General features: G+C 43.3%; 3 protein-coding genes across 5 annotated transcripts in view; 2 read left to right on the top strand and 1 right to left on the bottom strand.

Annotated features, from left to right (window-relative positions):
• The first annotated feature begins 26657 nt into the window (after positions 1-26657).
• c1ql4a (complement component 1, q subcomponent-like 4) lies at positions 26658-38495 on the top strand. Its single transcript, XM_079520807.1, has 2 exons — positions 26658-27501; positions 36599-38495. Exons 1-2 carry the CDS (start codon positions 26956-26958, stop codon positions 36776-36778), a joined length of 726 nt encoding a protein of 241 aa, XP_079376933.1. The 5' UTR covers positions 26658-26955; the 3' UTR covers positions 36779-38495.
• A 5532-nt stretch (positions 38496-44027) lies between these two features.
• LOC306942675 (myosin light polypeptide 6) lies at positions 44028-57815 on the bottom strand (the record flags this gene model as incomplete). 3 transcript variants are annotated; one of them, XM_079528684.1, is made up of 7 exons in its annotated part: positions 44028-44643; positions 45967-46010; positions 47289-47366; positions 48392-48565; positions 49211-49354; positions 51992-52019; positions 52450-52581. In XM_079528684.1, 6 exons carry the CDS (start codon positions 52450-52452, stop codon positions 45982-45984), a joined length of 456 nt encoding a protein of 151 aa, XP_079384810.1. In that variant the 3' UTR covers positions 44028-44643; positions 45967-45981. The 3 variants fall into 3 exon arrangements, with proteins under 3 accessions (XP_079384810.1, XP_079384808.1, XP_079384809.1); XM_079528682.1 differs by lacking the exons at positions 45967-46010; positions 52450-52581 and adding an exon at positions 57633-57815; XM_079528683.1 differs by lacking the exons at positions 45967-46010; positions 51992-52019; positions 52450-52581 and adding exons at positions 51742-51769; positions 57633-57815.
• A 12789-nt stretch (positions 57816-70604) lies between these two features.
• The window catches only part of neurod4 (neuronal differentiation 4), a 2174-nt gene continuing 689 nt past the window's right edge, over positions 70605-72089 (top strand). The window contains exons 1-2 of the mRNA XM_079520203.1: positions 70605-70708; positions 71662-72089. The exon at positions 71662-72089 is cut by the window's right edge and continues 689 nt beyond it. Coding sequence (XP_079376329.1) covers positions 71668-72089 — 422 coding nt within the window. The 5' untranslated portion in view covers positions 70605-70708; positions 71662-71667. The remainder of the gene's footprint in view (positions 70709-71661) is intronic.

Raw genomic sequence — 72089 nt, 5'->3', positions numbered from 1 at the left:
TACTTTTACTCCACTATAAAGTTTATGATAACTTTAGATAATAATAATAATAATAATAATAATAATAATAATAATAATAATAATAATAATAATAATAATAATAATAAACATTTTTAACTTATCAGTACTTTCACTTTTAGTATATTTTGATGCCAATACTATTGTACGTTACTTTACTCAAAGCTACATTCTGAATACCAGACTTGTACTTGTAAATTGTAACAGACAGATTTCTACAAGAGGGTATTGATACTTTTACTTAAGTAAAACATGTGAGTAGGCCTTCTTCCATCACTGGACAGTAGACGGTACCCAGTAAAATCATCAGCGTTAATTTATCAATTTGTAATTCTGCAGAGAGTGGACAAATCTGGTTACTGAGTTCACTCTCAGTTTTAACATTCAGGTGTTTATGTTGCTGGAACGTGCTGCTAGGTTCCTTAACAAGTCTTAACAAGTGGTTTTTTTCTAACCTCAGTAAAACTATACCTGCCTGCATGGGAGCCAATCAGACACATGGTAGGCCTATCCTATAATGTTGATGTGATTCTCACACACACACACACACGCACACGCGCACACACATACGCACACGCACACACACACACACACACACACACATCACATCACACATCACATCACCACATAATGTGCACATACTATGTGAAAGGACTACATGCATGCGTGTGTGCGGGCGTGTGAGCGTGCTGGTAGGACAACCCTACCAAGAAAATACTTAAAGGAAGACTTTGTCGATTTTAAACCTCATCTTCATATAATTCGCCCTCCTCAGTAATTATCCTAAAAGGCTGATCTACAAGCTCACAAAGTGTAATTGTGACACGTTGTAGATTGGCTATGTTCGCCAAATGTTCGCCCCCAGAATAGGGACGCAAAATGTATAGCAAAATAATTCATGCTTTTCAAGGATTCATCAGAAGGATGTAAAGATGGAATCACACAAACTCTGCTGCACAGATATAACTGTCTGGAACAGCAGACAAATGTTTGCAAAAAGTGTTAATTAGAAGTTATTGATAGAAGGCTTTAGAATTTATGCAATAAAAAAAAAAAAAAGTGTGACATGTTTTGATCAAATGTGAGGTATATTCTCAGTTATTCACAGGTATTCAAGCAAACAAAGTTGTTCAGGCATACCAAAGCCTATAATGCATGTAACACATTGCCGTAAACAACATGATTATCAGCAATTTCATCAGTGTATTTAAAAAATGAACATTAACTAAAAGTTTAACTTTTTTCTAAATGAATGAATACCATTTAAATATTGCTGTAGACCTACAATATATTTTAACCTGCTCAGGGACCCCTTCATGGGGGCCCGCAGAGCCCACTGGCCTTTAGTGTGCAGGGTGACTCCGGGTAAAGTGTTTGATCCAAACAGACAGCTGCCAGCAACCCAGCTGAGCCTGTGCAGGGGAGAAGGTGTCTGCTGAGGACTCTGTGTCAGCAACGTGAAAGCTGAGCACAGCTACACTGAGCTAAGCTGAGATAGATGCGGAGGAGAGAGCATGTGCTCTCGCCTCTAAGGGACATCGATTCTTAGTGAAGGAAACGGAGACTGCTGGAGCAGGAGACTCAGCCAGACAGAACATGAAAGCCAGGATCGGCCATGACACATGATGGACACACACGTGGTCTAAGACAGCCTATTGCTATAACCCCCTCCCTGTTGCCCCTGCTCACTATTTTTCCCTCAGCAGCACCTCAGGTAAAAAAATAAGTCAGAAAACAGTGGAGGTGAGATGATGTTTGAATCACAGCAGCTATACAATTTGAACTCTGCGCCTGCATAATGAGCGGCTCTTGACGTTCCTTAAGGATACAATTCATGAAATGATCTCTGCGTGCTTGGGATGGCGGGGGAAAAAGGCAACCTGACGTAAATTCACATGCATCTCACATGAGGTACATGGGCAGAGAGACAGTCGGAAGCAATAGCAAGAAATGAAAGGAGACGTAAATTGAGAGTTGGATAAATAGCTGTGGGGAAGGACGGAACTTTGTTGTCGGAAATAAAGGAGAGAGAGGAAGGCTTTGGTCTTAGTAAAAAGCTGCCAGAGGGGGTTTAACAGGGCTTGGCAGGCCGGTCGATAAACTGTCAGCCCTTAATGTCCACAGTCCTAATGACAGCACCACCATAAGACTGATTCACAAAGACAACGGACGGAATCTATAAGGACAAGTGCTCCACATCTGGTTAACCCAGGGATATGCAACTTGCTGCATGTGGCTCTTACTGTATATTATGCCCACTCCCCTGCAGGCTCCCAGTTGCTTTGGCAAAGACGTATGTCAAGAAAAAGTCAAGATAATGTTGTACTACTTGTAATACTCTGTTACGAGTGAAAGTGAAACCCTAATATAGAGACGACAGATATCACACGGTTAATCAAGACAATGCATAGATAAGAGTAATCGTCAGACAGAATTTGTCAGAATTGTATTGGGAGGATGGAACCCTTGAGATGCAGGATCTCGTTTTAGACACATAACTACAACATTACATACAGTGCAAGTACACAATACACAAAACATATATACTGTAGACCAGGGGTGCCCACACTTTTTGACTTGAGAGCTACTTTCAAAATTACCAACTCGGCAAGATCTACCCACCAAATCAATTATTATACCATTGCTGAAAATAGTTTAAATATGTACCTGAGGGGGCTTCGGAATAGTAAAGTTCGTGTTACATTCTGTACAGTATAAGACAAATGCACTTGGAATGGGAAATAGAGGGGGAGAAATGGTTTTTTTTTCAATAGTTTTTTTGTCTTCAATATATTTAAATGAAATACTCTTTAGGGGCATGCCATGTGATCTACCTGCACAGCCTTTGTGATCTACTGGTAGATCGCGATCTACCTTTTGGGCACCCCTGCTGTAGACAGTATTGAGCCAGTCGAGGTGATAGGGATTTTGTAATCCAAAGTAATCCTATGTTCGACGAGGGATTAGGCATTTAGTCAAAGTATATTATAGGAAATAGACAAACCAAAACAATATAGGTACACATGCCATTGGACAATACAGAGGTACAATACATGCCTCTGATATACAATGCAATTACAGGCAAACATCTGCCACGCCTTGACCAAATAAGGGATTCATTTTCCTCTCTACTTCTCCTCTCCTCCCTTTTTCATTGTCTGCCTTTCTTTGAAAGCAAAAAAAACAAAACAGCTTGCTGTGTATCAGCTGTAAACAGGATGCATAGATAAGAGTAATCGTCAGACAGAATTTGTCAGAATTGTATTGGGAGGATGGCCCCTTGAGATGCAGGATCTCGTTTTAGACACATAACTACAACATTACATACAGTGCAAGTACACAATACACAAAACATATATAGACAGTATTGAGCCAGTCGAGGTGATAGGGATTTTGTAATCCAAAGTAATCCTATGTTCGACGAGGGATAAGGCATTTAGTCAAAGTAATCCCAATTTCTCGTAATTATCAAATATTATAGTTGTAACATTACTAAACTCTATATTCTAACTTTGACTGAGCCTATTTATACTGGAGATTTGGTATTCACTTCAACTGTATCTGTTACTTCAAGGCATCGGGGCCAACATGGTCATCAATGGTCAGAAAGAGTCAGGGTTTAGTTTGGCAAAAGCCTTGACAGATACGAGAATGTTGTCAGGTTCAATCGTGTTTGTCATCAGTTGGTGGTAGCAGGGGTGGGCCGGTGGCGTGAGTTTGTGCGTGTTGTGAAAGAAAGGGAACATTCCTGACAATGTAGCCATGTTGTGTTCCATTGAAAGTCCCGGTGAGCCCCAGCACCCTAAAACAACCCTTCACCACACTACTCAGTGCTGCAGTTCTGGGTCTGCCTACCCCAGCTGTGGCTCACATCTGCAGGAACAGGCAGTGGCTTTCATCCGCTGGTGCCCTGTGGGCCTTGTGGTTAGAGTGTCCACCCTGAAACTGGGAGGTCGGGGTTCGATCCCCGGGCCGGGTCATACCAAAGACTGTAAAAATGGGACCCAATGCCTCCCTGCTTGGCACTCAGCATCAAAGGGTTGGTTTGGGGGGTCAAATCTACTAATCAAATGATTCCCGAGCGCGGCTCGGCTGCGGCTCACTGCTCCAAGAGATGGGTCAAATGCGGAGAACAAATTTCACTGCGGTAATGTGTGTGACAAATCATATGACTTTGACTTTCTTTGCCCCCTCCCCAGTCCCCAGCTCCTCCGAATGCCACCGTGACTCACCGTCCTCTTCCCTGCCTAGTGCATGCACTGCAATCTGACCTAGCAGCTCTGCGTCAAGCCATACTACATACTGTACACCACCACCGTCTTACCGGGTCCCCCTCACCCTTTGGCACCCCCCAAGGGAGGCCCAGCAGACTCCAGTTTGGGAAACACTGATTGATCCGTTATAGGAAATAGACAAACAAAAACAATATAGGTACACATGCCATTGGACAATACAGAGGTACAATACATGCCTCTGATATACAATGCAATTACAGGCAAACATCTGCCACGCCTTGACCAAATAAGGGATTCATTTTCCTCTCTACTTCTCCTCCTCCCTTTTTCATTGTCTGCCTTTCTTTGAAAGCAAAAAAAAAAAAACTGGAAAAAAAACAGCTTGCTGTGTATCAGCTGTAAACAGGATGATCTGAGACCAAAGTTGTCATCTCACAGCTTCGGTAATCAATAGAGCCCTGCTTTCTCTCCCTCTAATCTCCCCACATGTGTGGAGTCAGCTCAGGCTGACTGGGCACAGCAGAGGGCCATGGAAAGCAGGGAGCGAGGGAGGGAGGGGATGAGAGGGAGGAAGGGACAGAGGCTAAGGCTAATTTATACTTCATCGAACGACCGTGTTGGCCGTCAAAGATGAAGCATTTTCGACACTTCTTCAGTTGAGAATAAGATGTTTGTGTAGGGCCGACCCAGTCGATTCCAGGCACTTGCCTTACAAGTAACAGACATAAGACAATAACAGGAGAGCATGCATATGGATGCAGCATGGGAAAACCTGGCGGGGACAGCAAGATTCACCTCTTTCTGCACACAGAGGTTGTTGTTTAGTGGCAATGGTGGGTATCACATAGCCTGGCTAATAAGCCAGACCGAATCAGCCGTTGGCAAAAAAAGAATTGCCTGCCGGCGGATTACGGTCTGGAGAGGCTCAATTGTACGCCCATTTCCTACACCAGAGAACTGGTGTGGCCAATCGGGACACGGTATGCAATATGGGCGGGCTTTGGTACAGTGACGTTCAATGCTTGAGACCTTTGACTGACAGTAGCTCTGACCAATTGCATCAAAGAGAAAATGTTTGAACCCGCCCCCCAGGAAACAAGATCCATACACAGCATCTCCAGACTCAAATACCACACGACAGTGTGATTTGAGTCTGGCTTATTAGCCAGGCTAGGTATCACAACATTAAGATTCAGCCATAAACAACATTACAAATCTCACACTGGTTGAAATGCTTCTTAAGCTGTGTTCTTTACTCATAAGACTATCTCGTTTTTAGCTTTCCCACTCTCCATTTGGATATAAGTGCTGTGTTTTTGTTAGATCCAATTCCTGGGCCAAATGAATGCCCTCGATCTCTTCCACTCCTTGGCTACCAAGTACTGTATGCCTAGTTTGCCTACACAGCTACCCCACTCTGTTAAATACATATGCTCAATCATGTCTCATGTCTCTGGGTGCCCGCTGGCCTATCGGTCCAGGCGCATGCCACATATACTGTAGGTTCTGGCCTGACAGCGCGTTGCGTGTTCGAGTCCCGTTCATGACTACATTTGCTACAGCTCCCTCCCTGTTTCCTGTCCATCTTCACTGTAATTATCAATAAAAGCAAGAAAAAATCATAAAAGAATGTCATGTCTACACTACAGTAACATCAACATGGCTCTTTTAACCACAAACCCTAAGCGTCCCTAGGACGAACAAAAATAGCAGATCGTCAAGATCACAATGCATCACATTGTGACACACAATATGAAGATATTAAGTGTAGTAAATAAAACAAAACAGGAAAGCCTAGTACAGAGTAGACCCCTGGGCTACTCTAAGTATATATAGGGTTTAAGAGGTTAAAACTGGGAGGTGACTGAGAGTCCGGTTAAGGCGCACTGCAGTCAAAGAGGGGAAAGAAAGAGATAGATAGATAGATAGATAGATAGATAGATAGATAGATAGATAGATAGATAGATAGATAGATAGATAGATAGATAGATAGATAGATACTGTAGATAGATAGATAGATAGATAGATAGATAGATAGATAGATAGATAGATAGATAGATAGATAGATAGATAGATACTGTAGATAGATAGATAGATAGATAGATAGATAGATAGATAGATAGATAGATAGATAGATAGATAGATAGATAGATAGATAGATAGATAGATAGATAGATAGATAGATAGATAGATAGATAGATACTGTAGATAGATAGATAGATAGATAGATAGATAGATAGATAGATACAGTAAATAGGGGAATAAGAGGAAAGTGTGCACTGGCGAAGTGGAGGTTTAGAGAAGGGAGAGGAAGAGACAACACGGCAGAAAGAGAGAGAAAGAGGGTAAAAGAGAGGCATGGAACAGGGAGGAGGAGGTGTGGGTGGGCGGGGGAGACGCTCCACTGCCTGGCTGACAAACAGAGGGTCCCTCCAGAGCCAGGCAGATGAGAAGGAGAGGAGGAGAAAAAAGACGGAGCAGGGCGAGAGAGGAGGGGAGTTTGATGTGGGCAGTCAACCCCACCACCCTCCTCCGCCAGTCTTTCCCTTCACTCCCTCCACCCACTTGCAGCAGAAAATCTATGCGTGCTTTCTTAGTATTCCTCCCATCTCTTGTGAGGGCTCTGTGGAGGGACGAGCAGACAAGTAGACTGCTAGTGAGGCTCTGGCTGGGTGTGATGCTGGCTGGGAGAACGGACGGGGGTTATTATTTTATTTTTTTCATTTTAGGGGGGTTTGTTTGCCTAGGGCTGACAGGACGGACAAAGCGTCCAGCCAGTTGAAAGCCCCCACCAGGGACCTGCAAGGCCGGACACGTCCTCTTTCTACGCTTCTTTCCCCCTTTCTTCTTCTCTGCCTCCTCCTATTTTCTTAACTCACCTGCAGATCAAGCCACTGCTCTGCTGTGCTCTGCTGTTCTGTTCTGTGCTTTGCTGTGTGGCCGTCTCTTCCCAGACGGGCCAGAATGTTCGGATTGAACTACTGGAGAAGAGCCTGTGGTGGTGCGAAACCAATTTAGTGTATTGGTGTATGCCTTAGCTTCATGCTAGGCATACATACAGTAGTGTGATGCAATGTCTCTAGACTGGTTCTCAGAAGACTGAACAACAATTAAGGGTGAGGGTGATGAGGGTGGAACAAGGTGGAAGGAGCCTTTGTCGGTCAGGGATCAATCAGAAGGTTGACAAAGGGTCCATTAGGTGTCCCAGTAGCGACACGCTACTGGGACATGCTATTGTCCTCATTTGTCCCATTAGGCCACAATTTCCACTTTCATACAAGATATCTCAAATATTTTCATGGAATTTGCTGTGCTTATTCAGACTCCCCAGATGATGCCATTCTAATTTGGATGATCCAATGGCTTTTGCTTTAGTGCCTCCCTTAGGCCAACATTTGCAAATGCACACACAAAATATCTCAAAATGTCATGAAACTTAAGGTAGCACTCGGCTACCTTTCCCCTAGAACCACACTTAAGCCAAACTTTCCACACACACACAAATCCTCAAAATTGATTTGAAATTTGCTGATCATGGTGCATTCATGCTCCCTGGAAGATGAACCCTAATAATTTGAGTGGCTTCATAACGTGTCCTCTACAGTGCCCCCCTCAGGCCAAAATAGCAACCTTTCACACATCATATCTCACAATTTAATAGGCAGCTTCCAGGATGGAGCCTACTGATTTTGATGACCCTGTGGATTTTCCTCTGTAGAGCCAGCCGTTGTTCAATTTCCAGTTTAGCGTAAGGTGCAGCATGCAGACTGTTAGTAGTGCTTTTAGATTCTTAATCTTGTAGTGTAGATGTGCTTGCCATACATATTCCCATGGCCTGAAGACTTGCATCACACATACGTTAACAAGAGAGTCTAAAAGCCCTGCTAGAGTCCCCTAGAGACCATGCAGCTCCATAGGTTTCTTCTAGCGTTGGACCATAGGTCTCTTCCTACAATCAGACTCTAATGGTTAGGGTTCCTCCTCTGGGGAGTATGAATGACCATTTATGTCAATCCACCAACTTGATTTAGAGATATCCTTTTCTTTTTGAGTGGAAATTCATCACTCCTAAAACGGAGACGCACACAACTCTGCCATCCTCTCCTATAAAGTAGCACATTCCTCTGTCACCTTGAGCGTCGCTCGTCATGCCTGTGTGATTGCGCTAAAGGTCACAGCTTGTAGCCACTGTCATTAGCTGTCACTCTCCCACACTCCCTTGCTCTCCCTCTTCAACTCGCTCTCTGTCATGCATTTCTTTCCTTGGCTTCGGAAGACAGATCAAAGTGCCATCCTTAGTTGGCTTTGAAGGTTAAGAGCAGAGAGTGAAGTGATACCCTGCTGCAGAATGGACCCACCACGTGTGCGTGCGTGCGTGTGTGTGTGTGCAGCGCGTGTGCGGGTGTGTGTGTGTGTGTGTGTGTGTGTGACACATATGACATCTGGTATACCATCAGAGTTACAAAGCTGTAGATCAAGATATCTCTTCGTGGGAACTGAGTGTCTTTAACCGTTACGATCGTTTACACAGTATAAAGCCTGTTACAATTACAGCTTTTTAATCTGAAGATCAGATTTGATCTATAGTACTGTGTGGCCCCCTGAGGATCCATCCTATTGCCTTTAGATACACGCTGAGGAAGGCTTTACGCCCAAACGTGTCCATGTTGTGATTGTCCGTGATGCACAATATGCAATAAATGTACCATTAATGGACTTTGGAGTGCTGGCTGTCTCTCTCTTTAACAGTGATTCTTCGTGAGCCGTGCACCCGGTAATCTGCATTTTTGTATTGACACTGACAGTGCTCGTTTTTTCTCCTTCTATGCACAACTGTGAATACCCATGCAATAAAATTTTGTTTAGGACGAATGCCACCAGAAACAGTATAAATTCAATTATTGACTAAATGAAAGACAACACAGGTACTGTAGGACCTATGCAACATTGCGTGCCACCGCATAGGCTACAGTGCAATCACACATGACTTAATTGAAAAGTGCTTTATTGAGAGGAGGCGGAGAGCAAGAAAGAGGAGAATAAATAAAGAGACAGCAAACACAGGTGTGGCGTTTTTATCAGTCAGGGAGGTGAGGGGTAATCACGGCAAACTTTAATCAGATCAGATCAATTATTCATGGTCAGGGGCCTAGCGAGACGATTTCTAAAATACCACCCCTCTCTCTCCCTCTCTGACAGCCCTGGATGAATTATTCAGGCTGCATTTACACAAAGAACTCCATCTTTGATACCTGATCAGTCAGTTAGAAACATCATGCAACGGGGAATGTCAATTAGAAATATGGAAATGGGTCTCCCGTTACCTTTATGATAAAAAATCTAATAATAATAAGATAGAGAACATATAAAAGTAGTGTTGTCTGACTCAATAAAAACACACAATAAAGGAGCCCTGACTTCATTCTAAAGTTTCCAGTCGCGGCGGGCATTATCACACCCGTTCAGACTAGGTCAGGTTTCAAAGAGGACCACCTTGGACAAGTTTGGATTATTAGCAGAGCTGAGGTCATAATAAGCTTCTTGGGTCCACTACCCTTCCACCATCTCACCAGCACCCTGACCGAGATGGAGGCTTCCACCATCTCACCAGCACCCTGACCGAGATGGAGGCTTCCACCATCTCACCAGCACCCTGACCGAGATGGAGGCTTCCACCATCTCACCAGCACCCTGACCGAGATGGAGGCTTCCACATCTCACCAGCACCCTGACTGAGATGGAGGCTTCCACCATCTCACCAGCACCCTGATCGAGATGGAAGCTCCCACCATCTCACCACCAGCACCCTGACCGAGATGGAGGCTTCCACATCTCACCAGCACCCTGACTGAGATGGAGGCTTCCACCATCTCACCAGCACCCTGATCGAGATGGAAGCTCCCACCATCTCACCACCAGCACCCTGCCCGAGATGGAGGCTTCCACCATCTCACCAGCACCCTGCCCGAGATGGAAGCTCCCACCATCTCACCAGCACCCTGACCGAGATGGAAGCTCCCACCATCTCACCAGCACCCTGACCGAGATGGAGGCTTCCACCATCTCACCAGCACCCTGCCCGAGATGGAAGCTCCCACCATCTCACCAGCACCCTGACCGAGATGGAAGCTCCCACCATCTCAGCAGCACCCTGACCGAGATGGAGGCTTCCACCATCTCACCAGCACCCTGACCGAGATGGAGGCTTCCACCATCTCACCAGCACCCTGCCCGAGATGGAAGCTCCCACCATCTTGACTGAGGTGAAGGCTTTCATCATTTCGTCAACATGCTGAATGAGATAGAGGATAAACCCCAAAAATTCTCCACCATCACCACATGTTGCTTTCAATTCAATGTAGAGGACATAACCACCACAAAAGTCATCCTTAGATCGTACAGCTCTGATGGCGGAAGGAGGAAAGGGCAGAGAGAGAGAGATGGAGGGAGAGAAGGAGGGAGGGAGAGAGGTACAGGATGAAGTGGTAGAGGGGTGGTCAGGCAGGGAGAGGGAGAGAAGGAGGGAGGGAGGGAGAGAGGTACAGGATGAAGTGGTAGAGGGGTGGTCAGGCAGGGAGAGGTAGATAAATAGACAGTGGGATAAGGAGAAAGTGTAATTCTTGCCCAGCACAATTTATCTTTAAGTCCCCGACAGCCACTAGCCATAAGTCACCAAATGATCACTCTCAATAATTCACAGAAATCCCTCATGTCCTCCCATCCCGTCCCTGCCCTTGTAACACATTCCCATGAAACGAGGTCAAACCGCTGTCCATTGACACCTGCCACGCGCTTTTTCACCGAGTTTGACTGGGCCGCGGCGGCACATTGGAGGTTGGAGTGAAGTGCAGAACACGCTGTCCATTCCTCCCACTGTTTCTTAGTGATCCCGCATCTAACTGACCGCATTAATGAGCCAACACTATTGATATCTCCATGGGAACGCCCCACTGCATCCCTGATGTACTGTACAGTTCACCGCTGTTTTCTTCTTACCATGCTGGAGCTTGTGAGCTGAGCGAGTGCAAGAGATGGGTTTGTCAATAGAAAACGTATTGGGCGTCTATGGGTGTCTATTGGGTGTAATATTGGGTGTCTATATATGGAAGTATTGCTGAATGTGCCAAATGCCAGATACATGTCTCCGGCTATGAAATGTGGGTGTAAGGCAGTTCCCAACCAGTGTGAGGGATCATACTGCCGGAGAGGCAGAAAGAAATGTTAATCACAGCCCTTTTCTATTGCCAAGTATGAGTTTCATATTTTCTTTGGCATCTGGTGCTGTGACAACCATACAAAAGGGGGGGGAAAAAAAGAAAAAGAAGAAACAACGAAACAACAATGACAAAGTGCAGGAAAACGCAGGATGCTGCAGAACATACTGTAACATTACAGTACCACGTATTACTACAGAGAACAGAACAGACAAAGCTCACTGCTTGGAAGAAGAAGTACTACAATAGATGACATTATAATGTTAAACGCTATGTAAATGAAAACACGTACGAGAGATGGCTTTTGTCCAAGTGCCATGGGTTCCAGTATATTTGGAATGATGCACTGGAAATGCAAATAGATCATCCCAGCTGTGTGAACGCTACAATTGGAGGATTTATTAAAAATGGGGGCTGATAAGACTAGGACTTGGAGAAGTTATGGGGTGGATAAATGTATCATTTCTCTTTGGAGAATGTGCCGTGGTTGGAATATAGTTGGACAGTCCATTCATTCCTGTCATGTTGCTGTCAAAGTGCGGCTACACAGAAGTGATGACCGCTCTTGTCAGACCACGCACTCTGTCTCCCCCTGAGTGATAGAAACGTAGTGTGTCGGTACAGAAGGACGGATCAATTTCTTTCACTCTGTCCTTTACGTCTTTCGCACACTCTCCCCTTGTCATACCTGGAACATCAGCGTAATGTCTCCCGTCCCAAAATGGAAGATTTGGACACTTTATCCACTGCTAACGCCGGAATCTTAATTCATGCTTCCTACACGCTGGTATACTGTATGGTTAAAGGCCAATATATATTATTTTATTTTATTTTAACAATAACAATTATTTATTTAAATTGTTTGCTCGGTAACAATGGTCTCCAACTGTGTAGTAAACAGAAAATACATTTTCAGGTCAGGATAAAAATGTTAACCTCTCGGAGCGATAACTCATAAGTGAAATTGGAAGTGATGAAACAAAACAAAAACGAGCTGACAGAATTTGAACCAGAATACATTTTAAGCTGATCTTTGTGGGGTTCTCTCTACTGAGTGCATAACATTGGTATCCCGACCTGTTCACTGAAGAGATGGGGAGACCCCTGTTAATGATCCAACATGGGGTGCACACTGATTGCTCAGTAACAGTGGTCTCAGGGGGAAAAATATATATAAAACATATGACTTACACAACCTTTAACCGTCTTTTTTTACATTAACAAGAGGGCTTTCCTTTGACCATCGAGAAAGTGGCTCGAAACAAATTATGTTATTTACACCATGTCACTGTTGTAATCTGAAACAATACAATGCCTGTGTCTCCTGTCATAACGGGCCATGATCTAAACATTCCTTATGGCATGGGACCGAGCTGTGGTTGGTAGATAAGCTGATGGGATAGTTAGCCCCCAAAATGACTTCATTTTTTCGATTGATTACTCACCCCAAGGATACTTGAATTGAGTCTCCTTTGTGTATAGGTAGCTGGTTATCAAATTATTGGCTTAGGAATGCGATGAATTCAAGTCTCCATGGCGTGAGTAATCAATAGGAAAAAAAAGTAATTTTGGGGGTAGACTATCCCTTTACCTCTTGTCATCTGGGGTTCATGTGTGCTTCAGGGTTCATGCTGTTATTTAATGTTTGCCATCTCTCTTGCGTTTCCATGATCCCTCTTCAACTCGGAAGACAGGAAGAGAAAACACAATCTCACTTTATAGAGTCTTAACCTTCTGAACTCTTACCTATTGTCACCCATGCACTCATGACCCCAAGTACATGTACATTATTGTACATACATTGTTAAGCTGTGACTGACTGCCACTGAGACGTACTCAGGTACTCTGTATCCTCCTCATATACTCTGTTACTCCTTCAATAATAGATGGAACTCATACACTTATCGTGGAATCAGTCTGTTCCACGATGCACGATCCAACAGGGCAACCACACTATTGTTATTGTAAATGAGGATACTTTGCCGCGCTACTCCTCCCACAGTTTGCCGCACACACTCGAGCCATATGTCAAATCGACCGGCTTCATCAGGAATCGTGTGCTTGTATTTTTCGAAGAGATCCGTTGTATAGTTTAATTGATATTAATTACTTAGTTCTCCATAGACTTATAATGGGAAGATCGAAGACTAATTAAGGCTCCAATTTAAATATTTTTTTACCTTGGAGACCGTAATCGCCATGTTTACAAGGTTCATAATAATTATGAAAATGAATTGAAAAGGAATTAGATCAGTCTGCCTCATGGTGGCGCTATAACAGCCCACTTCACGTTTTTCCCTATAACTCTTGAACCGTAAGTCGTAAAATCTAAATTTCATCCATGGATTCCTTGGGTCATGACGCATCTCCCCATATAGGCCACGCCCATTTCCGTCAGGAAAAAAATCTTCAAATTTGAATTTTCTTCAAAACACACTTTTTGCTCCTCCTCCTACAGATTTTGCCCAAATCTCTCGAAAATTGGTACAGATGATCTCTGGACCTATCCGATTAAAACACCACAAGCGTAATGTTGGTAGTCCGTATCGTTTGGCCGTAATTGTTGTCCGAAGTTAGTGGGAGGGGCCTAGTTTACAAAACATGCCACAAATTACGAACAGAATGTCCAATCCATCCCAAATTTTAATCACATGTCGCGGGTGGGTTAATCAACCCAGAGCCAAAAGCAATTCTATTTTCATCCATAGGGGGCGCCGCAAATGCAAAATATGTAACCATTTGTTGCAGAAAAAAGATTTTTGGGGGATAAATCCCTTCCGAATTACTTCCACATGATCGCAGGGGTGACGTGACAGTGTAATTGGCTAGCAAAAAGAGTAGGAGGGGCCTATGTAAGCGATTGCGGCAACCACACTTTGCAATTTTTCCAAAATTGCGACTTTTCTAGTTCTCTTGTGCTGCTCTACTGAGATTATCAACTGTGTTCTCATCTCCTCACATATTATTATCATCATCTTCCATCATCTCACACATCATCTTCATCACACTCAGAGAGACAGATAGAATAATATTACTTCACACTGGCTTGGCTTTCTCCAAGACAGAATGGAACATGCATGCCTCGTTCACACCCATTTTGTCTGTCTAAATGGGGCCATTCATTTTCTGGCCATTAAGAGGCGGCATGAAAAAGTCTGGGCTTTCTAAAGAAGAGAAAAAAGGAGGTTTGTTCACCATGACAAACATGGTCTTCAGTGTCCCAGCATCATAGTGGCCGGAGGTTTACAGTACATGGACAGTGTTTGGCTGCAATATGTGTCAAAGGGCTCGCCTTCAATTCTGGGACATTCTGGAAATGTCGTTGTTTGGTTGTGCCCTGCTGTATGACACAGTTTATACAGTGTGGATGGTTTTTGCTTCCCAGGAGGCCTCACTGGCACTGCTTTGTCTGCCTGGAACGGGGGGAATGGTAAATAAGTGGTAAGGGGAGTGGATGGGAGGGGGAATCAGCTAGCGCTTTTCTGTCATCACTTTAGAAGGTTGCGACCCCAAAGCCCAGTGGCACGGAGCTGCTAAATTATTCAGGCTGTGTCTCAAAACTGCGATCTCTGGAGAAGACGGGCCTGTGATTGCTGGGAGCTGACTGATTGACATTTGCACATGAAAATCGTCTCTGTTTCCCCCCCAAACACTGGCACTGCTTAAGGAAAACAGAGGAAGGACCCGGCCGGGCCGGTCTGCGGGGTGTGGTGGCGCTGTGTCAGAATGTGTGAAGGTAGTGTAATTAGAGGCATGCTGCTGTCACACATGCAGGCTCCCTCACCACCCTGGATTGGCAGCACTGACTGCTTCTTGCATTTAGCAGTCGGCTGCCGTGGGCAGTTTGTTGGCATTTATCTATACGGTAAACAATGCTTAAAATATAAGAAGGTATCCCCCTCCACTCAGCACAGTCTAAAGCCTCAATCAAAATGAAATTCTACGACTCGTGCTGTCATGCATAGAGTTTGACGGATATGAATTCAAGTTATGGGTAAATGAGGAAACTGAGAATGTCAATTTAATAAGCATAAATGCAGCTTGAAAACTGGAGTGTCAGAACAGGACATGGGGGACTGGCTGACTCATAAATCATTCTGCTGAGTAGGGTCAAGGGCCATTTGACTTGGGCATGAGCAGAAATGTGATTTCTGCATTGGGAATATATTTTTTCTCGCCAATAACTCCAAGGATACAATGTGCACATACTGATATAAATATTGATTAAATGCCACTCTTTCATTTGAAGCACATTAAAAAAACTAAAAATTAAAAACATCTCAGATTGGTTGGTCACGTATAGAGCATAGTATAGGACAAAAAAATCAATATGCTCCTGTAGGCCGGAACATGTTTATCACGGTTAAATTTCAATATTGATCAGCTTTACATTACCGACGTACACCATACAGCCTCCACACTGATCTGTAGCTACAAATCAAGGTCTTGCTTTAATTACAATCTGGAACAGATTTGCTCCCAAAACAATCAACACAAATACCAAGTATTCAACTTGACCAATTACAGACAAAGGGCTTTTGTACAAATCACTAGTCTCGCTTAGTCAGACAATCAGACATCTCTGCCTACTGATATGTCTGGGGAAATCTATATTCGTTGAATGGGCTTAGACCGCGGTGAAAACCAGCGGTAACAAACCTACGCCCATTGCTTTGAAAACCTATCCTATCCTGATACCGTCCCAATATGAAGGACTGCCCTAAAGTCTTTGCGTTGATTTTGTGGTGCTGCAATTCTGAATTCCACCCAGATTAAGCCCATTCATTGAATTTACGTACGTAATCAGTGGGCGTAGAAGATCTCTGATCGTCTGGCTATACGCGAGACTATACAATCAGACTCCTTTGGGGTGGGAAAAATTGGGGTGGGCTTTAAGTGAGGATGCAGGAGAGAGAGACGAGCGAGAACATCTCTCAGTATGCCACACCATCTCTCTGAGCCACGGGTGAGGAGGGGGGTCTATAGGACAGAGGATAACTGGGATGGGTGAAGAGGGAGGAGGAGGAGGGGAAAGCGAGTGAGAGGGTGGGTGAGGGAAACCGAGAGAGGGTGGAGCATTGGACAGTTGACAAATTGTGATTAATAAATGTGGTCCGGGACGGCAGTGTGGAGGACTGTTATTAATAGAGAGAATTAGAGTGGCTGTGCAACTCAATCTGCACACTGTCACTCTGCATCAGCACCCATAATCAGAACCTAATGAAACAGCAAGGCACTAGGATGTAGACATGACCATGCAGGCGCGCACGCACACACGCACGCACACATTCACTGTACAATAAGCACACAGATACGCAGGGTAAGTTGTGGAAAAATAATTGTAATTGTATCGGAGAACATGCGGAAACATGACATATACGGATTATTTAACATACAAACAAATTGGATTTGTGAGGAAAGAAAATGTATCTGACATAACCCCTGTGTCTGTGGCACAAATCCCTTTCCATGCCTTCCTCGTCATCATCAAACACTTCTGACTTGTACAAACATCACTGTATATACCGTAACCGTATACGGTCACTCCATTCTTTGTGACTGTGTATAAACGTTCCTCTCCAACATCTGGTCCTATTCATCTGGACTGTTCAGTGCCAACAGCTTCCCTGGTTTTGCACTGGTCCCAAATCACCTCTTTATATCCCTAATGACCTCTAAATTGATTTACACCGGAGCGATCACCATTGCAAAGGATGGAGGTCTGATAGCTTGCAGCCTGTTACTGTTAACTGCTATGAGCAGTGGCTCCCCAGGGACTGACGGCCCTAGGCAGAGACCTGCCTCTTGGGGACAATAATATGTCATCAACCCACACAACTGTCCAGCGGCTTCGATGTGTGCCCGTCGACACACTCTTACCTGCCGTGGATAAGATAATGAGACCATCCTAATCAAGTTAAACAAGCAGTTGCACTGTGAATACAGTACAATCCTTATTGGAACCCTTACGGATCTATTTGTTTCCATTTGTAATCTCTTTGGAGCATTAACACTGGGGTTTATTTTACCGTGTATGAATACAATGCTGATCTTTCCTACCACGCCTCTGAGCAACATTTGGGTTTCTCTAACCCTCTTTTCCCTCATAAATTAACAGAATTAAAACTGGTAGATAGCTAGATGTGGATATATGTCTGTGGATGGCTGAGTTGAAGAATTGGTGTGTCTAGGAGAAAGCGTGCAGACAGAACAGTCACGGCCGAAGAAAGATGCTCCGTGAGTAATGTGGCCATAAATAAGTTCCTTCTTCATCTCCTACTTGTTTACACAGAACAGAACAGAGTATACGATATAGAACCCGAATTATGCAGACGTGCGCACAAAAGGCAGATGGAGAGATTTATGCTTGATGTTTCACAATATACGAGGCTAATTAAGCAAACTAAATGAGTCCAGCGGTCCAATATTGAATCTCCTACTGTACTTTATGCTCGGTGACAATGGAGAAGTTGGAAAACTGAAGTGAACCTAGGAGAAATAAACACCAAATGAACTAAAACAACCAAATGTCCAATTGGTTACATTAGTACTATACTCCCAGCGTTAAATTAACAGAGAATAATAGAGAGAGAGAGAGAGAGAGAGAGAGAGAGAGAGAGAGAGAGAGAGAGAGTGGGGGCAGCTCAAAGACATACGCATATTTCAATATTAATCAGCTCAGTAATATTTTAACAGGCACTAAAAATCCAATCCTGAGCATATTGCCTCTGACTCTTATTATCCGTCCTGGAGACTGCGGCTGTTCGGGCCCTCTGTGCACTGTTCTAGTGGGCCAGACTGACCGCCCTGCAAACTGGGACTGACAAGTCATTTAACTCGTCCCCGTGTTGGGACAGTGTCGCTCAGCTCCACCAACACGTCCCCATGGAGATTATCTATCGTAGCCTGCCCGGAACTCAACCCTTACCTCTGATTTAGGCTATACTTGGTTTGCCCGCTGCTAGCCCGCGCACAGGGCGATGTGTTGTTGTGAGCTTGTACTGTGGATCCGCAATTTCCCGCATGCACTAACTATAAATGACCCTTTAAGTCTGCGTTATAGCTACTCACAAGATCTGACCCCCGTCCCTGGATAACCACTGTTACCTGCTGCTGATGTCTCTAAATGTCTCTTGACCTTTTAGTTCTGCCTGAAGCTCATAAATGCAATATCTCCTCTGGGCAAGCGGGGATTCCCTCGTGACTGAGCAGTAGAGGTTTGGTCTCTAATCCTGACCTCAGACTTTGCAGCTTTTGATTGATTGATTGAAGAATTTATTAACAGTTTGCAGAATTACAGTACATTTCAAGCACAAACTCAATACAAAGGCTGTTAACTGTGAGTGGACGACCCAATTAAGCATTACACTTGTTTCCAACAGGGTCCACCATGTTCAAATCATCAAAACATTTAGAGACGTACAAATAGACACTTCTATAGACAGAACAGGAATTCATCAAAAAGGAGGTAAAAAGGGAAAAGAAATATATACAGTGAGGGGAAAGAAAGGGGGGGCGGGGGGGGGATTCAGATTTTACGGGGGCCAGTTTCGAATTGCAGCCATCCGTAGGTGCCCTTTGAGAGCGGTTTTGAAGGAGTCAAGGGATTCGCATGTCTTAATGACAGTTGGTAGGGCGTTCCACATTTTGGTGGCATAGGAGCGAAAAGAATTTAGTCCCTTGTTTGTGCCGAATCTGGGTTGTACATGGTTCGTTGCACTCCCTCTGGTGTTGTGGGTGTGGACTTCGTTAACATTAAGGAAGTATCTAGACAGGTACATGGGTATCTTGGTGGTGTATCGAATCTTGTGGACCAGACCCATTGCAAGATGCTGTACTCTGTCGTCGACCCTAAGCCATTCCAGCCTGTCGAAGTGGGCAGGGGTGAGGTGGGTTCGGGGGGCTAGATCAAGTAGGAGCCTGACCAGTTTGTTTTGGGAAGTCTGGAGCCTGGTTTTAAGGGCCTTTGAGGTGCTGTGGTACCAGGAGGTGCATGCATAGTCAAAGAAACCCTGTACAAGGGCTCCTGTTAAGGTCTTCAAGGTGTTTTTGTTGACCAGTGAGGAGATCCTGTAGAGGAATCTTGTTCTATGGTTGACTTTTTTGATTACGTTGGTGGCCATTTTATCACCGGAAAGATTAGCCTCCAGGATGGAACCTAGGTAGGTAATTTCATCTTTACGTGTGATAACATTGTCACCCACTTTAACCAAGAAGCCATTTGCCTTGCTGAGATTACTAATAGAGCCAAAGAGAATGGATTCAGTTTTTCCCAGGTGTAAAGATAGTTTGTTATCAGCGAGCCAGGTGCAGATTCTACCGAGTTCAGAGCTGAGGGCATTTTCAACCTGCAGTTTGTCCTTGTCCGAGACCAGCAGTGCTGAGTCATCTGCGAACAGGAACAAGTTGCAGTCACAGGCTGAAGTCATGTCGTTTACATATATTAGGAACAGTAGAGGCCCTAGTATGCTTCCTTGTGGAACGCCACAGCTCACTGGGAGGGGGGGGGACAGTGTTCCGTTCACTTCCACCATCTGTTCTCTCCCCTCCAGGTAGGATTGCATCCAGCTCACTGATGTGCTATCGAAACCAATTGCTTTTAGCTTGTTAACCAGTATGGAGTGGTTCACGGTGTCAAAAGCCTTTTGGAGGTCCAGCATGACCATGCCGCAGTATTTGCCAGCGTCCACCTCTTGTTTGATGTGGTCGCTCAAATAGAGAAGACATGTGTCAGTGGAGTGGGATGTTCTGAAGCCAGATTGGAACTCGTACAATAATTTATTAGTGGCAAGATACTTTTCAACCTGTTCATAGACTATTTTTTCCATCACTTTCGAGATGGAACTAAGAATAGAAATAGGGCGGTAGTTGCCGGGGTCTAATTTACTCCCTTTCTTGTGCAAGGGGGTTACTTTGGCCAGTTTGAAATCTTGGGGGACCTGTCCCTGTTTGATGGAGAGGTTTACTATGTGGGTGATGATTGGAGCTATAGAGATGGCTGAGTCTCTGAGAAATTTGGAGGGAATGTTGTCATGGCCTGTGGCCTTGTGGGGTTGGAGGGCACTCAGTTTCTTAATTACCTCATCAGTTGTTACCATAACTAGTTTAAAATCGTCTTTACAAACACCTAGGTTTTTGTAGAAGGTTGTAATGTGCTCTACACCAAAGAGCCCAGAGTGGGAGGGCAGTTTGTTAACCAGAGTTGTTGCTATGTTTGTAAAGAAGATATTCAAGTAGTTGGCCACATCAAGGTTGTCAGTGATGAGTGTTGTCAGATTTGATGTTTATGTTCGAAAATCTGGTTTTTAGTTTCTGACCATAGCTTAGTTGATTGTTTAGTAGCTTCCAGAGCTCATGAGGATTGTTTTTGTTTTCCTGAGCTTTATCATTAATGAAGTTACTTTTAGCTGATTTGGTCATGGCAGTTACACTGTTTCGTAGTTTGATTCGTTGTGTATTTAGGTTGTTCAAACGAGCTTGGCGAACACTGTCGAAGCGCTTGGCTAGCTTTGACTTGCATTTTAGAACTTCAGAGCATTTTTTGTCTCTGGCTTTCATTGCAGCCAGTATGTCCGAATTCATCCATGGTTCCGAGCGGGTTTTGCCCCTGGTGGTTCTCAAAGGAGCCATGTAGTTCAGTACTGATGTAAATTTGGTTTTGAAGCCAAGCCAAGCTTCTTCGACAAGTGTGCTTTTAAGCTCATCGGACCAATCCAGACTCTCCAATACTTGGTTAAAGACCTCACTAGAGTAGGTTTTGAGGTCCCTTGATATGACTGTTTTGTGGCAGCCGGTCTTAAGTTTTTGTATTTTGCGGGTACAGAATATCATAAAATGATCACTAAGCCCACATACAATAACCCCTTTCTTGGAGATTCTGGATTTGTCCGAGGACAGAATGAGATCAATGACAGTTTGAGTAGAATCACACACTCTAGTGGGTTGGGTAATTAGCTGACTGACACTATGTAGATCACAGAACTTACTGAATGACTTAAACACAGGTGCGTCCTTACGTTGCATGTCTGTATTGTAGTCGCCAATCAGGATTTTCTCTACACATTCCTCCTCAGCTAAGCACCCCTCAAGTATATCATAGAACCCATGTTGGTCAGGCGGTCTGTAGACGGTGCCCACTAATACTGATTTAGCCTTTTTGAAAATTAATTCAACCCACACAGTTTCAATTTCATCATGCTGTAAGTCAGTACGAGTAACATATTCAGTGTCTTTGTGAATATACATACACACGCCACCACCATGCCTGTTTCTGTCGTTTCTGATCAAGGAATAGTTCTCTATTTCAACTTCTGGGTCTTTGGTTGACTCATCAAGTTTGGTTTCAGAGAAGCTAATGATGTTCGCCTTACCGCATTGAAACATATGCCTGATTTCAGCCATTTTGGGTCCAATGCTGTTGACGTTCAGGTGAAAGATATGAAGTCCGTTGGCTCTGACTATGGTGCTTATTTCCTCCGTGGCGAAATAGGGGAGCGGAGGGCCATTGTTGATGTCTGTAGAAGCCGCGGGGTGCCGTGGGGGGAGGGTGGGGGGTGCGTGGGGGTCGTCGTGGGGTGGCGGGAGTGGGGGATGGGGTCCCTCGTCCAGGTTTGTTGAGGGCTCTGTTGAGGGCTCTGGTGGGGCCGATTGAGCCATGGTGTCGACCGGAGAAACAGCAGAAATAGCAGGTAAAGTATCACGGTGTCCGTCTCCAGCCGCTTTGTCCCCCTTGGTTGGATGTGGAGACTCTTCACGCCTGTAGATGGTGGTGTTGTCCGTGTCTTTTGCCTCGACTGCCGCCGATGTAGGATCATTCCGCCTGCTGTTGTCTGGGACGCGCTCGGCTCTTGCGAATGTAGTATTCACAGCCGGGACATCAGCGTGTATATCCAGCATGGGTGTGCAGGTTGGCTGGTGGTGAGGAAGGATGCTAGCGGTGTTGTTGTTGTTGTTGGTCGTCGCCTGGCTGGTCGGCATTGGTGTTGTTGAGTCGATGGGGATTCCTTTGTTCTCTCCGGTTTCTTGTTCACTCCGGAGCAGCGTGGTCATCATATCTACGACGAAAGAGGCAGCACGTGCACATGTGTGTACTGTGTATGTATGTGTGTGTGCGTGCAGGGACGGATTAACCCCCACAAGGGCCCCTGGGCCAGTAATATTTGCAGGGCCCCCATAGTGCGTGTGAGCGCAACAATTTCGTGTTTTTCCGTGTTTTTATCATGTTTTTGAGCTAAATTTAACTAAATCTTTGGCCAATGAAGGGCCCCAGGAGCCCTTTTCAGGGCGTCAAACCTAGTACCTCACGGTCCAATTTCCCCGAAGGGCCCCTGAGAGCCAAGGGCCCCTGGGCCACGGCTCTCATGGCTAATTTGTCCGTGCGTGTGCACGCATGTGTGTGGTGATGATGACTGATGACAGAGAAGTCATCAATAGTGAATGCGGGCCTATTCCCCTTTAACTCCTACCACCCGTTGTCAGACATTAAACATTAAACATGCATGCGTGTTTGATTGTGCCTGTATGACGGATGACACAATATATGCTCTGAGGGAATGAAGATCTGAGATGGAACCTCCCAAAGACCTTCAAGAGCGTCTCGCCAATCAATTTTAGATGAACGTCAAGAAACGTGTGAATGTGTCTTAGGTTGGTATGAATAAAACCACACGTCATGCTGATAAGTCTACGATTCTCATGTGTTCATTTATCCATTTGTAACTCCTACGACCTACGGTACAACTGTATAGTGTGTGAATGTGTGTGTGTTTTCACAAAATTATGAAGAGTGCATGCATAGCCGTGCACGTGTGATGAGTGTGTGTGCGTGCGTGCTATGTACACACAGCAGAGAGGAGCAGAGCGGTACAGTGTCTGGGGCGAAGCAGGGTCTTGCTAATGAGGCCTTATATCAGTGGGATGCGAGTCACACCACACCGTACAGACAATGGTCTTCTAGGGGAACATATACCTGATTTTTGAGGGGCGCTAGCCACTCCTATATACAGCTTTAGTCCAAAATGTTAGGTCAAAATTAGGTCAAATGTCCGCCAAATATGAATTTGTGGCAACAGGCATTCTGATGGTACAAACAAACCCTAAAACATGATCATCAGGTCTTATTGTTATATAAGGAGGTATAATTTTTTCAAAAAAGTGTACAGTATTTGTAAAGATGTTGTTTTTATGTGGGCACGCCCACCAGTTCATTAAGTATGCCTGGTTTGCCTGGTGGGTGGTGATGGGTGGTGATCCACCTGAACTGAAGCCGCACCCACAGCTGTAGTTGTATGATAAAGGGGGATGGGTTAGGGGAGGGGCTGATAGTATGATGTCACTATATTACTGTTTATTTCATTGGCCCGTTTGACTGTCAAGGGTTCAGCCTCCAGGAAGAAACCCTAAATACAAAGTTAATACACCATTGCACATAAAAACGACTCCAGGGTGTCTAATGAAGTACTGTCACCTCATAGACACATGAAAAACTGGAAAAATACAAAAATTGTGGCACTCCATCTTTAAACGCCATTAACAATAAAGAGACAATATGACGTAATGAGGCACATTATGACGTAAATGTTGCCATTGTCAATGGCGTTTACAAAACAAACTAAACAAACTAAAGACAAACATTAAACCTGTGTATAGGAGGGGCTGGCGCCCCTAAAAAATAGCTGATGTACAAGCTCACCATGCCTCGTGGTGAGCTTGTAGATCGGCTATTCTGGGCGCAGGCACAACCATTGTACGGCGGAGTGAGCCTGTCCATTCCTCACGCGTCATGCTGAGGCGTTTTCTTGCTTTAGTCACCCGACGGAAGATGAAAACATCTGCTTTCTTATAATACCACGGCTCTTTGTTAGGCGCTGGTCCCCAGCGACGGGTGGATGATAGGAGGTGATGAACATCACAGTGTGTCTACTTGTATCCACTTGTGTGGGAAAAATGAACGTCTCCTTATTTGTTCTCCTTGGCCAACATCTGGCTTTCAGGCATGACGTCATGTGGCAGGCTGGCAGCCAAGTCTATGGACTTTTAATGTTTGTCTCATTCATGCTCCCCCAAAAATCAGCAAGCCCCCAAAACATCTGCATGCCCCTCGTGACGTCATGTGGCAGCAATTAAACATGAGAATCAATCAAACATATATGTTCATCATGATAAAAGGCGCCCCTCACTTCACACAGGTGTCATTTTTGAGGGGCGCTAGCCCCACAAAAATGTCCAGCTCTTGGTGTGTGTGCAAACACAATCTTTGTCCTACACAAACATTACATGCCATTGACAATGAATGTACAATTTTGAGTGTTCATGTGAAAAACAAACAAAACAACTTGTGATTGTCCGGAATGAGATTATGTTTATGATGATGTATGAATAAGAGTGCCCCTCACTTCACACAGGTGTGATTTTCTTATATATATATATATATATATATATATATATATATATATATAAATACGTACATTTAAAAATATATATATGTATGTATTTATGCTATAAAATTTGATCAAATCCTTTGTCAAAGTTAAGGAATAGATAGCCTATTTTCTCTCTGTGTCATTGGTTAGAACAAAATGATCCGGTTATTTTTGCTACGGGCAAAATACATTATAAATAAGTTACAAAAGCTAAATAAATGTTCTGTGGGAAAGGAGAGAGGGGGGGGGGGGGGGGGAGAGAGAGAGAGGGAGAGAGAGAGAGAGAGAGAGAGAGAGAGGGAGAGAGAGATCTTACAGGTGTCGGACTGGGGTAGCCTGTATGGAACAAACAAAGCGTTGCAGTGAATTACCACTCGCCACTCTGGACAAGAGCGACCAACAACTGCAGGTCCTTCAATGGAACGGTGACAAGAAGTGTATCACAAGTGTTTTCTGATGCTTACCTTTTGAAGTTTGCGTCATTTATGCTACAGTTTGCTACCTGTGCGAGGAGCTGGGTGTTTTTCCCCATGAGGATTGATAAACTCTCTAATCACTTTCTGGACATCTCCACGCGTACAGCTGTGCGTCCTCGTTTGGCACAGTCTTTTGGTGCCTTTTTGGTGGGACACGTCGCGGACTAGATTGTTTAACGTTTAGCGAATTTTAACATCCACAAATAAAGACAAATGGTGAGTGGTGTTTTATTCCGTTTCTATTTTACGATATTCTGTCTTCTTTTGTTTTTACACTTAATTGTTCAGATTTTGTTGCAAGCTACCGCGCGCACCCAGATAATTTCTTCTTATTCTGATTGATTGAATAGCCTACCCGTATTAACAGTTTTACATTAATGATTGTTGTTAAAAGGATAACACAACAAGCCCTATTAGGGTTATTCAATCCATTAAGAATGTTAGTCAATATAGGCTACAGTAGGCTACATGCAGTAATAAAATCACTATGAACAATCTTAAATAAATAACGTTGCGTACATTTCATTATCTATTTTCTGTTTGTCAACGTTTTGCATTAGATTAGTAGGCCTACCTATTTATTATATTCATATGCCCACTGACATTATGCCCCCCCACCCCCTCCCCGGGGGGTCAAATGTAGCCTATGTGTCCTCACTGTCCTGAATGTTTTCTGTCTTTTCCCCAACAGATAGAGCAAGAGGAGGAATCTCCAATATAAAAACATCAAGCTGATAAAGGTATTACTATCTTGAAACCAGCACTTTTTCAAACCAGGACAGTGGACATGCAATAAAAGTAGGTGGACGTACAATGACGTTGACAGGAAAAGCCACCTGAATATGACATTTCACTCACATCACACATTGGCCATCAGTGAGAGATACTCATGAAGTGAAATCCTGTGTTTAGGAGACCCTCAACGCGAGAGAGATTATTTTCCCTTGACGTAAATTATCCTTCATTAAACAAACAACGAACGAACATTGCCCCCTCCCCACTCAGCTTCAATGAGCAGAGTTTGGCACCTGCCATGGTTTCAACACACTTTTAATAAGCTCTGGTTTCAAAACAAACCCTCCTGCTGCCATTAATGGTTTCGCTTTGATGTTGAAACGAGGACACACTGAAGTGAGCAGCTTGATGAGATGAATTATGTTTCATGTGCCACACGTCAAACCAAATCTAAATCAGATTTTTTGCCAAGATCACGTCAAACATTTAGAGCTTTGATCTTTTCATTGGCTTCTTGAAAATATTTGGTCACCTTCTCCCTTTTGACCCTAACTAGTTGCGTCATCCCACCATCGGCTCTGGCTGTCTGCCGCCTGGCGTTTTCCTTCATAACTTTACTCTGACGCTGGGACCCAGAGAACCTCGTCCCCAGTGCTGTCCCGACAGTGGCCCCGCGACACGCCCTCCACAGTCCTCTCCGCGCCTCTCTCCACCTGTTTCATTCCACAGTGTTTCACTGAGGGGCTCCAACCTGGCCGGCACTATTCCAGCCAAAGGGGAAGAGGATTTCCTGACGCTGGCTGCCTCGCGGCTCAGCCGCAGGAAACGCGTCATCGGAGCGGCCGTAGGTGTGGCCATGGTTCTGGTGCTGCTGGTGGCCATCCCCTTACTGGTCCACACCACCAAAGGGGGCAGCGCCGGAAGCGCAGGGACCCGGTACGAGATGCTGGGCAGCTGCAGGATGGTGTGTGACCCTTACACCACCTCTCAGACTGGCCAGGAGCTGACGGCCGTGTCTCCACCTCCCCAGGATTACTCTGGGCGGAAGATGAAGCCCGGGCTCCGGGGACCCCCGGGCATCCCCGGGCCGCAGGGAGCACGTGGAACCTCCGGAGAGCCGGGCAAGCCGGGGCCGCAGGGTCCTTCAGGCCCTGGGCCCGGCGGCTATTCTCCCTCCCTCTACACCCCTAAGATTGCCTTCTATGCAGGGTTACGTAAGCAGCACGAGGGCAGCGAAGTGCTGAAGTTTGACGATGTAGTGACCAATGTGGGTAACTACTATGAGCCGAGCACTGGCAAGTTCACCTGCCCTCTGCCTGGCATCTATTACTTCACCTACCACGTTCTGATGAGGGGCGGTGACGGCACCAGTATGTGGGCTGATCTGAAGAAGAACGGACAGGTCAGTATGTGTGTGTTGTGTGTGTGTGTGTGTGTGTGTGTGTGTGTGTGTGTGTGTGTGTGTGTGTGTGTGTGTGTGTGTGTGTGTGTGTGTGTGTGTGTGTGTGTGTGTGTGTGTGTGTGTGTGTGTGTGTGTGTGTGTGTGTGTGTGTGTGTGTGTGTGTGTACGTAGTGTGGGAGAGAGAGCACATGCATGTGTATGCATTGTATGCCTGAGGAAGACTGGGGCAGATGTGTATGTATGCAGACACACAGAGATGCCCATATATATATATATATATATATATATATATATATATATATATATATTCCCCCAGTGTTGACCACCCCTTCAATGCCATTGACTGACATTCACCTCTGTAACATTGAGCACTTCGGATTCACAGCACACATCGCGTGCAGCCAACATGCCAGCCGGAGAATGAAGTAGCAATCTCCCTCCTCATTAGGGGAAATTCATGCACTAAAGTGTCAATCTAACCCATGAGAGTGTAAGAATGGATCCTCACGGCACGGTCCATTTTTACACCCTCGGGTTTAAATCGACACCCAGGATTGCGCAGTGTACAAATATTTGCATTCCTACATGCGCCGTACAGTAGCAAAATGACAAGTGGCAGGAAGCATCGCTGCCAAAAGGAACAGTCTAATTAGTAAGTATCATACACAGAACTTGATTATCACCTAAACAGAACTGCAAAAAGAGCACGGGAGAAATGTCTGTCAGTGTGCGGAGTCTGCGGACCAGTTCGTTTACACCTCAGCCTAAATAAATAATGAATGTAAAATTGACAGTGCACTCATCCACTCTCTCATTCCCCAGACACTAATTAAAGACAGAGGGGCTGTTCGAGGAGGTGTTGGGGGATAAATCTCAGGGATTTCGACGTTTGGACTCAAAACTCGAGAAACATTTTCCCAGTCACTTTCTACATCCATGGAGGACTGGAGTTGCACACACACTTCATGCAGACCTTAAAGGGGCATTCCACTCATTTTCAACATTTTACTATGTCATTAATATACCTTAGAGCTGTTGTGTGGAAATAATAAAAAAGTCCCCCCATTCTGTGTTTCCTAGAACTGTAAGTATGATTTTTTTCCCCTTCAGATCTCCAGTTCTAGGAAACACAGAATGGGGGGACGTTTTTTATTATTTTCACACAACAGCTCTAAGGTATATTAATGACATAGTAAAATGTTGAAAATGAGTGGAATGCCCCTTTAAGACAGACCTTAAGACAGAGTGACAGACCTTAAGACAGACAGACAGACAGACAGACAGACAGACAGACAGACAGACAGACAGACAGACAGACAGACAGACACCTTTAAGTTTATGGTGTATTGATCACTGTGTGGATCAATCAATCAATCAATCAATCAAACCATGTGACCATGGCCATAAAGAGCCATGTGCTGGTGTAGGTCTATAGTTGTACCACATAAACAGGTGCATTACATTTCGTTGCGGTCGGGAGGAAACCTCATAACTCCATCTTTGAGGTTTTTTATTTTTTTATTGCATACATCAGTGCTATTGAACACCCTTTACGTCTGTGTGTTGTTTCGAAAATATTGAACCAATGGAAAGTAGTAAAAAGTGCTTTGGACAAAACCTCTTAACTCCATTGGACCCTCAAACTGTATGCTAAAGCAACTAACTCCACCACCTTTCTCCCTCTCAAGGAAGTAATTGACAATAAATAAAGTCACAACACCAACTTTGATGAGGCAGTATTGCTTTGTTTTAAAAATATGAAGTTTTCTTAATTTCCCGAAAAATGTATATTTTTCATTTCCTGAAAAAGGAACATTTTGGAGTTAGGTGGTTTCCTCCAGACAGCAGAGATTTGCATTGCATTATTTACATCTACATCTGTCGTGTTCAATTTGCTAAAACATAGTTTGTGGTGTATTGTTAGCCATTATTTGACTACATACTCGCAAGATTACAATGGTGACTGTGTTTGAGGCGGCCTGTCCGATGTCCTATATTGTCATTCAAGTCATTCAAACCTGCTAAATCATTTATAAATCTTAGATTGGATCCGCTGAACACCAGCTATGCCCTCTTCTTCAACCCCTCCCCAGCTTGTTCATTGATTCTCCATTAATTATCTTTTCACTCAACTCAATTATTTAACCTCACCCAGGTCCATATTATGCCCATCAGGAGGGCTTCTTAAACAATTCTGTTAATCAAGTGCTCTCACCTAACAGGACTCTACTCAAGGAGAGCCACTAGTTTGATTTTAGGTGGAAATATGTTGTAAATCAAATGCTGCACAGTATTTGGTGTTATCCTGGAGCCCCACGGCAGGAGAGTGCATTGCCCGAGGCCATAAAGATATGGGTGTTTGTCAGTGTCTGCTTTTTACTAAATGTGTCAGACAGTTTGGATTCCTGACTGTAGAATAAGACTGCATTTTTGTCCATTGCTGTCGATGCCTTAAGCTTCATCAAACATTGACTGCTCCCAAGAATAAAGATAGAAAACCAAGTCCCAAATGTGCTACTGCCATGCGTGCACTTTGAGTGGTGCACCTATACAGATAAGGCCAATTCATTGAGATAGTTTGCATATCTCCTGACCTTTTTTTCATACAATATCCGAGCACCTGTCTGTCTTTGTCCCTTTTTTGCCCAAATATGGAGTCCAGGCCAGTCTATGATGTCAGTACTGACATCATGTTGATGACATCCCGTGGGGATCTTTTTGAGCGGTGCTAACCACTCCAACATGTGACTTTGTGTGTGTGTGTGTGTGTGTGTGTGTGTGTGTGTGTGTGTGTGTGTGTTTGTCTATTAGTCAGTAGCAGCACGGTTACTGTGGTTACTGCATGGGGGTGTATGGTGTCTATTAGTCAGTAGCAGCACGGTTACTGTGGTTACCACATGGGGGTGTATGGTGTCTATTAGTCAGTAGCAGCACTTTTACATCATCATCATGATAAAAGGCACCGCTCACACAAAATCACAAGTGTGTTTTTTTGTGTATCTGACTAGTCTCCATATATGGTCATTTCCATGAGTTTGTGATATTACAGAGCGATGTCAGAGCGGGACATTATCAGTGACACTGGAAAGATTTATATAACTGTCTGTGTGCCAGCCTGGCCACCAGATTAGTCTCCATATATGGTGGGCATGTTACATTTGCGATGCCCACCGTCAACCCAACTTCTACCCCACAGGGCAATCTTAATATGCGATGGGAGCTATTTGGCAGCCATGTCAACAAGACTCACTGGGTATATCAGCATCTAACAGGAGAGACGGGACATGACAGTGATATGCTGAGACATCCACTACATGACAGTGAAAGGAAGAGCAAAGGAAGACAAGTGAGATCAGGGGTGTGGAGGAGAGGAAGATAAATGACTTAATGGCGGTATAGAGACAGTAGGCTGGTAGACGAGGCTTTTGGGAGGCCGCTGGTGAAGGCCGCGTGGTGAGATCAGGCCCGATGACCAATGGACACCCACTCAACATGTCAGGCTTGACAAGTGATCAAGGCTGCATGCCTGGAGTATGAGAAAATAGGTCTAGACTAGTCGTTTCCAAACTGGGCGCTGGGACCTCCAGGGGGGTCCCCAAATTATAATCTTTTGGGTGGGGGTCCACAGATGCTTAATGTGAAATGTTGTTTTCTCACTCAACAGTAAACAAAGTGTATACAGGGTATCTGCACATTTCTAAAATTACAATTTGAAATATCTTTTTAATACCAAATTGTCAAATATTACGTAAGATGCAAATATTGTGAAAATAGACGATCTACAAAGCTCACAATGACTCATAGTGCAAAGCTTGTAGTTCGGCTATTTTCAGTGAAGTGTTCCTCAGGGTGGGTGGGGTGTTCCTCAGGGTGGGTGGGGTGTTCCTCAGGGTGGGTGGGGTGTTCCTAGAGCTTGTCAGGGTGGGTGGGGTGTTCCCACTTCAGATTATTTTGGGGTGTCGTGGCCTGAAAAGTTTGGGAACCACTGGTCTAGACGTTGGGTTTATGCCTCCGTTGAGCCATTCTCTGTTACTGTACACTGACAAACAGCACAACAATCAACCCTATAGGATTCCCCCAGAGAATATTTATATTTCCCATATAGTTCCACCTGTATTTATGCTAATAAATCCATCTTGACTATGTGTTATGCATGGTTGAAGTGTGGCTGAAACACGGCAGATGGTGGCAGGTGACCTGACTGTAGCGTGATGAGACAGCTTCAAGCTCTGAGGGAGGATGTACCGACTGTGGCAGCTAGGCTTCCATGTGATTCCTGTAGATCCATTACCTATTACATCTCACTGAAATCCCCGCTCGCTTGAGCCTATATCCGCTCACACCTCAATCTAGCGTTCACAAATCGCTGTGGAATGACAACGCGTTAGGAGTCAGGAGGGATTTGTGATTGAAGGGTACTCCACACCTCAGGCGCTTTCATGTTGACAGTACAAAGAAGCACAATTCCACTCGTGTGATGAGTCATGACAACTTTTTTTAACACGGACACACTGCATTCTTACTCAACAAACAAGTCTGATTGATTGATTGATTGAAAATTGTATTAACAGTTTGCAGAATTACAGTACATTTCAAGCACAAACTCAATACAAAGGCTGTTAACTGTGAGTGGACGACCCAATTAAGCATTACACTTGTTTACAACAGGGTCCACCATGTTCAATTCATCAAAACATTTAGAGACGTACAAATAGACACTTCTATATAGACAAAGAACAGTACAGGAATTCATCATAATGGAGGTAAAAAGGGAAAAGAAACATATACAGTGAGGGGAAAAGGGGGGGGATTCAGATTTTACGGGGGCCAGTTTCGAATTGCAGCCATCCGTAGGTGCCCTTTGAGAGCGGTTTTGAAGGAGTCAAGGGATTCGCATGTCTTAATGACCGTTGGTAGGGCGTTCCACATTTTGGTGGCATAGGAGCGAAAATAATTTAGTCCCTTGTTAGTGCCGAATCTGGGTTGTACATGGTTCGTTGCACTCCCTCTGGTGTTGTGGGTGTGGACTTAGTTAGTCATGTTAATAAGCCCATGTTGATTACATGGCCTTCCATGGTACATTCACTGTTCCTTCCATGGTACATACACTGTTGTGAATCAGATAGGCCTACTATACAGTATGTGGCTAACTAGGCATGTGATGTCAGTTTATCTGTGACGGCTTAATCAGATTAAAATGATGTCTTCTGCAGATGACTTTAATGTTGGGTTTAATAGATTCTCCGACATCCATTTACATGTGTAAAGGGACTTCCCGTTGCTGGCTCTGCCGATGATAATGTATACTCTATAATTGTTCTAAATACTAGTGATTTATCATTGGAGATATAAAAGGTGTATACTACTTAATATTCCAGTTTGGTTGCAAAGGTTATTAAGTGAGCATGGGACTATGCTAATGTTGGTATGCTTTATAAGATGTCAGAGGGGTAATACGTCATGCGTATTTTTTTCAACAGAGCATTTTCTCTACCCCTCATTAACTTGTGTTGGCCTGTTCATCTCTTAATTTATGGTCCCATAGTGCTTCGCTGTGTATATATTTGGTATTATGAATACAATATACAGAGTAGACAAATAGTTAGACATTATACTGCCGCAGCAGCTCCGATGTAATCTCTCCCTTGGTTTTTCACCTGTCATAAGCTCTTTTAATAGATCAGTTAAAGGTCAAGCTATTCCACACAGTAGTGTTAAAATGTCATCGCTTGTTGTAATGACCAGTACCTGCATTAACTTCCCCAGTTCAGAGTCACAATGACATGCCTGACCTGAAAATTAATTAGCCTTTGAAGCAAGGAGCAGCAGGGAGGCATTCTTTCTATGACTTTGCGAACGGTTGGTTTTACAGACAGAGGATACGACATCTTAAAAAGAGTGCCTTTGAAAGACTTACTTTGTATTTATATCAGTCAACTATACTCACATAAGTGAGATGTTTTCTTTTTTTGCACTATAGGCCAATGGCTATAACATGAAATATCAATAATAATCTGGGGGACATTTCTATACTACAGTAGCTTGTCTCCATGTAATCCCTGTTCCCCCAGAGGAGAGAGAAACCCTATTCAATAAATATTCTATTTCCACTGCCCCAAACCCCCCTCCCAAAGCCTGCCATGTGCCGGGGTCCCTTAGGTAAGTTTAACAGCTACTTTTCTATTGTCTCCGCTCTAAGAGGTCAGTATATCACAGCGAATGAATCCTGTCAGTTTTATTACCAGTGGAGCACAGCACCATGGATAAAAACAAGACTTCATATACCCTCACATCTCCCTGGTCTCACAAAATAGCCTCGCTTGATCAGTCCGTTACTCTAGCCCTCCTCCTTCCTCTTTGGCCCTTGTTTTTTTCCCCTCACTCTTCTCTCTCTCCTTGTCTGTCTTTACCTCCCTGCCTCTGGTCCTATAGACAATGATACTGCAGCTGCCCACATCCCTAGGCTATAACTCTGTCCTGTACAACCAGCCACCGTCGGTTCTCCCAAGTGTGTTTCACACAGCAGGCCGTGTGTAATGAAAGCGCCAGGGGAGAGACAGAATTCTGCTTCAGGCGAGCCCTGGGGGGCCATGCCTAACGGCTCACAACCTTACCACCCAGTCCCAGGATCACCTCAGCCAGCGTACCGCCTGGTTCATATGGAGCATAGTTACAGTACAAGCTCACCATGTGTCACAAAACATCACTATACATTGTGAGCTTGTATGTCTGCTATTTTTGGCTATGGCTCTCTTGCACTTCTTTGTCTAGTGCCCGCCTCAATCTATGACTTGCATCATCCCTGTCACACATATGAGAGCTACAACATAACTAAAGTACATCAGCAAAAGCACCGATCATCATACATTTACCAAAGAATGTGACTGTATTGACATGGTGGATATTCGTTTTAGGCTATTTATTAAGGAATCTGATTGTGGCCTGATGCATTCTGTGCTGAGATGCAAAGTTTGTCTGTTTGGCCACCATAATGAGCCGTTGAGCAGGTTGACATATGCCCAGTGTCAATGGGAAGTCACAACATCCACATCAGTGTCAGACAGCCAGAGATGCAAATGTGATATTGGCTGTTGCCACAGATGTCAAGGAGAACGACAATATAACCTTTCCAGATGACAATGGATTGGTGTTGTCATTTGAGAGAGGGTCTTGTGAGGACCTAAGAGAATCCTCCTGGTTTTATTAGGCAGATTGGATAACACGCCAAGTGCACCACATTAAGCTTGAGGGAGCAAATAATTGATTCAGTTGTTTTGTTTATACAGTATATGAAGCTATTAACCACAGAAAGATGTAGTGCTTATACTCCCCAGAACCTGAGCTCTAATGAAACAGAGTTGTTTCATTAGATTCATTGCAGTGGAGCTATAGCTGTGGTCAGTTTTTACCATGTGGTAGCTGGGCTGCGAAGCCCCGGGAGAGAGACCACCCCGCTCCCTTAATCAATCTGGTTTAGAGTGGACAGGGACACGCTTAACCGCTGGCCGCCGACACGCTTTATGTCGGATGCAGCATCCGTGACCTGCATCTCATTTAAACAGACCTACAGATACTGACCCGGCAAGGGAAAACAACTCCGATGCTGAACAGTACAGGCACCGTCGTGTACTATATACTGTGTGGAACTAGGGAGAAAGTGGGGGGAAAGTCACAGTATTTCAGAGTTGCTCTATAATTGACTGTTTTTCAATTGGCCTGAGCTCACCCGGGAGAGAGAGAGCACCCCAGAGTGATTGGAGTGACATGACAGTAGTTGAGTTGCAGATGATATTCTCCGGGTGTCATGGAGATGTGCGTGGCTTGTCTGGTCACTGACAGAGATGGAGTGCTCCCAGCATGGATGGACACAAAAACCAGACACAAGGCCACTGATGGTTGACATGTGTCTGATAATAGGCGTTTGTATATCAGGATTATTGATGCACCCTTATTTTGGAGGCTGTTAACCATGCAGCCTAATGTATAATGACACCTTATTTTTGCATTTACTGAAAAAACGGCATGGCAATTTTTGCACGGTAATGAAAACAGGCTGTTCTAGTCATTCAGTTAATTTACATTTTTGTTTAAAAGTACACAACTTTTCTGTATTTTATAAGCTCTACATATAGCATGTAATTAATTAATGCTCGTACATTTGGAGAAGGTTACACCTCTCTGAAATCATTAAATGAGGCATCTCTGTAGCCTCCGCTTATTGCTTGCGAGATTTAAAGCCTGTAAAACAGTACGCGGACAATTCCGCCATATGTGCACGTGTGCTTAAATGTCTACATGAGTAAACCCAATTAAATGTGTTAACAAACAAGTAAAGATCCACTGCCACTGGGTCAATAACACCGGCCTTGCAAACAGCATGCAAATGCAAAACCGTCTGACTCCAGCACAGCTACTCAATATCATGCATATTGAGTTGGCCGAGGATCATAAGCAACAGGTCAATAGCCACACAAGATGCTGTTGCTGTTTCTAGCGTTCGCTTGCTTCCCTGCAGACAACCTGTTGTCCCCTGTGAGACTGCTTATCTCTGCAACCCAATCATTCTCACTCGGTCCTGGGCTTCGAGTCCTCGGCCACAGCAGAGCTGCTTCGCCTGATCAATACGAGATGCTATGGTCGTGTTCTCAGTCTTGCCAGGGGGGCAAAGGTCACTGCCCCAACAATGTTAATCTCACATGCAAACCTGTTCAGGTGGTGATGTCACAGGCCGTTAATGGCTGCTGATGACCGAGGCAGAGAAATGATAGATTACATTAAAGATTGAGCGATGTGGTCTCAGTTTTACTCAGTTGTGCGTGGGTATCGTGCACCGGAAATAGCAATTCTACAAGTTTACAACGCGGCGCACATGTAAACTTGTCAATCTGCATTATACATGTCAATCTGCTATAATCCATGTATAAATCGGACTGTAGGAAATGTCGTTGTAGGAAGGGTTGGATTTCAAGAAGAACAGAGGACAGGGCTGTTTGTTATGGGGACTTTGAGTGGCAGCGTGACATTCACAAGTGTTTGCTCATGTCCGTCCACGTTCTAATTGTCTCCCCTGCGTGTCCCCCGTGTGTGTGCGCGACAGGTGAGAGCCAGTGCCATTGCTCAGGACGCTGACCAGAATTACGACTACGCTTCCAACAGTGTCATCCTGCACTTGGACGTGGGTGACGAGGTGTGTGTGCAGCTGGACGGAGGGAAGGTGCACGGAGGAAACACCAACAAGTACAGCACCTTCTCCGGGTTCCTCATCTACCCGGACTGAGAGGCGCCGAGCCGAGAGGAGCAAGGAGTGGTTTGGTTTGGGAAAGCAGCAAGATGAACAAAACACAGACCAATCCTGAGTGTTCATTCGACACAGAGAGTGTAAAATAACACTCAGGATTTCACAGTGTATGCATGATGTACACCTACAGACACAAAGGAAGACAAACATATGCACATGCAAACAGGCATACCCGCGCACACACACACACAAGACACACAAGAAAATGTACACACAGATAGGACAAAAAAGGTGTGGAGTGAGCGTCTTGGAATTGTGTTATTGAGCCAATCATCCAATCAAGTGCATTTATTGACCCCCTGGTGAGTGTAAATATAATTATATCCGTTTCAGATTGTGTACAGTGCAGTACAGGTGCACATTATGATGCACGTCACGGCTCTGAAATAAAATATTCTAAAATGACGGACATTGTGAAAACTACATATGACTCACTCACTCTGTCCATTAATCTGATGCAAAGCTGGCATTGAGGATGTCAGTCTGGCATCTATAAACATTTAAGGGTGTAAGTGATATCTTATTTATTAGCTATATAAAATAAGTGTCCAATAGCTCTATATTCCAATTACGCACTAATTGTCATCATTGCGATGGCTTTACAGTAACACAGGTCTCCCCGTCTCTTTAGTAAACAGGAAATATATTTTCAGGTTGGGATACCAATTTTATCCAAATAGGGGAGAGAACTCGTACAAGATTATAAACAGGTGAAATTGGAAGTGATAAAACCAAAATAGGAGATAAAATTGTAACTGGGACTCTATACAATTGAAGCTTATAAATGATCTTTGTAGGGGTTCTCTCCCGATTGGATGAAATAGGTATCTTGTCCTGAAAATGTAATTTCTGTTTACTAAGGAGCTGGAAGGATGAGGCGACCCCAGTTACTGAACAAACACTATCGCAACGATTAGGCCTTCTATCATAACAGAGCTTTAATTTAAAATAAAATAACGTAACATTTACACACCCCGTTAACTCCTGTTACTCATCACTAAACTGTAAAAACGCTGAGTGTTCTTAATTCAGACTTAAATTAACAAAACCACTACTGTATCAAACATGCTACATGCATCACAGCATCACTGCTACAGATAGCTGCTTATAAAAAAAACATGTTTGTCGATAAACATGAACAGTTGACCAATCCTTTCCTATTCCAGTGGACATCACACGGCAAGTTAAAAAAAACACAAAACGATACGACGACACATTTTATGTTGAGTTTATGAGTTGTCTGCGTGATGAAGCCAGTTGTCATGACCAAGTGCTTTATTGACGTTTCATGTGTGCCAATGAGTGTGTAATTTATACTGTCCCACCACGCCAAAAACAGCCACTCTACAGGCTCACGACGCGTTGCGGTGCGATGCGTTCTGAGCTTGTAGCTCTGCTATTTTCAGTGCGGGACACCGTCGTATGGCTACGTATAAATCAGGCATAAGTGTATGAACGTGAGAGTGTGTGTGCATGAGTGAGTGGACCTGGACAGTAATGTTATGTAGATAATGTATGAGATTATGTGCTGCATAGAAGCGACCGTTGCAGTGTTTTACGGACATTTAAATGTTGTACAGTAAATAAATTACAGACATGATTATTATTATGCCACCATACCAACTTAGTGCATTATTTTCAAGGACCCTTTTCCTTTCAAAGTGACATCTTGTGTATAAAAACTGTAATCTTGGGATGGGATGACTGAAATGCTATATAGATTGAATAGAGAATTGCTATTAAAAAATATAATATATATCAACACTCGTCATTAGCTGTTCTTACGTGTTTTTTTGGGAGGGTCAAGGGAGGTCAGTATTTACTGTAAATGTACAGACTACAGACTCATCTGAGAAGGCCCGTCCTCACCCCACACATTTCAATTTCTTTATTTGAGTCCACATTTATAAAATACATTATCAAGGGCACAAATACTTTCAGTTGCTTCTGATATCCCACGCACTCGAAACATCATGTGCTTGAGTCCAAACAAGCCCCAAATGTACAGAATATAGGCAACACATGGACTTAATCACAGCCAACATTGGTCACTTCAGTCGGTCATATTACCAACACCGAAAGTAAATCATGGGTACAAAAAGCACCTTCTCTCTCTCTCTCTCACACACACACACACACACACACACACACACACACACACACACACACACACACACACACACACACACACACACACACACACACACACACACACACACACACACACACACACACACACACACACACACACACACACACACACACACACACACACACACACACACACACACACACACACACACACACACACACTAAAATGGAAAGGCTGGGTGCATGAATACAACAGGCAGGGAATGGAGGACCAGAGCCACCGTCCGCTCCGATATGGATTTCCAATGTGTCTTAAGGCACTGCCCAGGCAAGAAGAAAACATGAATCTATTGATTTTCTCCAATAATATTCCCCAAGTGCCCCAAAAATAGACTATACAAACAGTATGCTCAATTACAACGTGATCAATCGCACAAAATGAATAGGTTGTTCAGTGTTTAACAGGCTTATAACTAATTAACCCACTAAGACCCACTGATGCCTTGAATGAATCTGTATAGATCTCCCACTTGCAATATCTTTCAAAACACTTTTTTTCAAAAGTGTTCAATTTTTGAACGAGCCAACAACCTAAATGGCACGAATGCTTTCCCGGTTTGAATGGCTTAAAAATAAAAAATAAATACACACTGCAGGCAACAGGAAAATTAACTGTAGGGAATCTCACGTAAAAGCCATCCGACAGTGGAATATTTCAATATGACAGTGGAGTTTTCTTTTTTATTTTAATATGCTGTGCATGCCACGGCCCGGCCACGTATAGCCTACTGTACATACATATGGAACATTGTCTAGTTAGATGTTTTCTGGACACAATGACCTGAGCATTTTATGGTAAATGTTCACTATACATATACATATATATATATATATATATATATTTATTTATTACTTTTTTACATAACAGATCTATTAGAATTTCATTTATACGTCTACTACCTTATGTGATAATAGTATATTAATCAACATCCATTTATGGATGACTATTCTTTAATATACCCTTTCCCAGTAAATTCAAAATGAAATGTAGTGATAATCTTTTAATTACTGATTTAGCCATTTCAGTCATTTTGACTGATTATAGGAAGTGAATTTACTCTGATTATATATAATTGATGTATTGACACCAAATCATGGTACTCTGTTTAATCTGAGGAAAACGGTTCACTATACTCGTCCAAAAAAGAAATCATCTATATAAAATAGTAGAATTGTAAGTTTAATTTATCATTTTCTCAGCTGTTGGTTTGTATAGTTCTATACACTGCTTTTTTGATAAATTGCTGTAATTTATTTTAATCAAACTAGGAAAACGATCATACATTGCTGATAGCATCTCCATGTAAAACAGATTGGAGTTGGACAGCTATTTAACACTACTGTATATTTAGATTATTAGCAGTCTAGACGAGCAGGGAAGTGGCACACTGGCACAATAATGTGCAAGTGGGTAACCTGTTGAAGCTGTTCCAATTCTATAAAAACATATCCATCCAATCATTAATTCCAAGAGCCATCCATATTCATGATTCTACTTGTAATGGTCCCCAAATCCTGGAGAAAACAACATATAATCTCCAATTCTCCATGTAAAACTGAGTGGATGTTGAAATTTGCTACCTGGATCATCGGCGTAAAGGAGGAGGGAAGTGTTTAATTAAAGTTGCAAGTTAATGGCATTCTGGACTTAATCCATTGAGACCTGGAACGCATCCATGTCACGTAAGCGTTTAACCACATTAACCATTAAACCGGGAACCCCTTTTGGTGTTTTAAACATTATGTTATAATTTAGCTATTGAAAAATAGCAGATCTACAAGCTCATAGCGCGCCACCGAGTGGCGCGCTATGAACTTGTAGATCTGCTATTTTTGAAAAATCGTTAAAATGTGCCTCAAATCTTTCCGAAAATTGTCATGATTTAGAAAACTTTTTTTTTTTAATTTCAACGTCAGGCCTGAATGGGTTAAAGGCTTTGGTGTATCTGTTGCTTTTGAGAGGAGGCGGCGGTGGGCTCTGGCTGTGCCGTGCCGCGCCTGCACTCATCTCCCTCGGCCTCTTTCCTGGCAGATTCCAGTTGAAAGTTAATTGGACGGGGAGATGGCTGAAGGCAGGCTGCACTGAGGCCCATTAGTGATTCCCTCGTCGAATGCAGAGCCACGAGGATCACAGACTCACAAATAGGCGGATTAAAATAATCAATAGACTTGACTTCCATCGAACACGAACACACACACACACACACACACACACACACACACATATAAACGTGCGGCGCACGGACAGAGGGGCATTCGCCGAGTAATTAGTGGACAGCCTATTCAGCAGTAGACTGTGATACTGCCTCCGGAACCTTATCTCACACATGCATCAGCCACACACACAGCCCCAGTGGCATCTAATGAGGGCAAATAGTTGTGGTTGCTTGTGAAGACAATGCAGAAAAGGTCAGAAAGCCACTGAACAGCATTCTCATGGTCACAGCCTAGCACCATCACCGAAATTGCAGCATGAAAATGTTATAATTACATTCTCTCTCAGTTCACATTCACTGCTACATTTACCCAACAGCATTTTAGTTTGTATAATTTACTTTTTCAACAACACACATACAATATCTCTTCTCCAGATTGTTTATACTTATTTTCAAATGTATGTACTATAGGACCGAGTGCAGTTACTGGAATTTTGCAATGGCATCGGGCACTTACTGAAGGCACACTGCCCTCTCCTGTCAACATGAGAGCTGTACAAGTACATCCATTTGATTTTGATTGGACTTTACTTTTATTGTCCCCTTGGGGGAATTTGTCCTCTGCATTTAATCCATCCCAAGGAGCAGTGAGCAGCCACCATGCAGCACTCGGGGTCCAACTCCAGTTGCAATGCATTTAATCCATCCCAAGGAGCAGTGAGCAGCCACCATGCAGCACTCGGGGTCCAACTCCAGTTGCAATGCCAGTACCACCTAACATGCATGTCATTTAATCCATCCCAAGGAGCAGTGAGCAGCCACCATGCAGCACTCGGGGTCCAACTCCAGTTGCAATGCCAGTACCACCTAACATGCATGTCTTTTGATATGGTTAGAACCCGGAGGAAGCGTAATGCAAACAAACATCGGTGTGCATGCCAATACCACACAGAAAGGCAACAGCTGCCAGGGTTCGAACCCAGGACCTTTGCTTGGAGTGTGACGTAACAATCCTCATAACCTTTACGTCACCATACTGCCCATCCATGGCTTTTGGCGTGCTTGCATAGTCGATGTTAAAACAAATATTTACATAACACTATCTAGCCATATTCAAATGGAGGTATGAACACATCTTTCTACGTCTGTTAATAGGTCCGCTTGGTCAGGAGAACTAGATCAGTGATTATCAGAAATTTGGTGTGACCCTGGAACGCAAACTTACAAAATATGAATTATGAATTAATCTCGCTTACAAGGCAAGCTTACAATACATGGCACGTTGTGAGCTTGAGCGTGTAGATCTATTTTCTAACGTTTATTTTTTAAAGAAATGCAATGTAAAAAACGATAAAAATGTATTGTATGTATTAGTGGCCCAAAAAGGTCACAACACTCTGTTTGTACTAGAGTTTGTCACATGTGTGGACACAGAACAATTGGGGCTTCTATTCAAACACAGGTAGCAGTAGCACACAAGTTAAACACAAACTGTGCCTCCATTTGGGCCAGCTCTGTCTCAAACTGTTCAGTCCTCTCAGGTGGAAGAGCGCATCACTGCATGCCTGGCTGACATCTCACAGTGGATGTCCTCCAACCACCTCAAGCTGAACCCAGACAAGACTGAGCTTCTCTTCTTCCCAGCTAAGTCCTGCCCTATGCGGGAGCTAACTATTTCCGTAGACAACGCCCTGGTAATGTCTGTCCCAACAGCCAGGAACCTTGGTGTTGTCCTGGACAGTCAGCTCTCGTTCAAAACTCACATCACAGCTGTCACTCGATCCTGTAGGTTCACACTCTATAACATACGACAAATTAGACCGTTCCTCACCCAGGAATCAGCCCAGCTCCTAATCCAGACAACAGTCTTGTCAAAACTCGACTATTGTAACTCCCTCCTTACTGGCCTACCGGCATGTGCAGTACTGTGCACTTAAGCCTCTCCAACTGATCCAAAATGCCGCAGCTCGCTTGGTCTTCAACCAGCCAAAATTCTCTCATGTCTCCCCCCTGCTCCGCTCCCTCCACTGGCTCCCGGTCGCTGCCCGCACAGAATACAAAACTCTGATGCTGGCATTCAAAGCAACCAAAGGTATGGCTCCCCCATATCTTGCAAGTATGATTGAACCCTACAAACCCTCCCGCGCACTCAGATCAGCCAACGCAGGGAAGATGGAAGTACCCTCACTAAAAACGCCAGGACAACGCTCCACACGTCCCAAACTCTTCTCCCTTCTGGCTCCAAAACTGTGGAATGCACTTCCCGTTGCAGTCAGAACTGCAGCATCACTCCCAATCTTCCGCCTTAGTCTGAAAACCCACCTTTTCTCCATCATGGCCCATAGCACTTACCCTACCCCCCTTAGATAGCATTTCTGTAGACTTAGATATCATTTGATACAGACTTATAGCATGTTATGTAGACAGCACTATAATTGCATTGTATGTAGTCATAGCACATCATAGTACATATGTTTAGCATAGTATAGTATATATGTATAGTTTCATTATATAGATATTCCACTGTTACGTTCTTAGCTTACGGTACGCATGTTTCATGATAAATGCTTTTATGTGATGTATTCCCATGCTTTTTTGTTCTTGCTTAATGTAAATCGCTCTGGATTAAGAGCGTCTGCTAAATGCCTAAATTGTAAATTGTCCTTCTCTGCAGAATGATCCACTCTTGTAACAAAAGCACCACCGTGACCACAACCTCCAGAATAAAATTGCCTACTTGCCTAATTATTTAACTGCCTCCATTTTGAAACACCTGTAGTTTCTTTCCTCTGTGCAATCAAGCAGTGGTTGGAGTGAAACGGAAATGTAGGATGCCTCCAACACTGTGGTCCTCGACACCCCAATCTCTCAGAACAAGAAAAATAAAATACAATCAGAAATAAAGTCTAGCAATATGCAGCTGAGGTTTAGAAAACTGTTTATTTGTATGCAGCAACAAACAAGGGATGAATCAAAAACCCAGGAACCTGATGGAAATGTTTTCACTTCTACCTCATGATTGTATGGCTTTTCAACGTTATTGTTGTACTGCATAGCTCTGGCAGCAGTAGATGGACACATTCCAGCCAAAGCAAGTCTTAGCCAATAATACTTTTAGGTGACAGACATCACTCTCCTCATCGTTGATATCGACACGCAATTGATAAATTAAACGAAATCATCAAAAAAGACAGGTGCTGCATGTCGGAATGTTATTGCAGACTATACAAGCATGAAGGAAGGCTCCTAATTACATGCAAGTCCATCACATTGTGTCAATGGGTCGGGGCATTGGTAGCTGGGGGGGGGGGGGGGGGGCATTTTGTGGTCTTAAAAGGGGAATGTAAAGGCACTTCTTAAAATAAGAGACGTGAAGATATTACGGAAGGCTCATGGCTAGACAGGGGTGGTGGTGGTGGGTGGGGGCAGCGAACGGCAACTGCAATAAGAGAGGGCATACAGTATGTAACATGGTAAAAAAAACAGGAGGGGGGAATGCTCTTGATCTTCACCCATTCATGACCATCCGGACCAGCTCTGTGAAGAGAGAGATAAGAGTAATATTAGATTCATACACTTCTACTGCTTTGTGGGGAGCTGCTCCAATTACAGCATCTGGAGCTGAGCCACTCTCATTCAGCGTTGGTGTGTCTTGGCTGGGAGATGCTGTACTTGGGAGCTGATCTCCCATCATTCTATCCACTCATTATAGGAAGGAGGAGGGTTGAAGAGAGAAGGAGTCGATCATCTCCATCTCCTACTCAACCAAACCATATGGATTTGGCCAGGTCTAGGATCCAAAAAGAGTCTGTCAAGAGAAGCCATCCTCTGGTGTTTGCTTTCCTCTACTTGAGAAGCAGACAGAAGGGGAGACGATGGCAGGAGCTAAAGTCAGATCAGATAAGGCCCAGCTACAATCAGCTTCCATCGGGAGGGAGAGAAAGAGAGAGAGAGAGAGAGAGAACAATTCACTGCAATTCTCTGGTTAGTCCAAGTAAGGAGTGACTGGCCCACTCTCCCAGTGCTGGTGGAAATACAAAAAAAAAAAAATACCCCACCTCAGTGCATAAACTATATGTACTTGCCTATTATTCTAGTCACCAGGAGGTTAAAAGCCTGCTTTGGTGCTCCCATTCAGCTGCCCTATAAGCTGAGAAACCACCACGCTTAGCCATGTCAAGTTAGTTTTAAATGCCATCAGCTCCCTGGCCATCACAGCTCTGAAGTCTGAAACCAGTCACTTCCAGCATGTCTACCATATGCCCGTACAAACCCAGACACATGCGGAGTGGGCCATGCTGGCCAAGATAGAGGGCTGCAGGAGGACAACAGAAGGAGAAAACAGGAGGAGACTGCAAATGGGTCAAAGTCTCTAACACTAAAAGATGAAAAGGACCACCAGGCTTTCCCACTAGTAGCTACAGGTAACCCTTCAACAGCGTTACCGTTCTTATTCATTATGGCACTACACTACATAGAGCAGTGCAGAACCAAGGCCGATCTGAATTAAGGACCATCCACACCCAGAATGATAAATATACAGATAAGCTATGCTTATTAACCCATTTATACTTTGAATGTGACATTGGTAACAACGCCCTGTAAATTTGAACGGACTTTGATTGGCTGTCAGTGTTTCTATGGTTCACAAATGACTGAAAGCGATCCCAACGATATAGTTCACCACTGTCGCCGTTACAGTTGGTGTGGACTAGAACAATAACAAAATAAATATATATAGTTATCACTTTTGGTGTGGAACTGTGGATGGCCCTTTAAGCTGGCCGTGAACTATGTTTAATGGAGCTAAAAAAGTAGGAAAGCCTGGAGAAATCATCTCCAGGTATACTGTATACTAACATCCGTACAGGCACCTCAGCCAGACATGATTTGGCGGACAAAGGCTGTGGAGAAAGAAGAGTTACAATATAAACAGACAGCTCATCAGTCGGTCATTAATTAAACATGAGTGTTATATGAGAGCACATATTATGTTGCATACACAGGACACCGTAATGTCTTGATGATAATGATAATTGACACCCTCGGTCTACTTCATCATAAAGCCTAGTTCAGATTAAAGTTTTGCAGTCTGAATAGCCCCGTTGCAGGTCAACTGATGCCAGCCGATTGAGTCACAAGACAGTCAACCTTTCGAATCACAAGCAACAAGTTGCACCGTATTTCTGATCACAAATACGTTGCTCACAGGAATGTGCCACTGTAACGTTTATACAGATCAACCTCTCTTCCACGCAAAATTCAATGTAATTAAATAGAATGGAAATGTTGTGGCCCCCCTCTCTCTCATCACCCCTTCCTCTCTCTATCTAGGCAAATACACACACACACACACACACACACACACACACACACACACACACACACACACACACACACACACACACACACACACACACACACACACACACACACACACACACACACACACACACACACACACACACACACACACACACACACACACACACACACACACACACACACACACACACACACACACACACACACACACACACACAGGTCATTACAATTTTATATCACCACCTGCCTGTGAGAGAGAAGAAAAAAAAGAGCACACGAATGAGACAAAGGGCGAGGGTAAATCCATTTCATATTTTCTTTTACATGAGAGTATGCAATATATACAATATAATAGTGACAACATGCCAAAGAAATGGTAAACAATCTCCACTTGTTACCTTGATGTGGACAGTGCAGTTATAATTTAGAATGTTGCAAAACACCATTTGGGGCAATCTGTAGCAACTAGCCAGAGGTTGCAAGTTTCAACATTGCGAAAAGTAACGGCTTCGTCTTGTCGCAAATCTTTGGTCTGAACTAGGTTTTTTAAGACTTTTCCATTGTTGCAACAACTTCTGAAGATATCTGTATTTCCAGTGGCTGTCAGTTGCACATCTTCTTTCACAGAAAATTCATACCGCCAGCTAATCATTGCCCCAAACAACCTCTCTTTGCAGTCTTGACAGTATTTGGAAATGCCGCACATGCAGTGTCATGCATAACCACACAGTTGTCAGGCTTGGTTATAGTGGTCAGATTGAGTGGTTTGCAGGTTTATGACAGCCACGTTACACACCATCAACTTAATTAGTAGCTCGCAAGCCCATCCAGTCCCTGTCTCTTTCCTTATCCCTCACCTTCATAATTGATGCAGCCATTAGCATCTTCATGTCCCGCCAACAGCGTCTCCACTTCCTCCTCTGTCATCTTCTCCCCTGGGAACACACAGACACACACACACACCGTTAATTCATATCAGGATCGGCATATCTTCACAATATGCCAACTGATTATTTCACATTTTCCAGATATATTCAGGAGGCTAAGCTATGATAACCACAGCTACAAACATGCTAGATTCAAAATACTCCCTACACTGCTGCTCGACTCCTTACGAATATCAACTGTTGCCCTCCATGAGGCGGTTTAGAGTCCCGAAATATAAGAAAAACAGGCTAAAGGCTTTGTACACCAGTCTGTCAGTAAACCAAGAGGATATGTTCTATAGTTCTTGTTCCTGTCTGCTTCTGTAATTTGTGTCCTGTAATGTATATTTTGTAATGTAATGTGTATATCTTGTCTGTATCTTGAACGGTGACAAAACAAATTTCAGTGAAAGCTGACAACGTTGTATCGTATCGTATCGTATACCAAGAAAGGGGAGCATATCACTCCAGTTCTTAAATCCTTACACTGGCTACCTGTGTGTCAAAGGACTGATTTCAAAATACTACTGCTGGTCTATAAAGCTTTAAATGGTTTAGGGCCACAATACATGTCTGATCTTGTATACGATATCATGAACCACCCAGACCTCTCAGGTCATCTGGGAAAAGTCTGCTTTCTGTCCTAGAACCACAAATAAACGTGGGGAAGCAGCATTTAGTTTTTATGCACCACATATCTGGAACAAACTCCCAGAAAACCTCAGGTCTGCTGCCACTCGTATTTCTTTTAAAACACAACTAAAGACATTTCTCTTTGCCGCTGCCTTTGATTGGGTCATTAGCCTTTTTTCTCTTTTCTTTCCTCTTACTGCACTGTAACTGTATCTATTCATTTTTACTTGTAATTTTATAATTGTGTTTCCTTCTGAGTAAAGCACATTGAATTGGCTTGCTGTTGAAATGTGCTATACAGATAAAATTGCCTTGCCTATGAAATCTAAATGCGTGTCTAAAAAGAAAACCCAGAAATAACAGGTATTAAAAAGGGTAATGAGAAAAAGAAAGTAAGCTACCTAGTGTGGTGAGAACGTGACGTAGCTCTGCTCCCATTACTGTGCCGTTGCCCTCCTTGTCAAAGACACGCAGTCCCTCCACGAAATCCTCAAAGGAGCCCTGGTCTTTATTTTTAGCGATGGCCTGGAGCATGGGCAGAAACTGCTCAAAGTCCAGCATCTTGTGGTTCATCTCTGCCAATAGAATAGCACAATCAATTAAAAATGGGTCACAGTGTGCTGCTGACAGCATCCCGGGACTCGAGAGTACATAAATGGTCATCTTGCACTGAGGTGCATGGTTAAACCAAATTGTTATTTGGAAAAATGTTACAGCCCTATATTCTTTTAGTAATCATGATAAATTATTCAGTAACAGGGTTCTTCCCGTCTCTCCAGCTGTTCACAGAAAATAAATTTTCAGGTGGGTTGCAAATTTCATCCAATCATCAGTACCCATTCATTAACTTTAATTCTATATCCTTCCAGATACAATTTTGTCTGCTCATCTCTTGGTGTCATCACTTGTTTATCCTGTATGAGTTCTCTCTCCTGATTGAATGAAATATTAACAAACAAATATTATTTACTGCACCTTTAAGCACAAGCCAATGATGCATGGAATGATTTAAAAATAGCATAGTCATTCTTGACTGAAGAAGTCACAAAATCAGTCTTCTAAATTACTTCTCTAAACCCATTTTACAGACAAACTTTTAATGAACCGATGCTGAAATTGTATCCAATGCTTTATTTATTGCACTTTATGTCTTGTGTTTTCAAAGGTTCTATATAAATAGTTTAGTATTGTTATGATCATTATTGTCCTTTGTGGCTTACCCTCGGACTTGGGGTTTCCCAGAACCTTGAGCACCTCAGCGTTGACAGGGTTCTGTCCCAGCGCTCGCATGACATCCCCACACTGGCTGTAGCTGATCTTTCCATCGCCTGTTCTGTCAAACAGTAGGAAGGCCTCCTTAAATTCTGAAGGAGACACACAGTACAGTAGGTTAGGAGTTGATGTGAGCGAGAGCGGAGATGATGCCAATGGGGAGGGATGTATGAGATGGGGAGTGTGAATGTAACAACATGAGAAGAACGTGGCAAACAAGAAGATGATAACACAAGCAGTTAAAAAACACACAAACCAAGATGAGGGATTAGACATTACAATTTGATGCCTCTATTTGTTGCCTCCATTTGTTGGCCAATTATTAGTATAGTCAGTTGTCATTGAACTGCTTTGAACGACATGGACTGAGGAGCCAAGGAGGGCAGAATGTCAAGATTATCAGGTTCCCTTGTTCCCTGTCTGTCATGGATAATTAGAACCTATTGTCTGGGTTAAATGAGGAAAGGAGAGTAGATGGAGGACAATACCTGAATAGGACAATGATGTAATGAAATAAAGACCTAGTAATTAGGCTGCAAGACATTGTTTAACCTTTAATAAGATAAACTGCCTCAACAAATCAAAATAAAGTTCAAAGCACATTCATAAGCTCTTCACAGAAGTGACATTAGCTTGATTAGATAGAATCGCATCAGCCTACTAAACCTAGTGCTGTAAGATTTGGGAGAAGACAATAATGGAATAATAGGATGGGATATGTCTAATTTTAAGTAATGCCACAATACTAAAAGTATATTTGGCAAGTCTTGCACACTCTATATGCATTTCTATTTTATTTCATGATGTTTCAGCCATCAGGCTGACTACTTGAGGATCACCAATGACAGTAGGACACACATGACACATGGCTATTAAGAATCTTGAAGGAGGCCTGAGGGACAAATACATGAATGTTTGTGACACATTCTTTTTACTCTCAAGTCCACTTTCATTGACCAGCACATCACTACAACCCTTGGCGTGCATTACTTTTCCATTATGTTCAATATCTCCTTGAGACCTTTCCTTGGGATTTAATATGACCCAACAAAACAAATGTAAACAGATTATGCTTAAAACAGTAAGCTGCAACCTTAATGTCATGCTACAACAACAAATGAAGCATCATACACAACAAGTCTCAAACTCTTAAGATGAGGTAAGTAGCTCAAACAAGTGAAACAAGTGAACATCAGTCCAGCACGTGCATAAAAACAACAACAAAAAAGAAGAATGCAAAACAGTAACACATTCATAAATAATCTATCTGCTAGTGATCCTGAGGCTTTGAATCCATCCATCTCTGATCTGGTACTTTCTTTGTGCTCCCTCCAAGAGCATCTAATATCTCATTACTCTGTGTGTGGCAGTGTGGCCTTACTGGTGGCAGTGTAGCAATCAAACAACTGACAAATGGGACTGATATTACACACCGACAGTGTGTATTCATCAATTAGCTCTACCAGATGGAGCTCAACAGATTGCTCTTAGAAAAATGCTCTGTGCCAAACATTTACAAAGCCCCATCTGACACCACTGTGATATCAATATTGTATGGTATTGTTGAATATTAAATGAGAACTGGAGTCTGGATTATTAAGAGGTTTTATCTGAGCCATCAAGATAATAATAACTTGGGGTAGAGCAACTGTGAGTATAATTTCAGTGTACTGCACTAATTATAATTGATCAACGATGACTCAAATAATCTTTTCAATGTTCTCAAACTTAATTCTAACATCAAGCACATACTTGTGTTCAAATTGTTGATTATGTAACAGCTCATTATAGACCTTCAGAGACTAGCTAGGCTTGTTTGTATTAACATGAAATGGGCTATTCCCCTAAACAGTTTGCACTGTTGTGGAGCTTTTCCTGTTCTCAGGAATGTGCCTCTTCCTTTCTGGCCCTGCACACACTTATCCCAACACCATATTTGGTATTGGAGGAGTGGAGGAAAGTTGGGAGGAAAGTAGGAGGAGAGTGAGCTGGCTTGCCTGTTGCCTATTATGTCAGCGATGATTAAACAAACCAGACAAGACTATGAAAATCATCGGCCACTGTGCCAAGCACCAAAAAAGGGCAATGAGTCATGATTATGACCCTCTAAGACGATAACAAGCAAACCGTATAACTGACACAATCTGCATACATTCCAGAACGAACATGGATGAGGTAGGACATGGATGTAAACTTTGGCAACTGCGGCTAAAATAATATCATCCTTAATATGCCACTGACCACACAACACCAGCATCGCAACACAGAGTCAAAGTTGGTGTAAGCTCATACATAATACATATTGATTGATTTACTTGAATAAACTACCCCATATGGTACCATCACCCCAAACACCAACAGAGAAGACACATTTGACACACTTGTTTATCCAAAAACCAACAACATGCAGAACACAGACTCAAGAGATAAGCCTGACAGTTATGTGCTGCACGGCCGGGGTCCCTTATCGCCAACTTACCATGTATCTGATCCAGGTTAAACTCAATCTGGAAAGAACAAGCAGTTGCAAGTGGAAAGAAGTGATGAAACAGTGGGAAAAGAAGGAAAACTTAACCAATAACCACGACTACGGTCAAACAAGGATGACAGGCGGGCATACAGCAGGTGATAGAAGAGAAAAGTTGCTGCAAAACATAACAAAAGGACGCATGCACCGCAACACAGGGAAGGAAAAAAAGCAGGAATAATAAGGCTATAAAAAAACTCACCAATGATTTGATCTTCCGAGAAGTCAGACTGTTCAAAGAGAAATTAAAGCTAATGAAAATGCCGATTTTGTTTGGCCAAGCTGGGCTATAATAGCTAACGTTGACATCCGTATTAAAACATTTTAAGCACATTTTTGCTAGTCTAGTTACACGGCTCCGAGTCTAAATATGAATTATCTTATCTCGCAGATTTCTAGCTAACGTTATTCATAACTATACAATAAAACACAGTACAGTAATGGCAACAAAGTGCAATCGTTAGCCGGAGGTTCCCTACTACTGTAGTTACACTTCCGCTAGCAGAGACAGCGAAGCTAAAGTAACTCAAACATTTCTCTCCGTTCACATTAAAGCTATCTGGCAAACACACTGCCCTCGGTAAACTGTATACAAAAATAAATAACGGGTAATAATTCATTCAGTTTGCTTAAGAAGTCTCAGGGGACAGCGAAACCCACCATGTTTGTGTGTGTGTGCTGCTGGCTGAGCTGAGGTGTGTCCGAGGCGTCAGCGACCTAAAGAATGTGTGACTGACTGAATGAGCTGAGCAGCAGGAAGGGCAGGGACTGTACTACTGAGGAAAAGAGTAGCAGCCGCGTCATCATGGCTTTGTGTGTGTGTGTGTGTGTGTGTGTGTGTGTGTGTGTGTGTGTGCGTGTGTGTGTGCGTGTGTGTGTGTGTGTGTGTGTGTGTGTGTGTGTGTGTGTGTGTGTGCCCAGTGCGCACTGCGCTTGGCGAGGCGGAGCAATGCAAGTATAGTCAAGTACACTGTACTGTACTGTTGTACTGTACACTAGACCAGAGCAGCTATATGAGCCATGCAAGTAGGCTACAACTTCTCTAACATATTTATGTCAAGGTCAGTCTTTTTGTCTGGAAGTCCGGGACGGTATAAAAAATGTACTTGAGTAAAAAGTACAAAAGTATTTATAAAAAATATATATAGCCTATAAGGGCCAAATGTAAAATGCAGAATTTAGGCCCTTAGTTTAATAACAGGGTGCAGGTAAAAAGTGAAAAACGTTTCAATGTTACATCTTCATCAGGTCAAAGATGGTCGAAGATGTAACTTAAACATTGAAACGTTGTCACTTTTTACCTGCACCCTGTTATTAAACTAAGGGCCTAAATTGTCTGAGCTGCTCCAGTGCCTTCTTTTTCGCATGTAACCTGTCCTGCTTCTGAGATGCACCAGACTGGCCTGTCATAGGCTAGAGGCGCGGTTGGAACTCCCTTCTACAGTAAAATGCAGAATGTCCCAGTTTTTTCAAATGTTTAAAAATGTATATATTTTTTTAGACGCCGACCTCAGAGCGACCTCGCCCTAAAGTGCAAGGTTGCGTGCACGCATCCGCCTAGGTGACAGCAGACTGCTGGGCGAGTGCTGGCGCTTTGGCATGGGGGGGTCAAATCAACATATCGATTTCAAGGTTTTATTGATCACTTTCAAAGCCCTACATGGACTAGCCCCCAGCTACATCACAGACTTGCTAAGACCCCACAGGCCGGTGCGCAGCCTCAGATCTGCAGATAGGGCCCTTCTAGTTCCACCTATAACTCATCTTGTCACCCGAGGTGACCGGTCTTTTGCGGCCCGCGCTCCATCGCTCTGGAATGCCCTCCCCTTGGCCCTTAGGCAAGCGGAGACAGTGCCCGCTTTTAAACAGCTTTTAAAAACACACCTGTATGTCAAGTGTTTTTCCTAATTTTAGTCTTATATGTATGTGTGTAGGTGTATGTAGACCTGTGTGTGTGTATGGGTGTATGTATGTAAGTATGTACATGTGTATATGTATGTAGGTGTGTGTGTATGTATGTATATGTATATGTGGAGATATGCATATATGGAGGTGTGTAAATGTATATTTTTCATTTATTTACCTTTCTTTCTTTCCGTGATTTGTTTTGATCTGATGTTATGCTCTATTAATTCTGATGTTCTTGATTGTTCTTTATGATTGTTGTTTTTTAATCCTGTCTGTAAAGCACTTTGGAACCTTTTGTTTGGAAAGGTGCTATATAAATAAAATTCATTCATTCATTCATTCATATGGAATGAATTCTGTACTGGCCATATATGGAGCGTGTCCTGAGTGTACAGGGTTGTTGATGTGGTCAGATCAACATATGGATGTCAGAACAGGTCAGCTCCATATATGGAGATCTAAGGGTGGCAGCGGGGGCAGTGCCTGGACTGTACAGGGTTTGATGAGGGCCCAGGTAGGGCCGAGCCTTACCTTTCGGGCCTGTTGAGAACTCTAGTTTTCGCCGGCTGCCGAGCACGGCTGCACTAATAACTAGAGTTTAAAATTAAATGGACAGGTATCAGTCAAAAGGGAGACATCGAATTGGAAGGGTGGCTGGGGATGGATCAACATATGGATTGTAAGAACAGGTCAGCTCCATAGATCTAAGGGTTTGAGGTCAGATGTAGAGTTGCTGGCCAATATTGATGATGACATCAGGGATCTCCATATATGGGCTTAATATTGATGGCATCACGTGATGTCACGAGGCATGACCATATATGGGGCGTGACCAACTGACGGGAAATGCATGATTTAATACTTAACAACAAAGGGACACACGTTGCTGTTCAATGGAGTGGCTGCACCACTCAAAAAATCTGCCTAACGATGATGTCACTGGTGGACGGGTTTCTGAACAGGCCTCCTATGAGACACAGACTGAGTAGAAAAGAATTGTGGTATTTTATCATGAACATTAGTGATCACCAATTATATGACAATAGGTTGAAAAGTGGTGAAGTGGTCCTTTAATCATTAAAGGACCACTTTTCAACAACTTTTACTTTGTAGATGTATATTAAACATACATTAAAGTTTAATGTATGTTTAATATACATCTACAAAGTAACTTGTAACTCAAGTTTTTAAATAATCGATTAAAAAGTACAATATCTGACTCTGAGATCATGTAGTGGAGAGGTGTAAAGTATCAAATAATGGAAATACTAGTAAAATAAAGTACTACAAAACTGTACTGCAGGGGCGGCACGGGCCCGCGGCACGGGCCCCCATGAGGATTATGAAAACTATTCGTCCCTGGTATATACTATAGTATGCAGTAGTATCTAGGCTACTTGAGTAAATGTACTTTACTTGCTTTCCACCACTGCTTTTCATCAATGTTGATGGCAACCTGGCAGTGTAAAGTGGGAATCCAGTGCTCCTTTAGGTTGAGATCATGGACAGTCACTGGTGCCACAAGTCTACTCTGGAGTGGGCTACTTGCCAGCAGACCTCAGGAGGTCTGTCCTCTTATGGTCCACACACACACACACACACACACACACACACACACACACACACACACACACACACACACACACACACACACACACACACACGTGTGACACAAATCTACAAGCATGTTGCAATGCAACGCACTGTGAGTTTGTAGATAGATCTGCAATTTTTGGCGAAGACATTTGGTGTTGAGGGAAAACCAGTCGCCACCTCACCACTGACAGTACAGTACAGCATCTTGCAATGGGTTTGGTCCACAAGATTCGCTACACCGCCAAGATACCCATGTACCTGTCTAAATACTTCCTTAATGTCAACAAAGTTCACACCCACAACACCAGAGTGAGTTCAACAAACCATTTGCAACCCAGATTTGGCACAAACAACTTAAACAAGGAACTAAATTAATTTCGCTACTATGCCATCAGAATGTGGAACGCCCTACCAACAGCCATTAAGACATGCGAATCCCTTGACTCCTTCAAAACCGCTCTCAAAGGGCACCTACGGACGGCTGCAATTCGGAACTGGCCGAAAAAATACTGTGGACGAGTGTGTCGTCCACAGTAACAGTCTTTATAGTGAGTTGTGCTTTCATGTGAAATGTACCCATTCTGCAAACTGTTAATAAATACTTCAATCAATCAATCAATCAATCAATCAATCAATCAATCAAACCTACTTACACTCAGGCTAAATGGGTCTGGCTATGACTACAACAAAGAAAACATAAAAAAGACATTAAATAGAAATAGAAATAGCAAAGAAAGCATGGTTATGGGAGCAAAGCTGAAACAACTTTAGATAAATGGTGTCAAGGCTAATGTGGGACACGCATAGAGAAGAATAAACTCTTCAGCTCAAACATCCCTATAATATTACATTTTCTTTGATAAGCATCGATAGCTCACCGATAGCATGCATGAGCATGCATGCTTTGTCATAGGCTTGTTTGCCTTTTTACAGAAGCCCCTTTGAGACAAAACACTGTGCATCGTATTTGGTCATAATGAAAGACAGCAGAATCGAACAGATATGTAGGAAAAGCAATCAAAATAAACAATTTTGCATATGACCCAGCACGCACGGTCGGAGCTGCAGTGTGCTGTTTGTTCTTTATCTTGAATCAAAACAGTAGAGATTGGGGGGCAATAGGCTTGCTACAGTTGAACCAACCGATCATAAAAAAAAGTTTAATAAAACAATCAATTTCTGCATTTTTTTCTAGGATATTTTATACAGTAGTAGGTTGACAGGTAACGTGGAGCCAGATGGGGGGAAGACATGCAGCAAAGGTCGTCGGGATCAGGACTGACATGCTGTCAGGCTGGATTACCAGCCTAGGTGCCCGGACCGCTAGGCCAGCCCAGGCCTCAATATGGTAACATTTATGTCTACTCAGTCTGTGTCTCAGAGAGGAAGGCTGTGTGGACACTTCAGAAACGTGCCTAACAGTAACATCATCGATGGGGGAATCCAAAAGTCATAGAAACTGCAGGCTTTCTATTACATTTGTACCATTTTACAGTACGTATTTTATTAGTATTAGTGGGGACCAATTATACAGTATGAAGATAGGTTGAAAATGGGTGACGTTGTCCTTTAAGTGGTTAACGATTGGTTTGTTTGCTTTGATTTGTTTATAATTCTTTAAAAAAGCTTCTCGGTTATTCAATTAGTCCAAAGAAAATAATCGATAGTTGCAGTTTGGCTGAAGTCCTCACTTGACACACATGTTCCACTCTTCCAGTATATTTTTATAGCTTACCAATACGGCAACAACATTTTTTGATTCTGCAGTTTTTTTAGATCAACGATTTCTTTTGTCTTTATTTTGGCCGTCTTACAGTATAATAACAAGTTGCCTGCAGGGGGAGAAAGAGTAGCTATTTAATTAAATCTCCCTTCTAATTAAAGGAACCTCCAGTAATAGCATAGAGGCAAACAGCCCATTCCTCCCTAAGGAGGCCACAGGCTGACTGACAGACAAGCAGGCTTGATCTCGTTAATGCCCTATTTCTGTTTTTAATCTGATTCTTACTCATAAGAGTATTGGTCTAATTATGTTAAGATTCAATGAATTCTAGCTTCTTGCAAATATCTTCAAAAATATATTCAATTTGCTTATATTAGTAGACAATCATGATTTTATATGCACTAAACTGATGTCAGATTGTTGCATTGATATTTTTAGTGCATGTCACTGACTGCATTGTGATGTACCAGCTATGCTACATTTCAGCATGCAGTTTAGTTAATGTTGACACATTTACAGGCTTGAACTTCTAGGCCTCTATAGTCCCTCATGCCCCACATTAGCTTTGTCAACAGCAGTATTGGATACCTTACATTACAGTAGTTGTTTCACTCACCTCCATTGTGCTGGGGTCAAATGGGGAGTCCGAGGGGCGCAGCATCCTCGGCTTCTGCTCCGGGGGTGGTCTTGGAGGTGGAGCGGTCGCAGGGAGGCATGGGAATGGGGGCCCGAGTCTCGGTTGGTCCCCTGGTGGTGATGATGGCGACTTCTTAACGGAGGGCTCTCGTTTAGGGGCCATTTCGACGTCCAGAAAGCCAGCCCAAAAAGAATACAGCCCAAACCTGCTCACTTTCTTTTCCCTGCACCAGCTGGTAGCGGTGTGGTGGTTGAGAAGAGAGAAGAGGAGGAGGCACCGACGGAGCTACGAAAGAAGAAAGTATGTCAGATGTGTATTCCCTGGAGGGTTAGAGAGAGAGAGAGAGAGAGAGAGAGAGAGAGAGAGAGAGAGAGAGAGAGAGAGAATGAGGGTGATGATGTCTGGAGGACTGGCAGGTGGACGAGCCAGAGGTGGATCTATGGAAGAGTGGGTGAAGCTATAGGATGAGACGAGGATGGGGCGGGTTGTGTATACAGAGAATCAAGCTCAGCGGTTTTACTTTAACTGCATGCTTTTATTTGGGTCAGAAAGGTGGGAGGGAATTGGTGAGTGTGGAAGCGTGCAGACTGCAGAGTGATTAGCGCCCACCTCAATAGTAGGCCTACACAGAAAAGGAAGCGTGAGTGATTTGACACATCTCAATCCACAAAACACCGGCCTGGCTGCCATCAGTCTCCGATGCCAGCAGTTATATTATGAACACATATTGTTTGCCTCCTTTATATTCAGTCAGCTAATAATAGTTGTTCTATTTTGGCTTGTGGAATAATAGATGTTGCTCTGTTCCCCAGATATTCTCTGTCGTTCCGGCTTTCTGTGGAGCTGCTGAAACACTGAAGATGAGGCTACAGTCTTTGGTAGAGTAGGAGGGGAACACACCAATCATAGATGTCCACATTTAGAATATGTTTCACTCTGTGGAGGTTGAAGTTCACAACTTCACATATGCATGACTCATGTTGACGAATCTCTTACTGTATGTGCATCAGGCTGCACTTTATGCATAGCCTACATTCTATAACCATGTAAAACGCAAGGCGGTGGACAAATTGATGATTTATTTGTGGAGCAAATGAGGAAAAGATTGGCATTATGTGATTCAGATTCAGAATATTTTTTTGTTGTTCAAGGTCCCATTATACACATATACAGAGTAAAATAAAGCAATAAGCCTCTAGAGCTTGCAGTTTACAGAGTATTGTATAATGGATGAGAGGGTCAGAGGTACTCGGCTAGCGCCTCATTACGCCCCTCAGCCATTATAAAATAGAGGTAGCCTAAACTGAGACCTCGCTTGGATTATTTCTTTTCTAAAATGGTTACAAATATCATGACATTCAAACAAGAAATTGAATATGTTTTGTTGGACGCTTTAACATAGTCTGAGCTTAAGTTCCTAACAAAGGACCGTCCCACCACGCCCATCATGCAGTAGGCTATGGCTATGCTCTCCCAAAGGTACATAAGTCCTTGGAGAAACCTTCTGGACACCCTATAGTAGCCTGTAATGATAGTTTGTTGGAACCCTATATCCATCTATTTGGACAGATGTCTGCGCCACATTGTACAACTCCATTCTTACAGTACTTAAAAGACACAGGTGATTTCAAGTGTTTGACTATAATGCCAACATTCAAGCCTTTTCGTCTGAAGGCTATAGCACATCTTGTCACTATATGGATGTCGTATCTTTATACACACAATCTTCATATGACCACCGCGCTCTGACTGTAGGTGCGCCACCCGATTTACAACATATCAGGATCAAGGAGATGGGTCGCACACACCAAGACTGTGGTTCAAAAAGTTTTATTTCAAACCGTGACAAACGTTTCGGCTATCCAGCCTTCATCAGTGTCACTGACACTGATGAAGGCTGGATAGCCGAAACGTTTGTCACGGTTTGAAATAAAACTTTTTGAACCACAGTCTTGGTGTGTGCGACCCATCTCCTTGATCCTGGTATCTTTATACACTAACATACCCCATGCTGAAGGCCTTGTATACTTTGTAGATTGCAGACCTTCCCTGGATCCACCTCCCAGTGTTGTTTTTGTTGGCTATTTTTCAATTTAGTCCAGTCAGTCTTAGTCCAGTTTCAATCACCGTTGTTAGTTTTTATCATATTTAGTCAAGTTTTTTCAGTTCTTTTTTTGATTGATTGATTTATTAACAGTTTGCAGAATTACAGTACATTTCAAGTAGGCCTACAACTCAATACAAAAACTGTTAACTGTGAGTGGACGACACCATAAAGCATTACACTTGTTTACAATAGGGCCCACCATTTTCAATTCATCAAAACATTTAGAGACGTACGAATATACACAACTATATAGTCAAAATAGGAAATCATCATAGAGGAGGGAAAAAGGGAAAAGAAACATATACAGTGAGGGGGAAAAGGGGTGGGTGGGGGATTCAGATTTTACGGGGGCCAGTTTCGAATTGCAGCCATCCGTAGGTGCCCTTTGAGAGCAGTTTTGAAGGAGGATTTGCATGTCTTAATGACTGTTGGTAGGGCGTTCCACATTTTGGTGGCATAGGAGCGAAATGAATTTAGTCCCTTGTTTGTGCTGAATCTGGGTTGCATATGGTTTGTTGAACTCCCTCTGGTGTTGTGGGTGTGGACTTCGTTGACATTAAGGAAGTATTTAGACAGGTACATGGGTATCTTGGTGGTGTAGTGAATCTTGTGGACCAGACCCATTGCAAGATGCTGTACTCTGTCTCTGTCGCCAACCCTAAGCCATTCCAGCCTGTCAAAGTGGGCAGGGGTGAGGTGGGTTCGGGGAGTGAGGCCAAGTAGTAGCCTGACCAGTTTGTTTTGGGATGTCTGGAGCCTTGTTTTAAGGGCCTTTGAGGTGCTGTCGGTGCTACCAGGAGGTGCATGCATAGTCGAAGAAACTTTGTACGAGGGCTCCTGTTAGGGTCTTCAAGGTGTTTTTTGTTGACCAGTGAGGAGATCCTGTATAGGAATCTTGTTGTCAAGTTGTAGTCGACTAAAAGTTGAGCGTTTTAGTCTTTATCTTAGTCCAAGAAACCGTACATTTATTTGTCTACTTTTAGTCTATTAGTCTGACAATTATTTTAGTCCTTTACTTTTTTGTCAGCTGATATGTTTCCATCTAATCTAAAAAAAATCCTTTTGATGAAAAACACAATTGTAAGGAATACATCCAGGAATGGAACATGTTTTGATTGAATCTGCATATTTATTTGTAACCATAACAAGTCACAAACACATCGATGCTTGCATTAAAAATAAATTAAAAGAATAATTTCAACTAACTCAATTCAACAAACCGATCCCATTACAGTACAACAAGACAACACCTATAGAACCAATGTCCAGTTTAACAAACTGATCCCATTACAGTACAACAAGACAACACCTATAGAACCAATGTCCAGTTTAACAAACTGATCCCATTACAGTACAACAAGACAACACCTATAGAACCAATGTCCAGTTTAACAAACTGATCCCATTACAGTACAACAAGACAACACCTATAGAACCAATGTCCAGTTTAACCAACTGATCCCTACAGTAGAAGAAAACACCAAATGATTGAACCAATGTATAACATTACAACACTTTGTTATAGAAGCAATATTCAGTTCAACCAATGGACCCCAGTACAGTAACCTACTTCCCTTCCATCTGCATTGCTTAATTTACAAGAAGTCTACACAATTAGAGAATGTAGAATCATTTGCCTGTTATCTCTCCTATGGTACCACATCAATACACCATGGAATTGTGGACAAAATCCCATCCAACGACAACAAAATATCCCAAAAGTCTTGGGTCTGAGAGGCTAAATCTCATAAAATGATGGTCCTTAGCTCAAATGCTGAATACATAATGAACCTTGGTATGAAAAGGGTTGAAAACCACATGGCCTAGACCCTAGACCAACTCTATACACACTTACAAAGGCACTTCAGAGTGTGGTATGATTACTGTATAATTCTATTTAAAAATCACACTTATTGGCCTGAGCGGTCCAGGCACCTAGGCCGGTAATCCAGCCTGACGGCGTGTCGCGGGTTTGAGTCCAGAGCCTGTCGGCCTTTGCCGCATGTCTTCCCCCTGTCTCTCCCTCCTTTTCTGTCAAATCACTGTACCCTATCAATAAAGGCATAAAAAAACCAAAACAAATCACACTTGTTTGAAGTGAGGGGCGCTCTTATCATCATACATCATCATACATTATCACATGTCGTGCTCAGCCAATCAAATCATCACATTCCGTGGTACACAAGCTGGACGTAGGATTGCTATTCTTTTACTTCTTATTGTTGTACTTGCTACAATGGATTTTACTCTCATGTAGTAGGCTTATATGAGATCACATGGTTGGTGAGATTTAGATAGATAAGAAATAACAATAAGAAGCACCATCAATAAAAGTAGCCAAAAGTAGGCCTATCTATACAACTAACAACAACAACAGGTAACAGTGTCCTCACTGTATCCCGCCCAAAACAAGGAAAAACTGTTGGTGACAAACCTAGTGCAACCTAGCTGTACAATCAGTGCAATGCAAAGAAAGGTGACAGTGCCAAGTGTCAACAGTACAAACAACTCAGAGTCTTTGGTATACTTATAATAAACAAGTAAATACAAGATAATATAGCAGTGGGGTCCTTGGAGAGATGTTATGGAATTATTAGTTCTTAGAACATTCCATCCAGATATAAAACATTATTCCATTTTTACATTAACTTGTCAATGCATGACAATTAGAAATTCAGTAATTCGCCAATTTCGCCACTAGATGTCAATATTGCACAACCACATCACAAGATATGTCCATCGCTGAAGTCAGTAGCTAAATTGGATTCATTGGTTGATTATTATAATTTAAAAAATGTGATGTTGATAGGCCATATGTATCGAGTATATAGTAACAGACACGCCTCTTTTTCATACGTTTTGACAAACCTTGGACGGTCTAATCAACAAAAATGCTTAAGTCAGTGAAATATAGCCGGCCCGGGCCTACCGAAATCTCCAGCCCTTCAAAATAGCATATTAGGAGCCCCTATTAGCCTAGGCTACTTCGGTAAGTTCGGTTAATAAAAAATAAAAATGGTGTGTATATATAGCTTAGCCCTATAATGTTTAATGGTGACCATGCTACTCAACCTCCTGACGTAGGCCTATAACCCTATTAATTCCTCACAGCATAGGATAATGTATCAGCCAGGATATTATTTAATTAAACCTGATTAACAGTAGGCCTAGGCCTAAATGTCAAATAATGCAAATTCGCCAATTGTAATGGTTTGTTTAGGGCCGCCTCAGCCGCCTGCCCCCTTCACTTCCCCCTGCATTATAAGCGTATATAATCTTGCTTAGCACCGCACTGACCGCTCACCGCTGAGGTCACTCCTGAGATTTACAACTCTGGGCGTTACTTTGCCCGTTCGTCCTCCAATAATCGATGCTCACCGACCCCCAATGGAGTTTAGACACAATCCATCGCGCGCTCAATGGGCCTTGAAATCACCGTTTATGTGGCTCGGGCCTCAGAACAATAGCGACATAAGACCCTTACTACAAGACCAACGGCAAGGGCTGGCGGCGCATTGATTAAAGTTTAAACAATATGAAAATGAAGAAAAACTATGTCGTAACAAAAATCTTATTCGTTTATAAACCTTGGAAATCTTATTCTTGTAAACGTTTTAATTATCATTAGCTCTATTTTTGAAGATCAAGATGTTTCATGTTTTCTGCTCTGCGAGTAGGCTATGTAAACCCTATTCAGTGCAGTCTGGTCTCGTGATGTCTCACGCGGGGCCATGCAGCTGATTGTTGATGAGTCTGCTGTCTGCCGAGCAGACAGCATCATGTCAAGCACTAAGAAGATTAGACAGCATGCCTCACGTTTTTCTTATAATGTGTGAAAATAATCCACCGCTTTGGGCTAATCATAAAAGGAATAGACTTTATGCATGTGTGTTTCCAAAGCTTGATCACCATAGGAAATCCAAACATGGTCCTCCTCCTGAGTCCTGCATTGGTCCATATATTTAGGCCTATGTCACCCCATTTGATTGTTCACTGCCTGCATAGTCCTAAACATGTCTAGGCCTAAATTAACTTTCAGAATTATTGGCCACTTAATTGGAAAAAATTATCTTGATTTTTTTTTCTTCTATCATTTCACATGAGCTGTTGTGAGAACAAATTGAATTATTCCACGTTAAAGGAAATGTTTCAACAGATCCTCTGAGGTGCCCCCACTGACTAATGAAATTATGGCAGTTCTCCCACCTAATGCCATTCAAAGTCCCGTCCCGTCCCCCTGTCCCCCCCGCTACGGCAAATCTCCAAACCACCTGATTTATTTTTAATGATATTACACCCCTCAGTCGGCTGTGTCATGGTAATAATCGTGGCTGCTCCAGCTGCCTCTAGATCACATTAGCCAGGCTTAATATTGACAGTGTTGGGCCCACTAAACAATGAGGCTATGGGGATAGAGAGCTTAGTGGCTGCCTAGCCAATGGGCATATATACTGCAGGAGGTAGCGGAGAAGCCGGCCAGGATGCTCCTGTTCCCTATGCCCTGGAGGACTGGCACCATCATTAGGCAGCTTTTCCTATAGTCCTGGAGCCTTAACCCACATCTCCCATGCAGCCCATGGACCCCACCCTGGCTCCAGACATCAAAACCATACTGACGAGGGAGCACTAGTGGCAACTTGATTCCCTGCCATTCTTCATGCAAGCTGCAAAGGTCTAGCCATGGGTAAACCCCTCCCCGCTCGCCAGGCTAGCAAAGGTCTACCTGGGTGACAACAACTCTGCAGCTGCACCTTAATTGCGGTGCATCGTGGGTTTCCAGTCATTCAAAGACAGGAAGACACATGAGAAAGATTAGTCTTCAAGCTTACTTATACTCTGTAATATGACGCCGAATGACGGTGTTGCTAGATGGGATACCGTACTTCTTTTCGACAAGTGACACCACAATGTTGATGGTGTATAATTATATTAAGCTTTAGGATCGTCATCTGATGAAAAATCAATGACTGGGTAGTCTGGGTTGATTGATTGATTGATTGAAAATTGTATTAACAGTTGCAGAATGGGTACAGTTAAGGAAAGTACAGGTCAATACAAAATCTGCGAAGAGGATAAAACCAGAAAAAGCACTAAGACTTGTTTACACAAGGGTCCTCCATTTTCAATTCATCAGAACATTTAAAGATACAAATTAAATATACACTTCTATGCAATCCTTTTCACACATCTACAGTATTTAGGCCTACAAGTACAACATCTAATTATATACCAGTAGGTTATAGCTGAATGATTTGATCATGTTTGTACACTTTTAATCATTCATGACTGTACAATAAAACCCAATATAATGCAAATCTATGGCAATCTAATTTCATTAGAAAGTTGCTTTTTCCGTTGGACTAATTTAGGTTGCTGGCTTGGCTTCTTGCTGAATTTGCATAATGGCCACATTGGAAATCAGACTGGGTCACTTGTGGGACACTTGCACCTGATCACAGAGACACTGGCTGTCTGCCAATCACACCTACGCAATTAATTCTTCCAATTTAAAAAACAACACCAGTACAGGCTATTAGTTCTTGTATTTGTCAGGTTTTGGGTGTCAGGTAGATATCCCCGTGCGCTGAGGTCCTATCCTCCATCTCAAATTGTTGTTTGTAGGAGTGGAGAGGATTGTATATGGGGGCCCACAGATTACAATCCTTGATTAGTGGTTGGGTGTAATCCTTTCAGCCCTTCTCTCTCCCGCTCTCTCCAAAATACCCCAGGGATATGCCCGTCTCCCTGCGGACCGCCAACATGGCAGATGGAACCTCCTCCCCCCCTTCTGCCCCTTCTAACTGCACACCCCAAAACACTGTTGATGCCCTGGGATGGAGGTTGTAAAGTATCCTGAATGTGAAACCACAGGCACCTTTGTTTAATGGATCTCTCCCCACTTAGTGAGAATAGCCCCCGGGCCCAATTCCCATTCTGAAGCTACATTTCTGTCCAATTGGAATGTTTTCCAAATCCATTAGCCCAAAGGAAGGGGAATAAGCTGCAAACAAGCTGTGCTCATATTTCTTGGCTCTAATCATAACAGAGCTTATCAAAACTTACTTTGTGATACCATTAACGAGACAATTTGATATTCACTCCAAGTATTCATACCAAATCTGTTCACAAAAAGTTTTGAAATGCTGGCTTGGAGTCAAACTATTCACTCATGCATAAGTGCATGTGAATCTCCAGCTATCATGTGTCTTGTGTGTTGAGGCACAGCCAGATAGATTATGTCCAGTGGGCTGCAGGTGGCGCAGTGTGGAAATTAGCAATTTTACGCTTTCAATTATCTAGTAGTCTCTGTGTATAATATGGCTTTGATTTACACACAGACAGACATAGGTCTTCATTCTCATTTCCCCCATCACTGTCTGGAAGAAGGATTCTCTGTGGCTTCTCTAGTTTCTGCTAAATTAATGGTCTAACTTTATAATGATCTTTCTAGCCAATGTCTATAATATTGTTCAGAGAATGGCTTTATTGATTATATAGCAAACACACTAGAATTGTTGTAGAGTAGACAGTTTGTATAGATAAATTAAAAGGAGGTTAATAGTCTATCTCTGTGCACACTGATGCTCCCCTGTGTACATGGAGTCAGAGGGGTTGTCAGCCTCTCCCTCAGGAAAGTCTGCTTTGTAACCATATTCAGGCTCAGTGAGCAGCAAATGGAGAGAGTTGTGCCCTGGGATTTCTTAACTCACACAGTGGCTGTAAACCGTGCATGCACCGCACGGCACAGGCACACAAATTAGCATGCTGTCAAGAACAAATATCATACTTGTGCAAGAGAAATTGTTGCCAGACTTTAGGTATAGGCTACAACTGGAGAAACAAAAATCAAGGAACTCTTTTTTTTGAGGGGCGCTAGCTAGCCCCTCCGACCAATAGCCTATACAAATTGGCTTTTTGTGGCAACACAAACATTAAATGCCATTGACAATGACAGGAGAATTTACGTCATATGTAGACGAGCAAATCGGCTATGTTGTCCTAACACAAACATTAAATGCCATTGACAATAAATCACATAAATTCAGTTGTCATCTTACATGATCATGTAAGATAATAACATAAGTTGACAAATTAATTCATGAAGAAGTATATTCATTTTTTATTGGATGATGTACAACGACAAGAGCGCCCCTCACTTTTATTATATTAAAAAAGTAAAGACGAATCTTTTTAGTATGACGCGATGAATGCTATAAGCTGAAATCTGTGCACAAAAATGCAACATTTAGCTATTTCTTGAGGTATTGTCAAATGGTTAGGTGAAAGTTTAAAATGCACGGATAACGCTATGAAGAAAAACTTTTCATTTTAGAAATTGGATCATATAGATTAGAACACTCCTCGGCCTCCTGTCCCTCAACACACATACATGCACACACACACTTAGGCACGCTCAAACGTGTGCACGCGCTGTGACGCGCATGCACGCACGCATGCACACACGCGCACACACACACACACACACACACACACACACACACACACACACACACACACACACACACACACACACACACACACACACACACACACACACACACACACACACACACACACACACACACCTTACACGCATCCAAGCTCCCTCCATCCTTTATGAATAGTACAAGGGGCTCAGCTTTCAGCAGCGGCCCAGGGAGCATGTGTGCGGAGCTTTAATTCCTATTGTATTCGTGCAGTCTTGGTGTGTGTGTGTGTGTGTGTGCGTGCGTGCGTGCGTGCGTGCGTGCGTGCGTGCGTGCGTGCGTGCGTGCATGCGTGCGTGCGTGCGCGAGGCGAGGCGAGTGTGTGAGTCTGTTTTAGCGAGGGAAAGGGACAGGGAGATGGAGGTGGAGAAAAAGACAGGCACAAGGACCCATCTGTCAGCACAGTGTACGAATCCCCCCAATTCCTCCCTGAATCCCTGGGGACAAGAGCGAGAGACAACTCACTTGTGGCAGTGGTTTTGTAAGGGGTGGGGTGGGGTGGGGTGGGGTGGGGGGGCAGTAGTAATAATAACAACAGCACTTAAAAAGCTAATGAGAGATTCCAGACTGGTTCTCATCCTGGAGAAATGTTTGAATAAATACTCATTGTGATCAGCCTGTGTGGGGTCCTCGAATTGAGTGTGATATTTAAATCCGAGAGACCATTTTTCTCGTCATTGCATATTACACATGATCATGTACAGTGGTCATTGAAACTACTTAAACCCTACTGTCTTGCTGTACGTTAAATAGCAAAAATAGCAGCTCTACTTGTAAGCTCTGATCGCATCACACTGTGAGGTTGTACTGTAGATCTGATATTTTCCCCTGAATTCTCTCTGAATTCTCTCACTTATTTTAGCCAAAGGGTTTCCTATTTTTTCCTGAATGTTGGCCTATTATGACATGCCCAGAATGGGGTTGGGTTCATGAGGTTAAATACAGCCAACCTTACCAAGATCAAGACCATGCCACTGGTAAAGCATTTCATTTTAGGTGGCAAATTAGTTTTGACCCGATGAAGAATTCCATGTAGTGATTACACCAATAATAGCCAGATATGGTGATGTGGGGCTATGCATTCTACATCAGTTTTGTATTTCTTCATTTGTTGTTCCTTTGTTTATTTGAGCCAATGTTTATAGCTGCTGAGCACCCAAGTTCAGGCAATGGAAACTCACCTCAAGTTGAGTTCTGATCAGGTGCATTCACTGTGTGACCTCTTTCACAAGGCTGGCTACCTCTATATGTTACAGTTAAAGTGGGAGTAGGGCACAATTCCCCTCAGCTACAGTCAGTCAGTCAGTCATTTGGGATCCAACAGGGATTGAGAGCCCCAATTCCCTATTGCAGGCTGCAGGTGTGGTGAAGGCCATGGCTCAGGCTCATGGGAAAGAGAGAGGTTGTGTGGGCATCAGGACAGTCAGGGATGCATGTACCATGGGGAGCTTTCGGGAAGCAGACACTTTGCATTGCTGTTGCTGCACGCATGCAAAGTAGGCTATACGGTCCACATGGGGGGGGGGGGGGGGGGGGGGAGAGACCCTTTCTCGCTTCATCCGCAACGCATTCACGCACACTGAGCTGATATAAGGAGAGTGTGTCCGTTATAGCAAGCTGGGATAATATGCTGTTTCAGCACGAGACATCAACTTAGGCAGGCGAGTGACGCGTGAGCATCCAAGCAACAGATTGCATCCCCCCCCCCCCCTCCCCCTGACTGCACCCCCATGCTTCCTATATATCTGGCCATCTGTTCAGGTTTGTTCAATAAGTGGTCGGACTTGGATAAGTGCCTATTTTGTGCAATATTGCTGATTAGCCATGTGACCATGTATAACTCAAGCCAAAACATGTAAAATATAGTTAACATGTAAAAATATGAGAGAGAGAGAGAGAGAGATAGAGAGAGAGAGAGAGAGAGATAGAGAGAGAGAGAGGGGGGGGGGGGGCAGGCAGTCTCGAGCACAGATGTGGGCCTCGCGCACACAATGGGATCAATGCGGGGGCACGTGCGACTCGCAAGCCCAGGCTGTCAATGGCTAATGATTACAATGAACCCCCAGCGCGAGGCGGCTCGCCACGCACGCGGCCTTGCAAGCGTTTGTTATGCCAAGGCATTTGTTGTTAAAATTGGGGAAAAAGTGGACCCTGTGTTGGGCGGGGCAGAGAGATTAGTTTGTAAACAGTTGGGCCATGCGTCCAAGTGTCTTAACTTTATAAAACAGAGAGGGAGGGGAGGGGGTAGCCTGTAGCCTATAGCCTATACCCTTTTTAGACTATTAATCAAATATTTAAATAAAGTAAGATGTGGTTAAGTATCATCACCTATAAAGGCCAATTTATTGGATTACAAAACTTTTCGTATAGGCTATTTAGGACGAGGTCTACTGAAAAAATAAAATAATAAAACATCTATCTATCTATCTATCTATCTATCTATCTATCTATCTATCTATCTATCTATAGGCCTAGGGGGTTTATAGCCTATAATAATGCTATCGATCTAATCTAATCTGTAGGCTATGTATATCTATCCGCGATCGTTCGATTCCGTATAAACGGTTTATTCGGACTGACGTTCCATAGATTTTGGGGGCAGAATATGACGCTAATAGGCGGAAGAAAACAATTGAATGAGCGGGTGAACAACGCACACACCTGCTCTCAGCACACTAAGCTGTCAAAACCACTTACATAACCTGAGATTGAAGAGCGTCTCTTACTCAGCGAGCGCGTAATTAAGTGGAAAAATCCTAATCCAACTAAACTGGACATGGACAGTGAGACGGAGATAGTCAATGGATGGAGATTATCATTCACTCAGATTAGGCCTGCAGCTAAATCACATTTCACAGGACGTCGCGTTACTACAGCCTGTCCTATTATATTAAACACGTACAGTTACGTTCTGCTTCATTCCAAACCAAACATATAGCGCAAAAAGGACAACAATGCACAAGGGCAGTCTTTCTCTCGCACATGTAGCACGCACGCGCGCGCACACACACACACACACACACACACACACACACACACACACACACACACACACACACACACACACGCACACACAAAAGCAGCCCCAATTTGCATGTGTGTGCGTGTACCACCGTGTACGTGTGTGTAGTCTAGTACTCTTGTTTGGTGAAACTTTTGGCCACGAGCCCGCCACGCGCGTCTTTGGATCAGCTGGACATGGGTGGGGCTTGAAGGAGGGGTTTAATTTAATCGGGTCTCTAAAGGCAAAACTCAGACACTCTGCCTGCAGTCTATGATGAAAGTCCCACTCGTGTGTTGATGGCTATCTGAGAGTCCGTGGGAGACTGGAGTATATTCAACTTTACTTCTATCTGAGAGTCCGTGGGAGACTGGAGTATATTCAACTTTACTTGGGTTATTGGTCTCTGAAACTAAAGCTATAGCACGACTTGATAGAGCGAGTTGTGAATCCAACACAGGTGAGTTCTATAATGCTCTTTTTATTTTAAGAAACTTTTTGCTGGTAATTTATTTTAGCTATGGATACATTCACGCTCACGTGCGCTTTCATATTTTATAATATCCTACATTTCGTTTTGTTGCTTTCACGTTTAGAAAATTAAATGAGCGGTTGTTTGCACTGTAAGAAAACAAATATTTTAATTGTCAATACGGTAGTATAATTGCATGCAGGTCAGACACAATTGCAGACACACGCGTGCGTGTTGGGTCTGTTGTTGTCATTAATTAATTAAATGAAACTGTCCTACATTTAGCCTATGCATCACTACACAATGACAAACTAGGACAATTTTGTTCAGAACAATGGTATTTGCTTTGTAAGAGGCCTGTATTTAATGGATTGTTTATTAACCATTAAGCCTGCTATGCCATTTCAAATCTACATATACCTATACCTCTTTTTCAACCGGGACCCACATTTAAGAAAATCAACTTGAAAAGTAAAAACAAACAAACAACATGAGATATATACAGCAAAGCAAATAAGAGTAACTTTTTTCGCATTACTCCATGTGTGTTGATTTGTATGCTGCCCCAATTTAATCTTCGGGTTTAGCCTATATGCAAATAAATCCCGCCGTGTCCCAGATTGTCAGCTTCTCTGAAGCAACCATGCACATAGCAGGGGTACATTAAAAAATACTCAAATAGCCTACAGTACATCACTCAGAAAATATTGAAATGAACTACTATGATCTGAGCTGTCCACGAAGCAGTGCTGAAACGACTGCCCTCAGACTGCATATCAGGTTACACACCAAATAAGAGAGATAATAATTATAATAATAATAATACCATACCATCTTGAATTCATCTTGTAAATGGCATGGCAATTCATTCATTTTAGTAAATGCACTGCAGTCTATAGATTTCTTATTATTCATCCAATGATTTTGCACTGGTTCTTCAGATCACAATGATGACCAAACCATTTGGGAAGCCTGGCGATGTGAGTGACTTGGTGAACTCCCTGGGCTGGCTGGAGGAGGAGGTCAGCTCCCAGGATGGAGACGAGGAGGAGATGAGAGGACACTACGAGATGGGCAGCGAGGACATGGATGAGGAAGAGGAGGAGGATTACGACGAGGAGGAGATAGGGCCGGACGGAGAGAGCGCTCCCAAACGAAGGGGACCCAAGAAGAAGAAGATGACCAAAGCTAGAGTGGAGAGGTTCCGCGCCCGGCGCGTAAAGGCCAACGCTCGCGAGCGCTCGCGCATGCACGGGCTAAACGACGCCCTGGAGAGTCTGCGGAGAGTGATGCCCTGCTACTCCAAGACCCAGAAGCTATCCAAGATCGAGACCCTGCGGCTGGCCCGCAACTACATCTGGGCCCTGTC

Source organism: Electrona antarctica, assembly GCF_951216825.1.
Source record: "Electrona antarctica genome assembly, chromosome: 2".
NCBI classification, from domain to species: domain Eukaryota; kingdom Metazoa; phylum Chordata; class Actinopteri; order Myctophiformes; family Myctophidae; genus Electrona; species Electrona antarctica.
This window is presented reverse-complemented; position numbering and strand designations above follow the sequence as displayed.

Bases quoted from the DNA above. Each gene is read 5' to 3' on its own strand.
- c1ql4a (XM_079520807.1), top strand. From the start codon at position 26,956: ATGGTTCTGGTGCTGCTGGTGGCCATCCCCTTACTGGTCCACACCACC. The intron at 27,502-36,598 runs GTCAGTATGTGT...TGTGCGCGACAG, and splicing joins ATCTGAAGAAGAACGGACAG to GTGAGAGCCAGTGCCATTGC.